General features: G+C 37.1%; 5 protein-coding genes and 1 long non-coding RNA gene across 20 annotated transcripts in view; 4 read left to right on the top strand and 2 right to left on the bottom strand.

Annotated features, from left to right (window-relative positions):
* The window catches only part of LOC149042281 (uncharacterized), a 44,529-nt gene extending 17,561 nt beyond the window's left edge, over positions 1-26,968 (bottom strand). Inside the window, exons 1-9 of one of the 2 annotated variants that reach the window (XM_089212782.1) lie at positions 26,235-26,968; positions 25,137-25,201; positions 22,675-22,743; positions 22,249-22,314; positions 21,278-21,439; positions 19,881-19,958; positions 19,373-19,440; positions 15,797-18,469; positions 14,593-15,481 (exon numbers count right to left, since the gene is read on the bottom strand). In XM_089212782.1, the coding sequence (XP_089068908.1) occupies positions 15,809-18,469; positions 19,373-19,440; positions 19,881-19,958; positions 21,278-21,439; positions 22,249-22,314; positions 22,675-22,741 (3,102 nt within the window). In that variant the 5' untranslated portion in view covers positions 22,742-22,743; positions 25,137-25,201; positions 26,235-26,968 and the 3' untranslated portion in view covers positions 14,593-15,481; positions 15,797-15,808. Of the gene's footprint in view, positions 1-14,592; positions 15,482-15,796; positions 18,470-19,372; positions 19,441-19,880; positions 19,959-21,277; positions 21,440-22,248; positions 22,315-22,674; positions 22,744-25,136; positions 25,202-26,234 lie in introns of those variants that run through there. The other variant, XM_089212783.1, reaches the window with a different exon arrangement.
* LOC149042283 (uncharacterized) lies at positions 1,146-2,448 on the top strand. The gene is made up of 5 exons (XM_089212285.1): positions 1,146-1,151; positions 1,317-1,637; positions 1,735-1,865; positions 1,997-2,225; positions 2,312-2,448. The coding sequence occupies exons 1-4, from the start codon at positions 1,146-1,148 to the stop codon at positions 2,211-2,213; spliced, it is 675 nt and encodes a 224-aa protein (XP_089068411.1). The 3' UTR covers positions 2,214-2,225; positions 2,312-2,448.
* On the top strand, positions 6,243-13,992 carry LOC149042282 (peptidyl-prolyl cis-trans isomerase FKBP2-like). 7 transcript variants are annotated; one of them, XR_016188555.1, is made up of 7 exons: positions 6,243-6,478; positions 6,968-7,087; positions 8,054-8,107; positions 10,764-10,854; positions 11,416-12,549; positions 12,803-12,838; positions 13,824-13,992. XR_016188555.1 is itself a non-coding variant. In XM_089212803.1 (6 exons), exons 1-6 carry the CDS (start codon positions 10,521-10,523, stop codon positions 13,883-13,885), a joined length of 300 nt encoding a protein of 99 aa, XP_089068929.1. In that variant the 5' UTR covers positions 10,196-10,520; the 3' UTR covers positions 13,886-13,992. The 7 variants fall into 7 exon arrangements, 1 of the variants encoding a protein (XP_089068929.1); XR_016188558.1 differs by lacking the exons at positions 6,243-6,478; positions 6,968-7,087 and having other exon boundaries at positions 7,105-8,107; positions 11,416-11,437; positions 11,845-12,549; XR_016188554.1 differs by lacking the exons at positions 6,243-6,478; positions 6,968-7,087 and adding an exon at positions 7,108-7,933.
* Positions 26,969-31,587: 4,619 nt separating the features above from the next.
* On the top strand, positions 31,588-41,021 carry LOC149042280 (peptidyl-prolyl cis-trans isomerase FKBP2-like). 3 transcript variants are annotated; one of them, XM_089212802.1, is made up of 8 exons: positions 31,588-31,715; positions 31,867-32,093; positions 37,817-37,907; positions 38,220-38,273; positions 38,470-38,491; positions 39,570-39,605; positions 39,859-39,894; positions 40,880-41,021. In XM_089212802.1, exons 2-7 carry the CDS (start codon positions 32,007-32,009, stop codon positions 39,884-39,886), a joined length of 318 nt encoding a protein of 105 aa, XP_089068928.1. In that variant the 5' UTR covers positions 31,588-31,715; positions 31,867-32,006; the 3' UTR covers positions 39,887-39,894; positions 40,880-41,021. The 3 variants fall into 3 exon arrangements, with proteins under 3 accessions (XP_089068928.1, XP_089068926.1, XP_089068927.1); XM_089212800.1 differs by having other exon boundaries at positions 31,608-31,715; positions 39,559-39,605; XM_089212801.1 differs by lacking the exon at positions 38,220-38,273 and having other exon boundaries at positions 31,618-31,715; positions 39,559-39,605.
* A 544-nt stretch (positions 41,022-41,565) lies between these two features.
* Positions 41,566-53,452, bottom strand: LOC149042279 (uncharacterized). The gene is made up of 9 exons (XM_089212781.1): positions 53,272-53,452; positions 52,171-52,235; positions 50,423-50,491; positions 49,997-50,062; positions 49,025-49,186; positions 47,627-47,704; positions 47,065-47,132; positions 42,889-46,161; positions 41,566-42,557 (listed from the first exon to the last, which is right to left on the bottom strand). Exons 3-8 carry the CDS (start codon positions 50,487-50,489, stop codon positions 42,901-42,903), a joined length of 3,702 nt encoding a protein of 1,233 aa, XP_089068907.1. The 5' UTR covers positions 50,490-50,491; positions 52,171-52,235; positions 53,272-53,452; the 3' UTR covers positions 41,566-42,557; positions 42,889-42,900.
* Positions 53,453-59,823: 6,371 nt separating this feature from the next.
* On the top strand, positions 59,824-66,750 carry LOC149042278 (uncharacterized). 6 transcript variants are annotated; one of them, XR_016188564.1, is made up of 7 exons: positions 59,824-60,055; positions 60,704-60,945; positions 61,348-61,533; positions 61,653-61,707; positions 65,754-65,844; positions 66,156-66,209; positions 66,406-66,750. It is a non-coding gene; the product is annotated as an uncharacterized LOC149042278 (long non-coding RNA). The 6 variants fall into 6 exon arrangements; XR_016188563.1 differs by lacking the exon at positions 66,406-66,750 and having other exon boundaries at positions 66,156-66,399; XR_016188566.1 differs by lacking the exon at positions 66,156-66,209 and having other exon boundaries at positions 59,832-60,055; positions 60,704-60,956.
* Positions 66,751-70,303: the final 3,553 nt, after the last annotated feature.

The following is a 70,303-nucleotide window of genomic DNA, read 5'->3' as shown; positions in this document are numbered from 1 at the left end:
GGAACTATAAATCCAATGTGATCCGTCTTAATCAGCATCTTTATAGATAAAGCTTTTCCGAAGAGCTCTGGCCTATTTGTAAGACAATTATCCAAAAATGAATCCCCTCGTGTTGGAAAATCCACTAAAGCGGTCCAACCAGTAATGCGTTTAAGTCTCGTGAGATCAAGGTGATTAAGATCGCCACCGCAAACAATAGTAGCGTTTGGGTGATTATCCAGCATTGTGTCAAAGAAATTAAGAAGATAATCCATTAAATCGCATTGCTGGTATGATATTTTCGGGGGGTGATAAAGACCAGATAAAAGAATGTAATTCCCACTTGGCAGCAACACAGTCAGGCAAATAAACTCGTATAAATTAGAACGATAAACATCAATAACTGAAAGATTACTCCTTGTTTAGATAGCAACACCTCCCCCATTCCTTAGATCGCATCCAGACCAATTCCTATCCCTTCTGAAGATATTATAACCCGAGATATTAACCACCGTATCGGGTACCTCAATTTTTAAATGAGTTTCCGACACAACACAAGCATCGATGTCATTATTTCTTAAGTCGGCTTCCAAAGCCACAACCGCTCGCACCCGACTAGTTGTTTTCCCCAAACTACAGATATTAATAAACAAAAGTTTAGGGACAGCAAGCTGACCAGAACTAACAGAGGTGTGTTCGCGGGACACCACTTGTTTTGGTACACTGACGAGATTGCTAGGGGATAGTCGTTTTTCAACCCGCAGCCGGGGAATAGCAAAACCACTTTCCGCCCTTCGTCCAATGACGACAGAAATATTCTGAATAGTTCTCTCCTTCACATGCTGAACATTTTTTCTCAAACCTCCCCGATTACCACGAAACCTGAGCAGCTGTAGTTTCTTAAGCGTCTCTAAGACAGGGCTCGAAGGTTTACCAGATTTCTTTCTCAAACCGAGTAAATAGTTTCTTCCATAACATGGAATCTTACTTTCGTCAGACCAGGTTTGCTTTCGTAGATCATAGCTCTTCTCTGAAGAAATAGGACCAGGGTTCGTCTCCACATCCATAAAAACTGTAATGTCTATCGTTAACAGGGAGCAATCCGTCGCCGCAAGCAGTATATAACCATGTTTAACCCATTTCATGATAGGCCTTCGAAGTCTATCATGGCGGTGCGCCCTTGTTGAGTAGCACTTACGAGCTGAGAAGGAAATTCCAAAGACGTCGCAACCAACCGAACTTTTTCCTCTCCAAATAGGCTTGAGAGAGTCAAAGTCTTCATCCAAGTATATATTGTAATAAAATTGAAGCTTAAAATTGATTAAAATAGCTAATAGAAGAGGAGCCAATATCCTCGTGGCCGCCATACTCGGCGCCTGCTAGTGGTCACCTTCACCATCCTTGAAAATACTATCACGACTGTGGAATCTCTGCTAAAGGATCTCCGTCAAAGTTCCTCTCTTGAAAATGACCTTCCTCTTCGACAGAGTCCTGCAAAAAAGAAGCTCAAAGTTACAGAGGTAGACTACCACAAGGTTAAACATAAGACACTTCCCAAACGCAGACGACACAGCAAGAGAAGGAAGGACAGGGGCGTGGTTGTAGACTTGACAAGAGATGAGGGCAATTCCAAAGACAGTGCTGTGGAATTAGAAGAGGTTGGTATAATTCGTTGTTTTCTCACAACGATTGAAAGAACTGTTTATGTCAACGTGTAAAATGTTTATCTTGTATGTGCCAATGTTTTATTTGCAGGTTGACTCGATATGTGATGTGTCTCTTGATGACGATAATGAACTTGAACTGTGTAATGATGCGGATAACGACATGGATAATGATGAGCTAACTGGCACAATTCACGAGAGTTCTGCTCGTATCTCACCAAGGTATAATTCTATCGAATGTAGTAATACAGAAGAGTGATCATAACTCTTCGAATATTCTATCAGTTAAGTAGGGAACGATTTATCAACCTTTTAGACTATTCTTTTGATCTACTGTTGTGGTGTATATGCAGGCCTTCTCAGCTAGGAGAGTCAGAAGTACAGTTGTGTGACGCAGAGACGAGAGTTAAGACCTTGCAAGTCAACACTGGTATACACGATTCCGTGCTGGAAGTAGGGCCATTCAAAGTAACCGTTTCTGACTTGCTAGCCACTCTTCCTCCTGGCGCTTTATCTGCAAAAGAAACACAGAAAATTAAAGAGGAGATCCCTAGTTTTGTAGATGGATAGTTAACTGATACGGTGAGCAGTACTGTTTTCCAGTAACTATTTGAAAGATTAATTTTGTATATCTTCAGTTGTTAAATTCGTTGTGCTTCTCTTTGTAGATCGTTGATGCTACACTGTGGAAACTAACAAAACTCGACCAAAAAATCTTTGCTGCTGACAGTACCCTTTGTCAGTTGGTGAAACATGGGGCAAGTACCCGTAGATTGTGGATGGGCGAGAGGTTCCATGAAATTGAAAAAATTGTTATTCCAATGAATATCACTGGACATCACTGGACATTACTGGTAAGTGGAGGATGCTTTTCATACTGTACATTTTTTTTTTATAAAATAGTCATCTCTAAAATTTGTATTATATTCTTTAGATAAATTGAACATTGTACACATGACTCAGGACTTCGTTTTGACGACCTAAAATAAATGTGTTCAAAGATTTTAGATAACAAGGAATCTATCCGTGTCTACATTGATCCTATTCATGGAAACCAACATCCAAATGAAATAACAGCAGCTTCCAATCCCAGCCTGTACAGACTTATAAATAACATAAGGTGAGTTTCTGTATTCCCAGCAAGACCCTGTGTTTCATTGTTGTGAGAGTTATGAATGGCCATTGTACTGGCCACATTGTTTTTATGATTTTTCAGCTATATATATATATATATATGAGTAATTTAGTGACTTCATGTAACATAAACTTAACTAAACCTAACTTAATTGATTCCATCAATCGCCAGGAATTAATATTGAGACAATGTTCATAACTCATTTTTGTAGCTATATCCAGTAGCATTTATGAAAATGGTTGCAATCTTTCTGTAGCGAGGCTGCTGACATCAAAACAGGCTGGAAAAGTAAAGAGTGGGCATGCCTCAAGCCACCCCATTTTCAGCAAACTGATGGATTCAACTGTGGAGTACTTATTTGTAAGGTAATCTTTAGAGTAGTATAAAGCATTAGATAAGGGAGCTCATAGGTACCAATTCCATCAATATCTTTGACATTAAACAGTCAAAACATTATGATGTCATTCCATAGCAGTTTTTAAAGAAACATTATCAGAATATTTACATTTTTACATCAACCAATCTTACATCATATATAATATAACTGCAAGATCTATTGTTAGTTTGCCAGGAACTTGTGTGATAACAGACCGATCACAAAGGTCAATGTTTCTATCGAGAGAATGAAGCTTCTATCCAACCTGTTTGGCAGCTGTTACAATGACATTTTGAGGTACAATAATTATGCCTTTCTTATCATTACAATCACCATTGTGTATTGTGTTTACTTCACTTTTTGGCAGAGGAAGGGATGTTCTTGTTTGCAAGGTGTGTCAGATGGATGACAATGAAGACTGGCTTGGCTGCGAAAGATGTGGACAGTTCTTCCATGCTAGTTGTTTAGGAGTGAACTTTGCCACAGCATTGCAAAATCCTTTCTTTTATTGTCCATGATCATACACTTAAAAAACACACAAATAACAACCTATCTGGGAGTCTTCTTTTCATTTTTAAAGTATGTGATGGAGTTGTGGCTCAGCTTGTTGAAATTTACATTCAAGGGAAAAAAATTGTGAGAAAGTGTATTTTCTAAAGCAAGCTATATAATTTAAATCATTTTTTTCCAAAGAATATGCAGTAAAAGGGCCCAAGATGTGTACTGTTAAGAGACCAATCATTTAAGTCAGTTAAAATTTGACCGACTGAATGGGATCAGTAATACTTCTTTGTTACAGTCACAGCAAATGTTCCTTGATTTAGGCACTCATTTGCTGAGAAACTGATGTAATAGATATGTCATGTTCATTAAACATCTTTTTGGACAAGAACCATGGAACCAATATTTTCAGAAACTGTAATTGTAAAGAAAACAAGAAAGAACCAAAAGGCACACAAACAAGCAAAAGATAAAATACTAAACAAGAACTTACTGAAGAGAAAATTGAAGACACACTTCCAGAGGCTGGTGATAAAATGCCCTTTTTACCCTGTATGTTCCAATCTGATTGATAAACCATTTACCAACCATTTACAAGACTTATGGCTGAAGCATTAACCTGTGAAAAATATTCTCAAATTGGAGTTGACAATAAAATTAAGAAGGTCTGGTTCTAAATAATTCATATCCTTGTACTGTTAACAACAAAAACAACAAAAAAAAACCACTGCATTTCGGGTATAACACGTTTGACACTGGTTTGTGTATAAACACTTTCTTTCCTAATTCCAAAATCAATTCCCAGTATCTAAGAGTTAATTGGTGGGGGACAGGGGGATGGGAACCCATGAGAATAGGGAATGGAGGTGTACTGGAGACAAGAGGGGCAGGAACTGGGTAAAATTTTCAGCAAAATAGCATAAACTTTTGCAATGAAAATAAAACAGAGGCAAGAGCCATTTAATAAGGGTATGGGAATCAGGATGTTCAGACCCCTCTGTCCAACTCCCCCCTCCCTGCAGTAATTTGAAATCCAAGTTTTCCCAGCTCATGCAAACACACTTGAGTCCCCCCTTCACCAACTCAAACTGTTATTGTGAAGGACCTGCTCTTCACCATGACTAATTATTAATATGAAACCATTACATTTCCTTCTGCAATAAGCCAAGAATACCTTACTGGCCAGCTTCTAAAAGCTGTATATTTTTTACGGTAATAATGCTTTCTTGTTCTTAATTTTAACTGATGTAAACTACTATGTTTTCAATGGGTCAGTAGACTATCAAACAGACGAACCTATTCCTGATCTTAACGGCAAAGTATATATGGCCACCTTGGAAGCTCAGCTTTTTTACTGTATTAAAAATTATACAAGGAAAAGTTCTGCAGTTTTCTAATAAAGCATTCCTTTTTACCCATGTACTTACCTCCTCTTTGAATCTGCCATTCAATTCGCCTTTTCTTAACGTAAATTCTAAAAAAATCCTGCAAGGTTTCAACTCCGGAACCCAACTGATCAGAGTAGAGTAATCAATTGTGATACCGCTGGTTGACTGCAGGCAGATCCTTGTTTATTATTAATGAAGGGGTAAGTTTCTAAAGAAACTGTGGTGCTGCGTCGGTGGGAGAGTATAGCAGGTAATTTAGTGTTAACAACTGGGTTGAAAACGTAAATTAGCCACCGTAAAGAGTAAAAAAGCTGACGTTTCGAGCGTTAGCCCTTCGTCTATCGCTCTGACGAAGGGCTAACGCTCGAAACGTCAGCTTTTTTACTCTTTACGGTGGCTAATTTACGTTTTCAACCCAGTTGTTAACACTAAATAATTTAGGTAATTATTACCTTGTTTATTATTACTTAAGTGAGAGGACCGCTGACACGATAAAATCATACTGCAGAAGGGGGTCACAGAGTCTACGTGGGAATTCGCGACCCCAATGACCACAGGCGGCCCAAGCTCACGTCTCGAGAAAAAGCCAACGATGAATTCATGAACGCGTCACGCGTTGTGTGACTCGGTGTTAAGTTACGGGAGGAACCGTTGAAAATTTAAACACGTTATAAGGCATAGTATGGGGAACGACATATGGTCGATTTACAACGATAAATATTTCGAAATCTGAATATTTTACACGTAAAATCAATAAAAACTTACTCATGCCCTGTGTATCCGTCGTAGTTTCTAGCGATTTCTGCTGTTTTAAGCTTGCTTTACCATCACTGTTATGACATGGATAACAGTGATGGTAAAGCAAGCTTAAAACAGCAGAAATCGCTAGAAACTTCGACGGATACACAGGGCATGAGTAAGTTTTTATTGATTTTACGTGTAAAATATTCAGATTTCGAAATATTTATCGTTATAAATCGACCATATGTCGTTCCCCATACTATGCCTTATAACGTGTTCAAATTTTCAACGGTTCCTCCCGTAACTTAACACCGAGTCACACAACGCGTGACGCGTTCATGAATTCATCGTTGGCTTTTTCTCGAGACGTGAGCTTGGGCCGCCTATGCAATGACAAGTCCTAATCGATCCACGTGATCATGCCCGTGATCGGAAACAAAGAAGACTCCATTTGGCGCTCATCTTTGAATGTACTTTTCATCCGTTGATCGCTTTTCTCAACTGTTTTGCTTTATATAACATTTCTAAAGATAGCTTTTATTGTGGTTCAATGGGAAAACGAGAATAGCGTGAGTGTTGTAAAAGAAAAGAAAGTCGTTGGCGCCGTGGAGTTAAAAGACAACAGTTGACATATTGACTGGTACAAACAAGGACCGAGTGGCCATCTGTAAAGCTACGATTTTGAAAGTTTGTGGTGAGTAAAAATTGCGATATTCGTTACGTGATTAAAATCTTATAAAAGAATAAATGTAGCGGGTTGAATTAAGCTTACATAACGCTCGGCGCAACTGAAACTAGAATAATTCTGAGAATCGAATCGGTCATTTGCATGCCGCAGTTTCTTAAGCTTGTGAATTACAATGAAATAAACCTATCTGTAAGGTTTCAAGATTCCTTTAGTCACGTTTGGGAACATTCAAGATTCATAATAGGAACTGTTATTAAACAAACCTTAGTACATAAAGAAGCCCTCCTTGGTAAAAACAAAATAATGTATTCAGCCCTTTTTTAGTAAAATCCATGAGAGAGATGTACTAACTCCAATATAAAAGTCACTCAATAACAACAGAGATTTCTCAATTTGAGAATCCAATGAATGCCCTTTTCCTCATAGCCATCTTAAAAGCCTGGTCTGAGCTTTAAATATACATATTTTAATACATTATTTTTTTTTCAAATTCAGATGTCAAGGAATCCAGATACAAAATGGTCAAGGTTCTTGTAGACAACCTCATTCAAGGCCAACTCATTGTGAGCCCAGGAAAAAAAAACACAAACAGTACAAACAGCAGCTAAGTTTTCAGTTTAGGATAACTTCATTCTAATTTATTGTTACAGTTACAACAAGATTTTAATCAAAAAATCAATTTTATTTGTCTGTAATTAACCCCTTCACTCCCAAGAGTGCTTGGTTTTCAAATATAACTTAAGATATTGTATTTTATGGAAAAGAATCAACAGATTTTATTCACAATTTGTGTCAAACCAAATTTAATGATTGATTAGATCTATTTTATATGAATAGCTGTAATTGAGGATTAATCCGTATTAAGTTTTCAAGAAAAGAAAAATAAATCAAATTCCATCCTAATATTACCACACATTGATGTTAATAATTAATCAAAAATATTTTACATGAAAGCCTTAATTAAGCTTCTAAATAAATTTCATTAAATACTTGAACTCTAGCTGGGTTTTTTTAATTTAAAGTATTTATTTTATATCATTAGCCTCAAATTTTTGCTTAAAATTCCCAGTAATTCTTAAACATTCCTAAAAATTCCCAAAAATTCCCAGAAATTCCTAGGAATTTTTTAGATTTACAGCTTTTCAGGGAAAGTCATTGGTTCTCTGAGTTGCAATTCCTAGGAATTCCTAGGAATTCCAAGTCCTGTTGGCTTTAAACTTGGAATTTCTGGGAATTTCTAGGAATTTCTAGGTTTTTAGAACCAGAGTTGTTATGGTTGGGAATTCCCAGGAATTCCTAGGAATTCCCAGTCCGAATTTACCGTGAAAATTCACATCTTTATTCCTAGGAATTCCTGGGAATAAACTCCTAGGAATTCCTAGGAATTCCAAAAGCCATTTCGCAAGGGATTGCCTTTTAAAGATACCTGTTAAAGCTGTATTCAGAAGCAAAGACACGTAGGTAGTATACTTCTGCCTTATTTTTATATTAAGGGATTTCTTTTTATGTAACATATATCCATTTCTTTAATTTCCTCCTTAACCTGCCTGCAAATAATTAAATTTTATGTTTTAATTCAAGTGTGAGAAGATAAAACAGAAGTGTTGCAGAGTTCTCCTTTCAGACTGAATTCAGGTGAGAACATCAGTAAACTAGTAGATGTCATATGCTTCTCCTGAATCTTATTGCTCTGTGTTTTTTTTTACAAAGGGTCTTTTATATCTTTGTGTGCCAGCTAATGAGTAAAATCTCGTTGAATAGATAATAAATAAATCCATCTTAAAGTTTTTGGCATTTACTATTTTAAAATTCATAAATGGAATTCTCTTTTAACCCATGTAAAGAGATATTACACATTTCTTAAACTAAAATCTGAATCATGAAGTCAACTTAACTTTAATGAGTTTGAAACTTCATTGTAAATAAGAACACTTTACTGGAGTATGTTACATTTAGTTGCTGCCTTTCTGGTGCATATGATTACATAATCCTTTAACTCTGAAGATCTCATCAGTAATTCTCCTTACTGTCTGCCAAACAATTTATGTGCTATTAGGTTGGAGGATTTGGAATTGGATCAACCAATTATCCCCTAATTGATATTTTTCCTTATTCTCATTACTTGTCTGTTTGATAATGTACTGATGGTGCAAGGAGAAATTCTCTCTAGATCACCAGTGAGACTAAAAGGGTTAAAATAGGGGAATTCATTATATTGTAATGATTAAAATTGTTCAAAATGTAGCAAAAAAAAGAATGTTATATTATGTTTCATTTCTCCCTGCTCTCAATATAGTGGAAAAACCTGTTGCTGGTTGCTTATGGCTTTAATTGAAGATAAAGAAGTTTTCAAAGCTGATAGAAATAAGCTGTTTGCAAGTAATGAAAAGCAAACTGACAATCATACCTCAATGCTTGACATGCTTCTCTCAAATATGTCAGTTGTGTGTATCTACTATTGAAGTGGTGTCTTTCTTGTGCTGTGGTTCATGAGCCGTCACCTCTCATCAAGTCCAGCTTTGTTCACCCCCATTGCACTTGCCTTAAACCAACATCTACCAGAATCCTTTAAATAGTTGATACTAAGATAGGAAAGGGCCCTGGTGGTCAGCATTGAGTTTGGTCTTTTCTCATGATAAATTTTGTAAACAAATACGGGGTTTCTCTCATTGAAAAGCCAGTACTTCTGACAGGTTCTTTGTGATTGGACAAAACGTTTTCTCCACAGGTGAAAATGTCATTTCTCTGATTTGATTGGCTGTAAACAGCTGTGAATGGCAAAAATATTTGACAGATCATAATACTTACTTAATGACTGAGTGGGAAGTCCGTGCATCATGATTGAGAGCCAATATTTTCCATCCGATGAGTACGGGAAAGAGCCAGTTTGAATGTGTCTCAAAAGGATAATTTTTAGAATATCCTCTCAAAAATCCCACTCAAAACTTACTTTTGTCTCCTTGGAGTCCCCTAAAATCTTGCATGGTTGTAGGTCAGTGTACACGCATTAGGAACCAAGGAAGGTTCACACATTACTGTTACATTACATGCAATAATAAGATACATGAACAAGTTACTCAGTTGCGATTGGTTGAGGTAAATGCAGCCTATAGGTGATTCAATGCAGAAGAGGGTTAATTCGGTGCAAAGAAGTAACAAAGCAGACTAAACAATTCCTTGAAATGTTTAGCCAGACTTTGAATTTTTTTGCGCCTTAAAGATGGGAAAATACCATTGCATATTATTGTTTTGATTGTATGTGGTTGTTTTTACCAAACGTACAATGTCATTTGCAGGCTTTGAATAAATTATTTTTGCACTTGATGTGCATGCTTTGCTTCTGCATAATTATCATAAGCTTTCTTGTATTTTTTCATGTATATTATTAATATGTAATCACAATTTTTCTCCTGCAGTTTGGAATAAATAAGCATGAGTAAATTTTTTTCAAAGACCACAGACACATGGTTTAAATGTTGTAAAAGGGTTAAGATTCCCTCTGCTATGCTTCAGCACGTTGATAATTTTGTTTCAAGAAAACATTTTGTTACGCTGTAAACGATCATGTCTTAGATTGGTCAAAAAACTGACAGGTGAATTCATACGTGTAAATGAACTTTATTTTCTGATTGAATACAAAATTCTCTGAGGGATTTGTTTGCTGACGTCATGAGCGTGCACAATAGGAATATGAAGCAAACTCATTGATCAGACAAATTTACTAGCTATGTTGTAAAATGAATTAATAGTATGACAGTGAGGAAGGGAAATTCACTTTTTCATGTTGGTTTGATTCTTGGCTGGTTTAAAAGGCCCAGTGCGATAAACTATATACCAGGCATAAATTGACTTCACTAATTTAACAGCAGTATGTTTCACTTAATTTTCAACAGTGTCACACTTAATTTTGTGAACTTTTACTCCTTTTTTTTGTGGAATAGACTTCTGTCAAACATGCATAACAGAGAGGGTCTTGTTTCTGCTTGCATGGTTCATTTACAGGGTATTTAAAGATATTTATCAAAGACGAGGGAAATAATTTAATGCAATGTTTCCTCCTCAACTCCTTGTGAGAAAATGGTTTCCTCAGGTAACATGACTTGTAAACCATTTATAATGAAGAAATTGAACTCAATCAGCTGATACAGAATTTTTAAAATTTTTTCCATTCATAACCCAAAATTAGTTAATTTGAATTAGCTGCAAGAGAAAGGTAACAACTTGAAAAGGTTTCCTTCAAACTTGAGTTGTGTTGATTTTTTCTGTGTGTTTAAATTTATTTGATTTTTAGGGTACTCTGAGGGACGGGACACAATTTGACAGCAGTATCCCTCGAGGAGAACCATTCCTGTTTACATTAGGAGTGGGACAAGTTATCAAAGGTGGATACTTGTGATATAGCATGCATGACTATGTGCAAAACGGGCTGATATTTGTAGTTTGCCATGATATTATGCATTTAAGCAAGTGATTGCACTTTCTACCGGTTTACCAATTAATTGCCCCAGGTGGGAAGTGGGGAGAAGGCAAGAAACATTTGGACATCACAAGCTTATGGGGATCTATTACTTTAATTTATTAACAAGCATTGGGTTTAATGGTTTGATAAACTTTAGGTTTCAGAATGGTTATAGTTAACTTAGTTCCTCAAACATCTCATATGTTTTTTTTACCCAACTGTTTTATTTTATAGTCATTTGTTATAAGGCAGGGAAAATAAAGCAAATAGAGGAGTGGTTTGGGACAGGTCTTGTAATGTTCTTGTTGGATTACATTGTAAAATAACCAACTGTCCAAACAGCTGTGCAATTTCACATGATATTTGTACTCAATTTGTGCATTATTTGTACTCTCTGAGAGCAGTTGAATAATAATGTAAGATATTTGGTTATATTAGAAGTGTTTTTACTATTTAATAAGTCATGATTAAATTTTTGTTACAGGATGGGATCAAGGACTATTAAAGTAAGTTACAACTATAGACCATTCATCATTTGTTTTTAAGTCTTATTTATACACAATAAATTCCTCTCTCCACATTACTTACATTTTCAAACTACTTCCTCAAACTTTTCCAGAACTGTACCGAACTATACAAGAAAAGTAAACTGTGAAAAGCAAGCTTTTGAACCTTGTTGTTCCTTATCTTAATTTTGTTAAAGCTGGGGTGAATTTTGTAGTAAAAGTGCCAGTGCATATGAGTTATGGATAAGTGGCCTGGATTTAGTAGTCTGGTGTAAGAGAATTTCTGGCTAGTGATTCAATGTTCAGTGTGCAAGCATGAAGTGTCAAGCATAGTCCACACAACATGGCAGGTATAGATGTATTGGGGGTCTATAAAATTGACATTTTTTTGCTCTCTCTACTTATAGCTAAGGCTGAAGAGAACCTGAACAGTTACTAATAAACTGGCTTCAAACCATTCAGCAAATGTGGAACTAGCAGCAACATAAAATTATTTTTACCCTTGTGGTTTAACCTGTTCAATTACTTATGGACATTAAATTACAAAGCATGAAAACCAACCTCTTTGGAAGTCCTTTTTTCATGCAATCTTGAAAAGCATCAGTTGATTTGTTGACAACTTGAAATACAGTTATTGCAAAAATTTCAATAACTATGAAAAAAATGAAATATTTCTAGTCAGTAGAGTTGAGCCAAAGGGTTGTCATTTGATTTGGTATTGTTTTAGCCTACAAAGTATAATCTTGCACTGTTAAATGGGCACTTAATTAGTACAGCAACTAACAATGGCCAATGAAAAAGAGATTCAAGAGAATAGGGTGAGTTGGGAAGAGCTGAGGAGGAAAGGGAAGAAGAGGCAACAGTGACGTTCTCTTGTTATGATCATATGTGCCTAAGGGTATGATGAGGACAGGCTGACTGACATATGGTATAGTTCCTATAGTTCTTTTTGGTGTCCAGCTACCAGCTTTTCTGTTTTAACATTTTGCTGTTACTTACTCAAGGTATAAATAAACTTGTTGTTGTTATTGTTAATTAAAACTTTTTTTTTCGTGTTGTTTTTAGTATGTGTGAAGGAGAAAAGAGGAAACTTGTAATCCCATCAGACCTTGGTAAGTCCCTGCTCTGATATTTAAGTATATAATTTACCTCCAATGCAGTGAGTAAGAATTGTTGCCAGTAGATACTAGTAGGATTGATAATGGGGCAACTTACCTTGCTTGAAATGCAAGCTTATGTAGATATAATTTATCTGTTACATATGAGCAAGCTGAATTATGCAAGAATTCTACCAGTCATATTCTTATTAAAATAATTTTCAGCTGTTTTTGCTATACTAAGAGGAATTTTCTTTCTTTTGTGCAGGTTATGGGGACAGAGGAGCTCCCCCTAAGATCCCAGGTGAGTAAACAGCTTGTGGTCAACAGAGACAATGCTGAGTCAGAGCATTACATGAACACCAAAGATATTGATACCAACCTCTGAAATTGTGAAATCTGGAAAGATTTGATTTTGAAGCATGGCGTCAAAGCCACCCCACCCACTTCCCCCACAGATTTGTTCATCAACACTCTGCTAGTCTCTCCTCACAGCCTGCAAGTTTGCACATAATCTGACAAAAAAGGAAAAACCTCAAAACTACAACTATCTTATTTAAGGAATTATTTTGAAGTATTAATTGCTCATAATTCATATTGTCTCAGTACACTCTTAAACTATGTATTTAACCTAAGGTCACCAGAGAAATTTGAAGTAACCATGACAATGCAAAACACAGGGCAACAAACCAAGTGGTCTATGAGCAATTGTAAAGTGGCAAATAAAAATCCCTTACCACTTTGACCCCTAGAAGTTACCAGCAGCTAATATCTCCCTTTAGTATATACCACACAGGTGAATAGTACTTTTCACACGCACTGATTGGCTATTTGGAAGTGAATAACAAGTACTAATCACCTTCCAGCAGCTGATGACACAGCACGTCAAGAGTTTAATTTCTGACCATTTTTTGGTTTATTGAAAGAAACAAACTAAATGTTTGGTATCTGTGCGGTACCTGCTAAAACGATTATTTGCATCCACTTTAGTGAATAATTGTTAAATATATAATATCAGCCCTGAGTCAGACATTAAGGTCACAAGAATAAAGGAAATCACCAACTAAAGAAGCTCTTGATTGTTACACAAAATTTTTCCTTTTAACACCCTAGGAAATGTAGAGTGAACAGTGTGGAAAATACCCATACTGATGTTAGGCCAGTTAAGGTGTAAGGGGTTCTTTCCTTGTGGGATACATGAAGGGCTTCTTCAATCATATTCCGGCATGAACTTTTTTCCTCAAAACGCAACTTAAAATGAATGTACGCCAATTATTTTATCTTTTCAGGGGGCGCTACATTGGTATTTGAGGTTGAACTGTTGAAGATAGAGCGAAAAACAGAATTGTAATCAGATCTTGAACACCATATAGCGTGAAGGAAATCTTTTGATGTCAGAACTTTTTGAAAATAAAACTGTCTGTAAGAAAATCATAGAATACTTTCTGTTCATGTTAATTACGCTTCATGTTTATTTATTTTTTTATTTAGATTTTCGGGAAAGGACGGTTTTTGATTGACGAGAAAAGTGTTCTTTGATTTTGTGGGTAGAAAGTTATCGGTTTTGGGGCATATCTCTAGCACAGAATATGTCTCCGCATTTCAAACTTGAATTTCTCCCACGTGCTCCTCAAATAGACTTCCTGTTGACTTTTTTGAGTCATGGGTTTGGATTGCCATGAGTTTTCTTAAAGGAACCAATCACACCCGAAGACTTCCTACTACAAGTAATGAGAATTGGCGCATTCATTAAAGTGTGGTGTTGTCAAGTGCATTAACAAGCGTCTTTGCAAGCGTCTTGACCAGCGCCTTTACAACCGTGTACTGGAGGGGCTCCTAATGACCGTTCAATCTTAAAATATCCATTTAGCGTTAGAACCCCTAGCCGAGTCTACATGCAAAATTTGAGCCAAATCAGTGAACCTGCTTGTCCGACCAGCCTCTTGGTTTACAATTGGAAAATTCGCTTAAACAGAGTGTTCATGAACACTTTATAGCATTCAAACGCGTAGGAAAAATCTGCCGTAGTATCGGTAATACTAGGATTAAATACAGGTCTTAAAAAATTGTGCCATTTTAATTCCAACAAATCTGATGTTCTTGACACGAACTAATTATAACTAGGTCTAATTCCTCCAAAAGTTAATTAAAATTTCCATTGGACTGAAACTAAGATAATCGAACAATCAAACGACCAATTATTTTTCAAGTTCTATGGAAATCTTTACAAAAACATATGGCTTTAATAGCTTTATGTAAACCTTAATGCAAAAACCGATTGAAAAAATCTGATGTTCGTGACACAAAAACTAATTAAAACTAGAAAAAATTCCTCCAAAAGTTAATTGAAATTTCCATTCGACTGTAACTAAGCTAATTTAACAATCAAACGACCAATTATTTTTCAACGTCTATGGAAATATTTACACACGCATGTGGCTGCAATACTTTATATAAACCTTAAGGCAAAAACCGATTGAGAAAAAAAAATTGCAAAAACATTTTGGGAATACGTTTTCAAGGTGTTTCAACTTGAACGTAAATATAACACCTAAAACTTGTTTACAGATAACAACCTCGTTCATTTTAGATAAAAAAATGTGATGATGATTTCAATACATCACTAATTTAAAAAAATTACTTTTAAGCTAGTTCGAACAGTTCATTAAAAATAAAAAAATGCAAAGTCTTTTTTCTTCTGCGTGTCCAAAATCCTTATAGCTCATAAGAGCATTTAAGAGGTGGAGAATCAACTTTTGCAAAAACAGTGATCCATATGGGCTCTTGAAGGCTCTTTCGCTTCTCCTGCTCTCAGTAGAGGACTCTTACAGAGATTTTATAGGTAGCCTTGTGGTTTCTGCTCCAAATATGAACGCTAGCGGGCAACATTTTTACTTTCTTGGGTTCTGTCTTTTATATGATACAGCTCCAATTCTCACTGCCTTAACTGAAAAGTAAAAGAAATTATAATTCAGGGAGAATCGTTGAGATTATCTAAAATTTTTCATTCAGCCTTACGACATGAAACGATAAACTGCCCAACAATTATTATAGCAGAAAACTGTTTTTCACTCCTATCAAATTATCTAAGAAAAAGTCTGCCCACTCAATTTAAAAGCATTTCAATTTCTTCGGGAAAAAAAGAAACTCCCAAACTTTACACAGCAAGATAACAAAAAAAGCATTTGTGATCAAATATGTATCTCTAATTTAGATTTAAAGTTACTTTGCAATGCATAAATGTTATGAAAAGAATAATTACATGGATCAGCAACTAGATGTCGTTGAAATCAAGTGTGACGTCATCACCAATGAGTACAAATGGTGCCCAGTACTTCACCTCCTTGAAGGTTTCGGATTTTCTCAAACACTTCATGGCCTGATTGAGAGCTTCACTTGCCTTCTTGCCTTTAGCAAGTGCATCGTAGAAGAAACTCATGAACTCCAGGGTTCCTTCGTCTGCAATCGCCCATAGGGTTACCACAACAGCTCTAGCGCCAGCACCCAAGAATGCTCGGGCGACGCCAACCACACCCTCGGCCATGACCTCCCCACGAGCACTGTGACAACAGCTTAGAACAACCAGTCGCGCCCGCAGCCCAGCCTCCATGACATCTTTCGTCGTCAGTAGATAGTCCTTCTCTTGAGGTTGAGGGGTTTCTCTTGTGGTGTTTGGTGCCAGGATAACTTCACCAGTTTCCATTTTACCATGTGCTGCTATGTGTACTAGAGCCACTGATGAGAGTCGTTTTAACACTTCATCTTTTGTTGCCATTTCTCCAATGAGGGGGGAAATACTGAGGATTCGTCCAATCATCTCCGCCTCTTTCCTTGCTCCCGGAAGTTGTACCAACCGTCTTCCTTGATAGATGATCTCTTCAAAACATGGGTCGCCAACAAGCAATGCACCGCTCTTCAGGTGAAAGTCAGCTGGGCAATCATTGATTAGTTGTAAGGTCGTCAGGGACGGAAGCACGCGGATTCTGAATAAATCACTCAGATAAGTTGACTTCGAGTCCTCCAATGCTGCATAAGGCACAAGACAAAATGGTCCCTCAGGAACAACCGTAAGCTCGTTTCCTTCGATCAGATCAGCAATAGGAGTAACGATGATGTCATAAAGCTTCTGTAGAGCACTTAATTGCGAGTTCCTTACATCAATTTGAATCATATCATTCGCTGCTTCCTCCGCTTTCAGCGAGTCATGGGAAGGACTTTCGTATTTAACAGCATCTCTTGAATCGATCTCCTTCAAGGCAGTTCTGTTCAGTTGCTCGATGAAAAATTCCAGTTCCTCTTCATACTTATAATTGTTGACATGTACCTTTCTCAACTGGACATTATCGTCGCTAAAGAAAACCCAGTAGTAAACGCACGGTCCACTGATAGCTATGAAAACCGTACCTAATGGAACAAAACTCAGGGTAAGGAACGAGACGCTGTTCCTTGAAGAATATCGGGGCTGATATTTTGCTTCTAGCAGATCTTTTAGAGCTTGAGCACGTCCTTTTTCTGCGGCAAGAAGAGCGTTGACAAATTCATTTTGAATTAGTTTTATACGCCACAAGCCTGTGTATGCACTTTTATGCTGATTACGATAAGAAATCTTCCACTGATCGTTGAATCGCAGACCGGCCCTGATACTATCAAACCCCTCTACAGAAGAGTGAAAGCAGTCAGAAGCCCTCTTGAGATTTCCTTGGCACTCAAAATAACTTCCAAGAGAACAGAGTGAGGATGCCTCTCCGGCCTTGTCTCCCACTTCCTTCGCAATTTCTAGATGACGTTGATGGTAATCGATTGCTGTTCTGAACTGTCCCAGACGACCATAAGAGCAGCCGAGATTGCCATAACTGTTTCCCTCTCCGGCCTTGTCTCCCACTTCTTTAGCAATTTCTAGATCACGTTGATGGTAATCGATTGCTGTTTTGAACTGTCCTAGACTATCATAAGCGCAGCCGAGATTGCCATAACTCTTTCCCTCTCCGGCCTTGTCTCCCACTTCTTTAGCAATTTCTAGATCACGTTGATGGCAATCGATTGCTGTTTTGAACTGTCCTAGACCACGATAAGCGCAGCCGAGATTGCCATAACTCTTTCCCTCTCCGGCCTTGTCTCCCACTTCTTTAGCAATTTCTAGATGACGTTGATGGTAATCGATTGCTGTTTTGAACTGTCCTAGACCACGATAAGCGCAGCCGAGATTGGCATAACTATTTCCCTCTCCGGCCTTGTCTCCCACTTCTTTAGCAATTTCCAGATGACGTTGATGGTAATCGATTGCTGTTTTGAACTGTCCTAGACCAAGATAAGCGCAGCCGAGATTGGCATAACTGTTTCCCTCTCCGGCCTTGTCTCCCACTTCTTTAGCAATTTCTAGATGACGTTGATGGTAATCGATTGCTGTTTTGAACTGTCCTAGACTATCATAAGCGCAGCCGAGATTGGCATAACTGTTTCCCTCTCCAGCCTTGTCTCCCACTTCTTTAGCAATTTCTAGATGACGTTGATGGTAATCGATTGCTGTTTTGAACTGTCCTAGACCAAGATAAGCGCAGCCGAGATTGCCATAACTCTTTCCCTCTCCGGCCTTGTCTCCCACTTCTTTAGCAATTTCTAGATGACGTTGATGGTAATCGATTGCTGTTTTGAACTGTCCTAGACCAAGATAAGCGCAGCCGAGATTGCCATAACTCTTTCCCTCTCCGGCCTTGTCTCCCACTTCTTTAGCAATTTCTAGATGACGTTGATGGTAATCGATTGCTGCTTTGAACTGTCCTTGATTATAATGAGCTATTCCTAGAAGGTTACAACGGATTCCCTCTTCGGTCTTTTCTCTGTCTACTTTGGCATTTCTCATAATGCACTCGTGACTCTCTATTAATGTTTGAGATTTGCTCAGTAAGTGAAGCAGAGGTTTGTTATCCTTCTCAATCTTACATGGGTTAAGCATAAATAACTGATGAGTGGATGTAAACAAATTTCAATAAAAATAAAAATATTAGAGGTACAATTCTATAAGTTGAGACATTTCATGTTTGTGAATCGCTGAGAAAATAAGTATGTCAGTCAAATTCTAGAACCTTACATTTAAAATTTGCATTTTTACATTAACTGAAATGATACTGATTCTAATTTTGAAACAATGGCTGAAATATTTCCAGATTGTGAATCGAAAAAGCTTCAAGAATTTATAGAAAATGCAGCAAATGTAAACACCCAAAAAAAAGACCTTTATGTGGCCAACAGTTCGGACGACGTGGGCTGAAGAAAAACGGATCCGTCTGGATATTATGAGCTTCGAAGCCAGGGAAATTGATGTGAATCTGAAGAAGTTTTTATCTCAGAAAGAATGACGACTCGGACTATAAGTCAGACAGTTTGGGGTTAATGTCAGCGTCACTGGACGTTCTTTTAATGGAAGCTCGTGGTATTTTGCAGAATTTTGGAACATCGCTCTCGCGGTGTTTTTCTCAAACACCCCTAAAAAACATGCGCTATTCCCTAAACAAACCTTAGAAAAAGACATACCTGTCGAAAGTGGATTTCTTTTGACGATTTCCTATTTTAAATATTTTCTTACCAGAGTGAATATTAATATAAGTGTTAACAAGCTCACTAGGCGTAATCATTGTTTGGTTTGGGCGTCCTGCTGATATTCTTAGAGAGACACTGATGAGGGGCGTTCTGCGAATTAGATAAAATGCCCCTTCTGTCAAATGAAATGTTTTGGAATAACTGAAAATATTTTAGTTTCTTTTAACTGCTCAGCTTGGTGTTAGTGAAAACTGCTTGCATTTCTTTGCGTATAACGTTTGAAACACTCGTTAAAGGATACGGCCAATCCCATATGTAGCCAGCTCCTTGCTTCTTTGTACAAGCAAAGCTCCACGCAAGCACTGGCGGCTGAGAAGGTAATGACGTGAGGTATCTAATTAATTACTATCCATATCTAAAAGTAGCCAGAAAATCGTCTTACACCCCATTCGCATGAGCAAAACATTTTAAGTCAAACCGGGTTTAATTGAATGAAAACCAGAAAGAGAGGACTGAAAAACTGAATTTTTCATAGAATTCATACAATCGCTTATTTGCATTTTCAATATGTTATATGTGAAGTCGACTAACATCGGTTTATACTAATTCTATGAAGAAAAAATTTAAACTGTATTTAACAAAAACATTTATAGCTCGCTGACCTTAACTTGCACTTTTTATCTACTGAGCAAACATTCACGGGCCAGTTATTGTTGATACCCGAGGTACAGTCAGATGCCGTAATCCATACAATTCTCTTGAAGAAACCACAGAAAAGTGGTTTGATGAATTTTGACTGCAACACCCACCTTTCTTAATAGCTTTGATTAAATTGGGTTCCAACTGAACAGAAACTGTTGCATCATTGAGACATTCTTCGTAGTTTCCTAAGGAATTCAGGAACTAAGTGTCAGTCGTCATCACGTGCCAAATTAAGTATCCGTCTTTATACCTGTCCTAGACTTGGTCTTAGTTGAAACCAGGAGATAATCATTTTATCGGGTAAAATTGGGGGAGATAAGGTTCACATTTTGACCCAGATTTTTACTACGCGGGAATTTACCTACGACATTAAGAGAATGTGGTCAAACACCTTCGTTTTTCGCCTCTTGTCCTTTAGATATTTCAAACTTGGCAACTGAGTATGATCACAAGAAACTCACAGAGTTCATCTCAGGGCAATTCTCCTCATATTGATTTTTAGTTTGTGGTTTACTTATCAAAGAAGCAGCTCTACGCTTCCTTGGTATCATATTAGTCCATCGCTGGAGTTGCCTTCTCATGCTGAATAAGCCGACGCATACCCGAATTTCTTGAGTGCTGTATAACAAATTATTTCAATTCTCCTTAGGGAACGATGTGTTTCGGAAAAAGTATTGTTCTTTGCAACCTTGAAGACAATGAAAAAAAAAAATTACTCAGATCTGGGGATTTCGGTTTTTCTATAGCTTTTCTTCGCTTTAGACTATATTTAACCATATTTGATTGCTTTTCCGGGCATCTTTTGAGAGGATTCCTTGCTTTTTTCTCCATAAAATTCGTCTTTTAAAAAAGTGATTGATACTTAAGTTAGCAGATAGCCGAGCCATTACTTCGGTAGTCGAGTCAGCAGAATATGAGTCACAACCACTGGCGAGGGAGGACATGACGTCACGTAAGAGGATTACCATCTTGATTTAAGGATACGCACTTTTTGAGGGGTAACCACCATAAACTAAATTGTTCCGTTTTAGCTTGATTTAATCGTAAGCCGGCTGAGACGCAACAGTTCGAAATGGAAAATGTTATACTGAGTCAATTAGACGCGTAATTAATTTTAACCACAGAACGGATAAACCTCCGCACAACAACAGTCCTGAGATGTTAGTCTTCGAACCTGTGTGGGAATTTCGATATTCTTATTAGTTGCTTTGCAATTTATTTGGCAAGTATACTTTTCATAATTTACGGTTAGAATATCTCACAATTGCGATGAAACTTTGCAGGAGAATTTCATCCTAATGGAGAATTTCCACGTGTGCGATCGACATGAAATATTAAAGTTGCCAGTTTCATTTCAATATTCATGCGATAAAAGGATGCAAAAATGGCAGGGAAGACAGCAGGCGAGGATAAAATCCCGTTTAAAATGGGTGCAGAATGTACATTCATTAACTTCACGGAGTACATTCCATGAAGAATTTAGTAGTTTTAAAAAGACTCTTACCCAAATGGAAATGAGCTGCTGCTCTGTTGCTATAAAGCTTGGCGTTCAGCCGTATATCTTCGCAGTTCACTTGAAGACCTTCCGAGTAGGAGTTTATCGCGTTTTGATGTTCTTCCTGTCCGTATTCTTTGTTACCTTCCTCGAGGCATACTCTTGCTATATCTGAAAACACACCGGTTTAACATTAATGATTTCGTTTTAACAAGGTTTCGTTCTCATGTCGTTAGATCCCCTTTCTAATTCCTATCCTTTACAGGCCTTTCGTTCTTTTTGAACAGTCGGTTACTGTATACATGGGCCCGCCGACCATTAACCCTCACCCCACTGATATCTATAAGTTTTATAAACCGTTAACTCTAAGATGATGTTTTGAATCACTTCAAATGGTCTCCAGACCAATGAAATTCGGGAACTCTGGCCATATATGGTGTGGTGTGTTTGAAAGAACGCAGAACAGATAAAACTTTTTGCAAACGTTATTGTCCATTTGATTTCCACGATCAGTCTCCTCTCGACCTTATTTGCAAGTGTTTTATCTCAAATGTTTTTAAATTGTATCAGGATATATTTAGCAAGAGTAGTGATTCATAATTTATATTACAACTGCAAAAGTGCACGTGGTGTAAATGAGAAGCATTCTCGGCATTTTCTTTGATTTTGACTCAAATCTATCCCTGATACTGAGTATGATACTAATTTTTTCATTACATTTTTCTTTTATTTCTCGCGGTAATAGATTTAATGATGATTTTCATTCCATGTATATGTATACAATTGTACACCTCGCACCGACAGCTTGTTCGTGACCCACGCAAAAATAAAATTCAGTGTTTCTCTGGTGATAAAGTTTGAAATTCGAACATATAGTTTCTGTTTCAAAAGTTATTCACAGAATAGGTAAAAAAATTTAATAAAAATGTGCTTAGTTAAAAACCATACCGAGGCGTCTTTTAAAGAATCTAATTTCTCACCTCTTAATGGATCATTGTACACCTCCAGTTTGGTGTCATTTGATGTCACTTGACTTTCGTTTGTCCCTGAAATTCGATCATTTGATAAACATTATTACTATTGCCAGAGAAAACGCAAAAATATTAAAAATAAAACTTCATTAAAATGAATTATTATGCATAAAAATTCATCTATAGTCCATGCGAATTGCTCAAATTATGACGACCAAGTTTGAAAAGCGCTAGGTCAAAACTGGTGTTCAGTTCCTTTTTCCGTGATGTCATCGGCCATTTTGAATCTTTATGCGGATTACCGCTGTACCTCCAGTCCCAGACTTGCCACTCTTGATAATGCCCACTAAAGATGTACTTAACTATTCCATCACTAAACATCACAACCGCTTCAAAATGACCATGTAGCAGTGTTTTTCTAAGGCTCTCTCACACCTATGACCCGAATCTCATTGTTCAAATCCAGTCCTTCTCCCGTTGTCGGAAGTTTACTCTCCGCCATAGCTGGAAATAAAATAGAATAGAATTTTACTGCGCTTGAAAACATCCTCACGAAACAAAAAAGGATACTAAAATGAAAATAATACAAAAAGAAAGGCGGAGACCAACTTGTCTCTGATACTTAGATAAAACGAAAGAGTGAGAATTTCAAAGTTTTCTCCCTCGTGCTGTTGTGATGGGATTTTGGTAAAAAAATTCCCCACTCTCCGGATACGGACAGCAGTGTAATGCCTGTGGGTTTCCCGTGAAACGAGATTGTTGAATCTTCGAGTTGTACGGCGCATTTTACAAACCCAAAACGCAGTCAAGGGTTTGCACAACTGTCACGAGTTCTCTTCCAAAATCCCGCAGCCTATTATGCAAAGACACGCGTTTACATACGATCATCTAAACATAACTATCAACTAATTAGAGCGAGAGTAAGATTTCATTTGGTTTACGTATTTTCTAGCGAATTTTCTATAGCTCTCGTGAATCATAGTTATCAGTGCGTTTTTCCAAAGTGTGAAAAGGGCTCCAGCGAATAATATATTCCACAAATATTCTTCTGAAGAGAGCTAAGTAATCATGAATGACCGGAAGCCACTAACCCGTGACAAAATGTGTTTTGAGAAAAGTCTTCCTTTTTCATTTGTAATTTATTATAATCCAGAATTTTCTGAATAAGATGGTATTTTAGCAGCTGTATATTTATCTTTGCATCGGCCTTCTGGCTATCGAGAACAATATTCTGCTTACGCATCAAAAGTAAGTGGAGAACCAAGTGCTGGTTCTCGCATCTTGTAGGCCATCGAGAGACTTTGTTGCCAGATTATAGGAGCATTTGAAGCCGAAATAAAACTGGAAAAACCGTCAGATATCACAAAACTATGGAGAAATTAAAAAATATCTGTAAATGTATTGCTGACATAAAATAATCTGTTGCTGTTTAATTTTAAAGGGAATATAAGTAAATTTCTCTTGTTAGACAGGCGTGGTATTCTCCGCGTTGTTCGGAGCAGGATTCTATGCAACCATTAGCATTTTCAGAGCCTAAATGTTTACCTGCCGAAGTAAACACATGAGCTCATGTAGTTCGTCATTGCGCAGAGAGAATTCCCGCCAAAACCGAATTCCGACCAAACCGCGAAATACGACAAATCACCTTTTGGATGAGTAGTTTAAATTGTTGAAGAAAAAATTAATAGTAATTTTTGAGGAGGTCGAACGATGTTTGCAAAGCTTCCAAAAAAATAAATAAATAAATAAATGGTAACGCTGGCGAAGTTTCATTTTCATGCATGATCAAGAATTCGTAATAATTAAAATTTTTGGGGTGAAAGTTTTCATTTTTATGTCACCTCGCTCTTTATCACGTTACCCCAATTTCCCGTCTTTTTTTTGTTATTTTCATGTGGTGTAACCCACGAGCGAACAAGATTAAGGCGAATCCAGCTATGTTCTGATCAGCTACCTGAGAGGGTGTGATGTGCTCTCTCAGGATTTCCCACATTGAAGTCGAAAAAAAGAAATGATGTGCTTGTAGCCGGTTCATCACTTTGTAATTTCTTAACCAGACATTTTTTTGTTTCACAAACATAAAACGTTTTCCGGAAGTTTTAAATACAAAGGCGCCACGAATATATCTCCTTGTAAGTCAAAATAAAGAAAACTATAACGAGTCCCGCAGATTCATTCATTTTGGTAACCTCTTGGTTTATATAAATAATTTTTCTGTATAATATATCCCTCATTGACGAAACCATCGTCTCGGTCCTTAACAATCCTGAGAAGGAACTTGGCCGGATTTACGCCTTCTTAAGCTCATGATCAAGCATGTCCAGTTGCGGGGTATTACGTGTCATAATTAACAATTATTCGCCGCAGGCTCAGTGAATATTGTGGAGTTTATATGAAATAATTCATATTTGTACTGCGGTTATAGATGAAAGTGGAAATGTGATCATCGCAGTAAATTTTCCAATTTAAGCAATTGGAAAGAAGAAGCCTGAAAAAAATCAGGGCTTCAACGGGATTCGAACCCGTGACCTCCGCGATACCGGTGCGATGCTCTACCAACTGAGCTATGAAGCCACACATTGGGAGCGAGGTCAATTTATTGAGTTCATATCTTCCCGTGCACGGGAAGATATGAACTCAATAAATTGACCTCGCTCCCAATGTGTGGCTTCATAGCTCAGTTGGTAGAGCATCGCACCGGTATCGCGGAGGTCACGGGTTCGAATCCCGTTGAAGCCCTGATTTTTTTCAGGCTTCTTCTTTCCAATTGCTTAAATTGGAAAATTTACTGCGATGATCACATTTCCACTTTCAGTGAATATTGTTGAATAATCCCTGAGACTAATCATCGAAACAATTACACTATAGTAATTCATAATATGAAAACTGTTTAGTACCTGTTAAATCGCCATCCTCTGAATCGGTTTATCCTCCAAAAGTTGTCATTATTATTTCTATATGCCTGAAAATATCAAGAATAATACGTTAAGCTTTACTAAAATTTCGATGGAACCATGAAAGATTTCATATTAACGAGCAATAGATCAGTCTATAATCCCTTGTCACGAGTAAATAACAAATCTCTTCAAATTTCCAGTTTAGATATTAAAATTGCTCTTCTACTTCATTAAAGTTCTCGAGCTCGTCTTTTTCTTTGTTTTTGTTCTTTCTCTTGAATTATGTGTATATTTTTAATGTTTCTGTATTCCTATTACTTCATCCTGCGATTTAGGCTCAGTTATATTTCTTTCAATGGAGGACACAGGCCATCCGCAATCAAAATCTATTTTTCAATTCTCCTGAGCAGGACAGTTTCTGCCATATAAAACTGAATTGACAGGGATGAAGACAACCTACGAGTTATACTGTTATTGTGCCAGGAGCACAAGCGGTGCACATAACACTGGAATCAGCCATGCTGTACTTTCATAAATCTCTCTTGGGCAGATAAATAAGCTACCTCAATGTTTATTATGTTTATCTTAGTGTCAGCATTGAGAAATAATTCCTTCATCGAATTCAAACTTATAAAGAGAGAAGAGAAGTTTTTTTCTCAGGGTCGAATAAAGAAAAATCTTTTTATCCGTCACGGATAAGAAATTAAGAGAATCTAAGCATCTTCGAGGATTCAATCTCTAAACCCGTAGATCTCGATGTTTTTAATTTCTTCATTTGACGATGGAGCTTGAACTTTACTCTCTTTCTTAATCCACTTTCAGACATGACGTTCTCGACAATTCAGATGCCAGGAGAATGCGGGAAGTTTTGTCAAATACGAACCCAGCGTATGTCTTGACTCACTAACGAGGTCTTTTGTAGCTTTGGACTTGAGCTTTAGATCATAAAATTTGAATGTCGAGGTTCGAATCCTCGAGGGAAGCTAGATATTTTTCTTTCTCCCTCGCTTACGACGAATTAGTGTCATATTTCTCCGATTCTTTCATCTTAAGTTTAAATTTTTTTCATGTGTATTTAGTCATTAATCCAGTACTCACCTGCAACTCTTGTGAAATTGTGATTTTCCCCGCAAGCGTATAACAAAACGGTATACTTGGTAACACGAGCAGTTTCGAAGAAGCTGAATACAATTACGAGCTTATTAAACTGAAAACAAAAAATGGTGTATCATTTGTTAAATTTGTAAGTCACGAATCTATTTTTTGGTCCTGCATTCTATTTTACTTTTCAATCGTCATGCTGGAACTGGATGTCAAATAAATCTTCAGCTTTTTCATTTTCGTGTTAAGGAGCGGAGTAGGTCACAAATATAAATGTAACGCTGAGTCTAACTTCCCAGCAGCCACGCACAGTCTCATTGACTAAATGTTGGGTAGTCAGGAATTTTTACAGAAATTCTACTGAGAGGTTCTTTCAAACTTCTTAATAGTGTTGGATGCTTGTTAAGAAATTTCATATGAATTCAAAGTTTAGTAAGTTTTTTGGTTGACGAGTTATTGCCTAGTGTCATGTAAAGAGCGTTTGATCCGATCATGAAGTCATTTCCCATGCACCCGTTTCCTGTCACGCTCTCGTCGCCTTCGCGGTCACACAACAAGCAAGAGCTGGCACTAATTAGTGTTAAGAATTACTAACAGAAATATAATTCCTTGAGTGAAGCTTAAGCGTACAACATGGCGTTTATAGATTAAATTTGGACTGACCAAAAATCACTGTAAATTTTTCAGGTGCACCTGATGGCCGGCAAACTTGAAACTCACCTGACAAAGAAACTAAAACCTCGTCCTAGCTTGAACTTATCTAACACTTTAAAAACATAACAAAAAATTTTCTTTTATATCGATAATAAAAAATTTATTAAAGAGACTACATTTTTATTTCAGTCGAAGAATTCAACCCCAACGGATTTATTTGCGACTTCTATCACTGCTCGTGTCATTAGAGAAAATCGGGAGCAAATTTCCTTATTGATTAGCGCTGGTGCACACACAGAGTCATTTGCAACTCACCTTGGGATAAAGTGGTGGCTGGGATGCATGCGGGCACTGGCCTTGACGTTAAGCCCTCAGCACTCCCTTTGGGAAAGCTGGCTTAGGGGCGGGCCATACCCACCTTCATAAACAGTAATGCCACCACAAGATAGCTATACCCTTAAAGACGGTTATGTAAAAATTTCAAAATTTGCTTCTCAGCAACTGCTGCATCAAATTTAAATAAACAAAGATAGAAGACCTCTTTGGAATAGATACACTGAAGACACTACTGCAACTTTGAATCTGTTGAATTATGCAATTCTTATTAGTCAGCCTGTTATTAGAGTATTTTGTATATGGTTGGGTTCGAACAGAGTAAGAAAGAAGTTGGAAAGAAGGTTTATTCCCCAACTACAATGCTTTGTATCTCCAAGACACTTCGTTGATCAAAACTTTCTTCACGGCTATCGGCGTTTTAACTCGCTGAACAGGAGTTAAAATCAAAATCTTTGAGGGACGCGAGATGTTCTTTATATAATCAGCTTGAAATCGGTTAAATATTTGTCGCTGAAACCGAGAATATTTTTATTATTTCCTATCAACAAAATTGTGCCAAAGGCAGGAATTTTAGATAAAGAACGCTTAGAATTTTGTAATTGATAAGTATCGGGAAAGAGCCGATTTGAGCGTTTCTTTCGTTAGAGCTAAATGTTTGGAATATTTTGTCAAAAATTCCACTCAAAAGCTATTTTGTGTTGCGAGGAGCCCCACGGGATTATTCCACGGTTAGAAGTCAGCGGACACCCACGTTGCATTTCTGTTTCTGGCGCGCGCGCATAGAAAATGCTGCTATAATGACGCAATCTAATTGTAAATCAGAATCAAGAAACCATTACGAAGGCCAAGATGGTTTTTGTAACGTCTCGAAAAAGTTCTTTTACATTCGCATGTTAAAGGGAATATTTTTCGCAGAATTCAGAAACAGAATGCGAAGAAGTCTTAAATCATTTAGTCCAATTTCAATTTAAGTTTTTAGTCCGTGAGTAAACAACGGAAAACTTTTACAGACTGATTGTACGGCTAGCTTTTTCGAACCATTAAAATACTTCACCGGCTACCGGACATAAATGTGAATATCCCAGATTTTAAGTCAAAAAATTGTGTTTAACTGCCATAATTGGAAACGAGACCTCATTGGACCAATGTGTGAGAGCTGGGTGGGCGCTTGACAAAAATTGCGGGGTGAGATACGGCGCAGGGGTGATATTTAAATCGGACAACGAAACAGGTGGTAAATATCATTATGCTGTGAAAATATTTAGAGTTTCTCTCGCGACTTGAGGTTTGTAGCTTTAAAAGTCATGTAGCGCGTACAACAACAAAAAAATCCGTGCGATCATCACAAGCAAACATTGAGCAATAAACACCTCTCCGATTCAAGTCAATAGACGTGCTCTGTAACGGCTGCCACGCCTTTGCCACCGGACATTGATTCGTTATAAGTTTGTTTCGTATTAAACGTGTTAAACCGCAATAGTGACGTTACTGTTTGTCCATTAGGGACGTGACCTTTAAGTTCCACCCAGAACCGCATTTTAGTTAGTTATCTTGCGTTGGGCTAAAGATAAGACGTGTCTATCGAAAAGCGCCCTTTTGCCCACCTTATCTCGAAGTTCGTTTTGGTCAAACTCTTACAAGCGGGACTGTTATGTAAGTGCTTATGTTCCTTTTCTTTGTGCTTGTTTAAACATCTAGTCTTTCGGTAGTTTCGCCCAGTTTTTTATATCAGTTTCTTTGCAACCTTGTGACACGTGGCTTACGTTGTTCATGCTTTGTTAGTAAGCTGCTCGTTTTTCACACTGGGTTAGTAGTTTTGTTAGAATTCGTTTTCACTCACTACTCACTACTTATTTAGCTTGTCGTTAGATTTTTAGGAAAGTCCTTCTTTCTTCTCCTATTCTGAGGATAAAATGTATTCATTTAATCCTCCACTAAGGCCAATCTTAATAAAGGCATTGTCAAACGAGACCCAACATCTTTCTCGGTAATATGGGAGTATGTTACCTCTCTGTTTGTCACGAAAATTTAACAAATTATGATAAAAACTTTTGTAATCCCTCTCTGCCCTCAGCTTCCGACAAAAACAGAGTAAAAGGACCCCTGTTAGAAGATCCTGACCACGCCCTTGTTAATGCATTGATATTTCAAATCAGGCTCATGCAGTTGAATTATTAATACGCTTTTTACAATGCTAACGAATTGAACCTTTTGCCTCACTGTGACATTACATTTGATTAAAAACATTAACACTCTGTAAGAATCGCCAATATTCCAGTCCAAGAGGAAGTACAAGAAATTTACAGATTAGTAGCTGACGCCCTGAGGTGTGTACTCAACAGGATTTACAGTGCAGGTTTTGTTTTATCAACTCAAATGCTTTTACATGGAAATGTTCACAAATGACGTTAATTTAGTCAAACAAAAATAAGTTGAAACTTAAACCAGCCAAACAAAATGCTCCACCAACCAATCATGATCATCGAGGTTTGCGGATCACAAAGTTTTGCGATGAACTAAAAGGACCCAATGGATTTTGCCTAGAAAGTATAAACAACTCTCTTAGTAAAGTGCTTCTAAATAAATATTTTTGGCAAACACTGCAGAGGAAATAGTGCAGTTCATTTTTTAAGGTATTTCAACTTCAACGAAACAAATCTTTTATTTCTATCCCCTCCCCCTCTCCTTATTTTTGACCGTCGACCGCCCCCTTGGTATAAATTTATTCCTCTCCCCAGCCTTCCGCTGCTATTTAAATCAAAGATGGCGGCCATAATATTCGTCACAAGCGACTAAATACAGGAATGGCTCCGACCTGTGATTGGATGATAAAAATAGTAAAAGTTCATAAGTTATATCTTAACTCCTTGCACGTGAGTATTGTTAACCGCGTGTACCGAAGCGGAACAATGAAATATCCATGCGAAAACACCGACGTGTCAAACAAGAGATGGCCACTTACACAACGAAGATAAGGCAGAGTCTATCTTCTTCAGCTAGGTCGTTCAGAGATATTCCAGCGATGAAAAAGTCATCCGCTGCCAATTTCCGCTGACAAAACTAATTTAGTCTGTCTAGGCGGACGACCAGAGACTGTATTTCACCGCTGACAGGAATGGCTCCAACTCATGCGTATATTAATTTTTTGGTTCTGGCTAAATAATTTATATACAGATAAAAAGTGAAAGAGCTATTTATTAGGTTCTTCTTATGTTGAAGTCTACAGTGCTTGCAAATGAAGCCCTCTTTTATTTCTACAGGGCCATGTAGTTTCTAAGTTTTAACATAATGCAGCAACTGCATACCATGTTTGAAAGATCACGCAAGGTTGCGTGACGCTGCCACCGATGTTTTTAATTTACAGTATGCTCTACTGGAGGAGTATGGCTTGCCCGCAATCGAGGGAATTTTTTTCGTGGAAACAGATTTTCTAGGTAATTGTTCAAATGAAGGACAAACCCATTCATCGGGTTCTTGATCTATTTTTGCACAACACCCAAAGGAAGAAAGTCGCGGATTAATTTTGCTTGGTAATTTCTAACAACTCCACTAGACCTAAAAAAGGAAAAAAAACAACAACAAAAAAAATTGTCTTACCAGTTAAACCAGTGGCAGTAGCCCTCGCACTGAATCATATCGAAGTACCTTGACTGTTTGTAGTGATAGCACAACCAATCTTCGAACAGTTTTTGGCTATAACAAGAAAGAGTAAAGTGATTTTATAAAATATGTTCCAAAATTAATGACGGCTGTTCATCACATGACATAGTATTGGAACGAGTATATCTCATTAGTTATCGTATCACACTACTGTTTTAGACAAGGTATTTATACCACTTAAATTTAAGAAAGAATGAGTGGACCATAAACTACATTTTCTGTACGAGCTATCCTAACCTAATTTGCCAACTGCTTTCCAGGCATCATCTGTAAAAAACCTCTTCAATTTTTCAAATTCGAAAATTTTCAGCTAAAACCGCGGCTCCCAAAAAATATTTCTCATCTTGCCTAATAAATTTTCAAAAAAAAATTTTCAAATTTTCACAACTTTGCCTATTCCTGCTCGTAGGTCCAGGTAAGCCCTTATGGTGACTGGTCATAGCTGCTAACAATGGTTTATAACTATACGCGTTTAGTGTTACCTCGTAAAACTCCCCGAAGAAGTTACGAGAGTTAGACGGAACGCGTCAGAGAATAAAGAAGTTTTACAACTACTGTTCGTACAGCACTGCTCACCATTTTAGTTTTAAATTTTTAAAAAATTTTTTTTAAAAATTACTAAAAAGTTATTGAAAAAAATTAATAAACGTTTGAGTCGGAGCTATTCCTGTCAGCGGTGAAATACAGGAATGGCTCCAGTCTCTGGTCGTCCGCCTGAACTGACCAAATGAGTTTTGTCAGCGGAGCTTGTTAGCCGATGACTTTTTCATCGCTGGAAAATCGCTGAACGACCTCGCTGAATAAGAAAGGCTGCCTTCCCTTCGCTACGTAAGTAATCATTTCTTTTTTTACAGATCGGTGTTTTCACTAGCATTGATAATTCATTGTTCCGCTTTGAGACACGCGGTTAACAATACTCACGGGCAAAGAGTTAAGATATAACTTATTAACTTTTACTATTTTTATCATCCAATTACAGGTCGGAGCCATTCCTGTATTTAGTCGCTTGTATATTAGTCATGAAATTACTTAGCACTCGCTTGCCAAAATTACGCCTGCTCTGCAGGCTATAATCACCCGCACACCTTCTTTGAACCAAGCATAATCTGAACCATCCGTATGGCCATTGAGACAATTCCCTTCAAGCTGAAAAGGGGTCATCATCAAAGGGAAGCGAACTACAAGGGATCCGAGAAAGAAGAGGAGGTAAGTCGTGTCTTATCTGGGTTTTCTCTAACGGTAAGGCCCAGAAAAATTCAATCTTTTTTTACCAATCGTCGTTTGATACTAGCTTATAATTAAAATCACGTTTCGGCAAAACAATGACTTTGGCCTTCATCGGCTAAAAACCCTCGCGCCGGTTCATCGCTTGAATAACATTCTAAAGTGTTCGTATTCTTCAAGTTATTTCTTGTCCTGTCGTTTGGAATGTTTTATACGGTCGTGGTGTTAATGGAAAAGAAGTTATCTTACGGATTTTGTTTTGCCTAGAAAGTTTTCAAATGATAGCGAACGGCGAGCGCAAGTTTCTATCTCTTTCTCTCTTCAGTCAACTATCGTAGGATTTACTCTATTTCTAAAAAAATCGCGCTTTGTCGAAGAAGTATTGTTTTAGCCTGAGAACGGAGTAGTGGCCTTTCCCAAAATTCAAATATATAAAATGAGATCGAGTCAGCGATGATCATGTTTACATTGAGTCTGATGCGGTAATTCGATTTTGACAATATTGTCATGTGAGAACCCGTCAAACATCTGAGAATTAAAATACAGACCGCAAATGTGTGGTGCAAACAAACTTACTGGTGAAGTGGAGTTAGTTCTACTGCGGAATGAGTGAATTTCATTGTTTAGTTATGGTACTTTTCAGCGCTATGTTTTCATGTTTTCTACTCGAACTTCAGGAAATGGTTTCAATTGTCTCACAAAACATGGAGCCACTTTCTCTTTGCTCAACATCTCGAGGCGTACGTAATGCTCGGGTTATGGTGAACATGCCTGCGATACGATATTTTTTTCCTAATGGTGGAAACTGAAGAATCAATCTCTGAAACCGATAATGATCACATTTTGCAAGAAGCGTCTGAGCTGTGATCTTGTAATTAAATGGGGTCTTAGCAATTTGAGCTCACAAGAACCCTGGTAAGCACATGGTTAGTGTAAGTAATTGTTGTTCACAGTTTATGAATTCGGGAGCCGTTTTTGAGAGTCTGTTTCTGTAACTTTCCTGGATATTTCTGTTGAATTCATTGAGGTACAATCTCGGAATTTCATAAGCGATTATGAACGATAATTCATATCAGCACCATAATTCAGGGAGGTTTTATTAACCGTGACATTATCAGTTTACAATTCGTGAACCATTTCTGTAACCTGCTTGGATATTTTCTTTTGAATTAATCGAGTCACACTCTCGGAACCGTATATGTAGCACAAGTGAAGCACATTTTCAACTTTCCAAATGATTTTAGGAAACTATACTTAATTGACTCTCGATAAATTGGCCTGCCATAACGCGTTGATTATTTTATCATTTTGTAGCCCCAAAAGCTCGGCTTATGATTCCGGAGGTACTGAACTTGATATACTTGATTCAAAAGGCAGCCTTCAAAGAGGATATACGACCGTATATTGCACCCGGTTTACATATGTAGATAATTACATGAAAGATACCTATTAAAGCTGTATTCAGAAGCAAAGACACGTAGGTAATATACTTCTGCCTTATTTTTATATTAAGGGGTTTCTTTTTATGTAATATATATCCATCCCTTTAATTTCTTCCTTAATCTGCCTGCAAATAATTAAATTTTATGTTTTAATTCAGGTGTGAGAAGATAAAACAGAAGTGTTGCAGAGTTCTCCTTCCAGACTGAATTCAGGTGAGAACATCAGTAAACTAGTTGATGTCATATGCTTTTCCTGAATCTTTAATTTTATTGCCCTGGGTTTTTTCACAAAGGGTCTTTTATATCTTTGTGTGCCAGCTAATGAGTTAAATCTCAGTGAATAGATAATAAATAAATCCATCTTAAAGTTTTTGGCATTTACTATTTTAAAATTCATAATTGGCACTCTCTTTTCATCCATGTAAAGAGATATTACACATTTCTTAAACTAAAATTTGAATCATGAAGTCAACTTAACTTTAATGAGTTTGAAACTTCATTGTACATAACAACACTTTACTGGAGTATGTTACATTTATTTGCTGCTTTTCTGGTACATATATACATGTTATTTGCAGGCTGGGAGGTCTGTATATATGGTGAAAAACTGTGACGGAGGTCTTGAAAATACTGCCCAAGGCCGTAGGCCGAGGGCAGCATTTTCAAGACTGAGGTCACAGTTTTTCACCATACCGACCAACCCTTAGCCAGTAAATACCATATTTATTTTTTTGAAACTTGACGAAATTTGTTCCGAAAGAACCCAAATGATTTAGGGCTGTAAATACGGCAAGATCTTCCATAAACTGAACAGTTTTTGAGCCAGTAAATGGTAGTTAAAATAGAGGTGATGCAAATTCAAGAGAGATGCGTCAGCGAAACATTTTCATTTCCACAACGATAATTTAAAAGGCTTCCAAACAAACTTTGAAACATTATTTTTACAAGTATCTGTCACAATCTGACACCTGTCAATTAGAGAGTGTGTAACCAAAAGAAAGCGTAAGAACATTTGAAAAACAACGGAACTAGTTTGGCAAGGACTGTCATGACAATGTTTTCTTCAAAAACAGTCAATGATCTAATGGAAAGTATTATTCACTCTCATCGACGATTCATTCATGTACAAAGATTTACCTCTGTTCATTAAATAAACGGCAAGGAAAGTAATCGCGAGTAAATTCAATTTTTTTATTTTGAAGTTGTGAGAGTTTGCTTGTTTGTTTGCTGCAATGGCATGTGTAAATCTGGTCTTTCCTCCACAAAAACTAAATTCGAATGGCACACTCCAACGAGACACAAGGGGATTTAATGCGGCCTATTCTCAAAAAATTCCTTCAGTTTCTCTTGTGCAATTTACGGTACAAATGTTCAAATTGAACAGACTTGGAAAGACTCACTGAGAGCATATGTTTGTTGTAAAACTTAAATTAAAACTTCGCTCGCTCTTTCAATGCGAACAAATTGCTTGAGAAAATTCAGGTATTAAATGAATGAAAGTTCCTTCATTCAGTTTAACTGTAACAAAATCCCTCACATTTTAACTTTCTTGGTACTTTTTGTGAACGATTAAAGTTAATTGCAGACAGGTTTTAGGCCACTTGTCAACCAACGTAACGACACTATTGTTTATACAAATTCATTCTGAAACCAATATTTTTCTGTCAACCAAAGTGATTTGAGTGAGAGAAAAGGGAGGATTCATAAGTTATTCATTGGCTTGAAGTAGTTACTGATGTGTTTGCTTAAAAATACTGCCCAGCCGGAAACACAAGCTATATTTTATGAAAAATGGCAACAAAAGTTGGGATGTACTTGGCGACTCACGAAAGCATTACCGTGGCCCGTGGGCAGAGATAGGAAAATACTGACCGGGTAAAGAACCAATCAGATTGCAAGATTCATTAATGTGCCCTCTCAAAAAAAAAATAGGATTACATAACCCTTTAACTCTCAAGATTTCATCAGTAATTCTCCTTACTGTCTGCCAAACAATTTATTTGCTGTTAGGTTGGAGAATTTGGAATTGGATCAACCAATTATCCCCCAATTGATATTTTTCTTTATACTCATTATTTGTTTGTTTGATATTGTACTGATGGTGTAAGGAGAAATTCTGTCTAGATCACTAGTGGGACTAAAAGGGTTAAAATCTGCGACTTCAATATGTTATAATGATTAAAATTTTTTAAAATGTAACCAAAAAATTGTGAGGAGAATCTGATGTTATGAGACAATGGAAAAACCTGTTGCTGGTTCCTTATCTCTTTAATGTTTAAATGTTCATGGGAAATGCGTTTTTTTTTTAAAGCAAGGATACAGAAGTTTTCAAAGCTGATAGAAATAAGCTGTTTGCTAGTAATGAAAAGCAACCTGACAATCACACCTTAATGTTTGACATGCTTCACTCAAACATGTCAGTCGTGTGTACCTACTGTTATAGAGGTGTCTTTCTTGCCCTGTGGTTCATGAGCTGTCACCTCTTATCGAGTCCAGCTTTGTTTACCCCCATTGCACTTGCCTTAAACCAACATCTACCAGAATACTTTGAATAGTTCATACTAAGATAGAAAGGGGCCTCAGTGGTCAGCATTGAGTTTGGTCGTTTCTTGCGATAAATTTTGTAAACAAACGCAGGGTTTCTCTCATCGAAAACTCAGTACTTCTGACAGGTTCTTCATGATTGGATGAAACGTTTTCTCCACATGTGAAAATGTTATTTCTCTGATTTGATTGGCTGTAAACAGCTCTGAACGGCGAAAATATTTGACGGATCATAATATTTACTTGATGACTGAGTGGGAAGTCTGTGCATCATGATTGAGAGCAAATATCTTCTGTCTGATTAGTACGGGAAAGAGCCAGTTTGAATGTGTCTCAAAAAGATAATTTTTAGAATATCCTCCTCAAAAATTCCACTCAAAACTTACTTTTGTCTCCTTGGAGTCCCCTAAAATCTTGCATGGTTGTACATCAGTGGACATGCATTAGGAACCAAGGAAGGTTCATGCATTACTGTTACATTACATGCAATAATAAGATACATGAAAAAGTTACTCAGTTCTGATTGGTTGAGGTAAATGCGGCTTATAGGTGATTAAATGCAGAAGAGGGTTTATTCAGTACAAAGAAGTAACAAACCAGACTCAACAATTCCTTGAAATGTTTAGCCGGACCTTAAAGATGGGAAAATATCAATGTATATTATTGTTTTGATTGTACACGGTTGTTTTGACCGAACGCACAATGTCATTTGCAGGCTTTGAATAAATTATTTTTGCACATGATGTGCATGCTTTGCTTCCACATAATTATGATAAGCTTTCTCGTATTTTTTCATGTATATTATTAATATGTAATCACAATTTTTCTCCTGCAGTTTGGAATAAATAAGCACAAGTAAATTTTTTCAAAGACCACAGCCACATGGTTTAAATGTTGTAAAAGGGTTAATATTCCCTCTGCTATGCTTCAGCACGTTGATAATTTCGTCTCAAGAAAACATTTTGTTACGCTGTAAATGATCATGTCTTAGGTTGGTCAAAAAACTGACAGGTGAATTCATGCGTGTAAATGAACTTTATTTCCTGATTGAATGCAAAATTCTCTGAGGGATTTGTTTGCTGACGTCATGAGCGTGCACAATAGGAATATGAAGCAAACTCATGCAATTGAATTTGATCAGACAAATTTACTAGCTATGTTGTAAAATGAATTAATCGTATGACAGTGAGGAAGGGAAATTCACTTTTTCATGTTGGTTTGATTCTTGGCTGGTTTAAAAGGCCCAGTGAGATAAACTATATACCAGGCATAAATTGACTTCACTAATTTAACAGCAGTATGTTTCACTTAATTTTCAACAGTGTCACACTTAATATTGTGAACTTTTACTCCTTTTTTTGTTGAATAGACTTCTGTCAAACATGCATAACAGAGAGGGTCTTGTTTCTGCTTGCATGGTTCATTTACAGGGTATTTAAAGATATTTATCAAAGATGAGGGAAGTAATTTAATGCAATGTTTCGTCTTGAACTCCTTGTGAGAAAATGGTTTCCTCAGGTAACATGACTTGTAAACCAATTATAATGAAGAAATTGAACTCAATCAGCTGATACAGAATTTTTAAAGTTTTTTCCATTCATAACCCAAAATTAGTTAATTTGAATTAGCTGCAAGAGAAAGGTCACAACTTGAAAAGGTTTCCTTCAAACTTGAGTTGTGTTGATTTGTTCTGTGTGTTTAAATTTATTTGATTTTTAGGGTACTCTGAGGAACGGGACACAATTTGACAGCAGTATCCCTCGAGGAGAACCATTCGTGTTTACATTAGGAGTGGGACAAGTTATCAAAGGTGGATACTTGTGATATAGCATGCATGACTATGTGCAAAACAGGCTGATATTTGTAGTTTGCCATGATATTGTGCATTTAAGCAAGTGATTGCACTTTCTACTGGTTTACCAATTAATTGCCCCATGTGGGAAGTAGGGAGAAGGCAAGAAAGATTTGGACATCACAAGCTTATGGGGATCTATTACTTTAACTTATTAACAAGCATTGGGTTTAATGGTTTGATAAACTTTAGGTTTCAGAATGTTTATAGTTAACTTAGTTCCTCAAACATCTCATATGTTTTTTTTTTCCCAACTGTTTTATTTTATAGTCATTTGTTATAAGGCAGGGAAAACAAAGCAAATAGAGGAGTGGTTTGGGACAGGTCTTGTAATGTTCTTGTTGGATTACATTGTAAAATAACCAACTGTCCAAACAGCTGTGCAATTTCACATGATATTTGTACTCAATTTGTGCATTATTTGTACTCTCTGAGAGCAGTTGAATAATAATGTAAGACATTTGGTTATATTAGAAGTGTTTTTACTATTTAACAAGTCATGATTTAATTTTTGTTACAGGATGGGATCAAGGACTATTAAAGTAAGTTACAACTATAGACCATTCATCATTTGTTTTTAAGTCTTATTTATACACAATAAATTCCTCTCTCCACATTACTTACATTTTCAAACTACTTCCTCAAACTTTTCCAGAACTGTACCGAACTATACAAGAAAAGTAAACTGTGAAAAGCAAGCTTTTGAACTTTGTTGTTCTGTATTTTAAAATTTTGTTCAAGCTGGGGTGAATTTTGTAGTAAAAATGCCAGTGCATATGAGTTATGGAAAAGTGGTCTGGATTTAGTAGTCTGGTGTAAGAGAATTTCTGGCCAGTGATTCAATGTTCAGTGTGCAAGCATGAAGTGTCAAGCATAGTCCACACAACATGGCAGGTAAAGATGTATTGGGGGTCTATAAAATTGACATTTTTTTTCTCTCTCTACTTATAGCTAAGGCTGAAGAGAACCTGAACAGTTACTAATAAACTGGCTTCAAACCATTCAGCAAATGTGGAACTAGCAGCAACATAAAATTATTTTTACCCTTGTGGTTTAACCTGTTCAATTACTTATAGACATTAAATTACAAAGCATGAAAACCAACCTCTTTGGAAGTGCTTTTTTCATGCAATCTTGAAAAGCATCAGTTGATTTGTTGACAACTTGAAATACAGTTATTGCAAAAATTTCAATAACTATGAAAAAAATGAAATATTTCTAGTCAGTAGAGTTAAGCCAAAGGGTTGTCATTTGATTTGGTATTGTTTTAGCCTACAAAGTATAATCTTGCACTGTTAAATGGGCATTTGATTAGTACAGCAACTGACAATGGCCAATGAAAAAGAGATTCAAGAGAATAGGGTGAGCTGGGAAGAGCTGAGGAGGAAAGGGAAGAATAGGCAACAGTGATGTTCTCTTGTTATGATCATATGTGTCTTAGGGTATGATGAGGACAGGCTGACTGACATATGGTATAGTTCCTATAGTTCTTTTTGGTGCCCAGCTACCAGCTTTTCTGTTTTAACATTTTGCTGTTACTTACTCAAGGTATAAATAAACTCGTTGTTGTTATTGTTGATTGAAACTTTTTTTTTCGTGTTGTTTTTAGTATGTGTGAAGGAGAAAAGAGGAAACTTGTAATCCCATCAGACCTTGGTAAGTCCCTGCTCTGATATTTAAGTATATAATTTACGTCCAATGCAGTGAGTAAGAATTGTTGCCAGTAGATACTAGTAGGATTGATAATGGGGCAACTTACCTTGCTTGAAATGCAAGCTTATGTAGATATAATTTATCTGTTACATACAAGCAAGCTGATTTATGCAAGAATTCTACCAGTCATATTCTTATTAAAATAATTTTCAGCTGTTTTTGCTATACTAAGAGGAATTTTCTTTCTTTTGTGCAGGTTATGGGGACAGAGGAGCTCCCCCTAAGATCCCAGGTGAGTAAACAGCTTGTGGTCAACAGAGACAATGCTGAGTCAGAGCATTACATGAACACCGAAGATATTGATACCAACCTCTGAAATTGTGAAATCTGGAAAGATTTGATTTTGAAGCATGGCGTCAAAGCCACCCCACCCACTTCCCCCACAGATTTGTTCATCAACACTCTGCTAGTCTCTCCTCACAGCCTGCAAGTTTGCACATAATCTGACAAAAAAGGAAAAACCACAAAACTACAACTATCTTATTTAAGGAATTATTTTGAAGTATTAATTGCTCATAATTCATTTTGTCTCAGTACACTCTTAAACTATGTATTTAACCTAAGGTCACCAGAGAAATTTGAAGTAACCATGACAATGCAAAACACAGGGCAACAAACCAAGTGGTCTATGAGCAATTGTAAAGTGGCAAATAAAAATCCCTTAACACTTTGACCCCTAAAAGTTACCAGCAGCTAATATCTCCCTTTAGTATATACCACACAGGTGAACAGTACTTTTCACACGCACTGATTGGCTATTTGGAAGTGAATTGCAAGTACTAATCACCTTCCAGCAGCTGATGACACAGCACGTCAAGAGTTTAATTTCTGACCATTTTTTGGTATATTGAAAGAAACAAACTAAATGTTTGGTATCTGTGCGGTACCTGCTAAAACAATTATTTGCATCCACTTTTGTGAATAATTGTTAAATATATAATATCAGCCCTGAGTCAGACATTAAGGTCACAAGAATAAAGGAAATCACCAACTAAAGAAGCTTTTGATTGTTACACAAAATTTTTCCTTTTAACACCCTAGGAAATGTAGAGTGAACAGTGTGGAAAATACCCATACTGATGTTAGGCCAGTTAAGGTGTAAGGGGCTCTTTCCTTGAGGGATACATTAAGGGCTTCTTCAATCATATTCCGGCATGAACTTTTTTCCTCAAAACGCAACTTAAAATGAATGTACGCCAATTATTTTATCTTTTCAGGGGGCGCTACATTGGTATTTGAGGTTGAGCTGTTGAAGATAGAGCGAAAAACAGAATTGTAATCAGATCTTGAACACCATATAGCGTGAAGGAAATCTTCTGATGTCAGAACTTTTTGAAAATAAAACTGTCTGTAAGAAAATCATAGAATACTTTCTGTTCATGTTAATTACGCTTCATATTAATTTATTTTTTTATTTAGATTTTCGGGAAAGGACGGTTTTTGATTGACGAGAAAAGTGTTCTTTGATTTTGTGGGTAGAAAGTTATCGGTTTTTGGGCATATCTCCAGCACAGAATATGTCCCCGCATTTCAAACTTGAATTTCTCCCACGTGCTCCTCAAATAGACTTCCTGCTGACTTTTTTGAGTCATGGGTTTGGATTGCCATGAGTTTTCTTAAAGGAACCAATCACACCCGAAGACTTCCTACTACAAGTAATGAGAATTGGCGCATTCATTAAAGTGTGGTGTTGTCAAGTGCATTAACAAGCGCCTTTGCAAGCGTCTTGACCAGCGCCTTTACAACCGTGTCCTGGAGGGGCTCCTAATGACCGTTCAATCTTAAAATATCCATTTAGCGTTAGAACCCCTAGCCGAGTCTACATGCAAAATTTGAGCCAAATCAGTGAACCTGCTTGTCCGACCAGCCTCTCGGTTTGCAATTGGAAAATTCGCTTAAACAGAGTGTTCATGAACACTTTATAGCATTCAAACGCGTCGGAAAAATCTGTCGTAGTATCAGTAATACTAGGATTAAATACAGGTCTTAAAAAATTGTGCCATTTTAATTCCAACAAATCTGATGTTCTTGACACGAACTAATGATAACTAGGTCTAATTCCTCCAAAAGTTAATTAAAATTTCCATTGGACTGAAACTAAGATAATCGAACAATCAAACGACCAATTATTTTTCAAGTTCTATGGAAATCTTTACGAAAACATGGCTTTAATAGCTTTATGTAAACCTTCAGGCAAAAACCGATTGAAAAAATCTGATGTTCGTGACACAAAAACTAATTAAAACTAGAAAAAATTCCTCCAAAAGTTAATTGAAATTTCCATTCGACTGTAACTAAGCTAATTTAACAATCAAACGACCAATTATTTTTCAACGTCTATGGAAATATTTACACACGCATGTGGCTGCAATACTTTATATAAACCTTAAGGCAAAAATCAATTGAGAAAAAAAAATGGCAAAAACCGATTGAGAAAAAAAAATTGCAAAAACATTTTGGGAATACGTTTTCAAGGTGTTTCAACTTGAACGTAAATATAACACCTAAAACTTGTTTACAGATAACAACCTCGTTCATTTTAGATAAAAAAAAATGTGATAATGATTTCAATACATCACTAATTTAAAAAAATTACTTTTAAGCGTACAGTTCATTAAAAATTAAAAAATGCAAAGTCTTTTTTCTTCTGCGTGTCCAAAATCCTTATAGCTCATAAGAGCTTTTAAGACGTGGCTAATCAACTTTTGCAAAAAAAGAGATCCATATGGGCTCTTAAAGGCTGTTTCGCTTCTCCTGCTCTCAGTAGAGGACTTTTTCAGAGATTTTATAGGTAGCCTTGTGGTTTCTGCTCCAAATATGAACGCTTGCGGACAACTTTTTACTTTCTTGGGTTCTGTCTTTTCTATGATACAGCTCCAATTCTCACTGCCTTAACTGAAAAGTAAAAAAAAAATTATAATTCAGGGAGAATCGTTGAGATCATCTAAAATTTTTCATTCGGCCTTACGACATGAAACGCCCAACAACTATTATAGCAGAAACAATTATTATAGCAGAAAACTGTTTTTCACTCCTATCAAATTATCTAAGAAAAAGTCTGTGCCCACTCAATTTAAAAGCATTTCAATTTCTTCGGGAAAAAAAAAGAAACTCCTAAACTTTACACAGCAAGATAACGAAAAAAGCATTTATGATCAAATATGTATCTCTAATTTGGATTTAAAGTTACTTTGCAATGCATAAATGTTATGAAGAGAATAATTACATGGATCAGCAACTAGATGTCGTTAAAATCAAGTGTGACGTCATCACCAATGAGTACAAATGGTGCCCAGTACTTCACCTCCTTGAAGGTTTCAGATTTTCTCAAACACTTCATGGCCTGATTGAGAGCTTCACTTGCCTTCTTGCCTTTAGCAAGTGCATCGTAGAAGAAACTCATGAACTCCAGGGTTCCTTCGTCTGCAATCGCCCAGAGGGTTACCACAACAGCTCTAGCGCCAGCACCCAAGAATGCTCGGGCGACGCCAACCACACCCTCGGCCATGACCTCCCCACGAGCACTGTGACAACAGCTTAGAACAACCAGTCGCGCCCGCAGCCCAGCCTCCATGACATCTTTCATCGTCAGTAGATAGTCCTTCTCTTGAGGTTGAGGGGTTTCTCTTGTGGTGTTTGGTGCCAGGATAACTTCACCAGTTTCCATTTTACCATGTGCTGCTATGTGTACTAAAGCCACTGATGAGAGTCGTTTTAACACTTCATCTTTTGTTGCCATTTCCCCAATGAGAGGGGAAATGCTGAGGATTCGTCCAATCATCTCCGCCTCTTTCCTTGCTCCCGGAAGTTGTACCAACCGTCTTCCTTGATAGATGATCTCTTCAAAACATGGGTCGCCAACAAGCAATGCACCGCTCTTCAGGTGAAATTCAGCTGGGCAATCATTGATTAGTTGTAAGGTCGTCAGGGACGGAAGCACGCGGATTCTGAATAAATCACTCAGATAAGTTGACTTCGAGTCCTCCAATGCTGCATAAGGCACAAGACAAAATGGTCCCTCAGGAACAACCGTAAGCTCGTTTCCTTCGATCAGATCAGCAATAGGAGTAACGATGATGTCATAAAGCTTCTGTAGAGCACTTAATTGCGAGTTCCTTACATCAATTTGAATCATATCATTCGCTGCTTCCTCCGCTTTCAGCGAGTCATGGGAAGGATTTTCGTATTTAACAGCATCTCTTGAATCGATCTCCTTCAAGGCAGTTCTGTTCAGTTGCTCGATGAAAAATTCCAGTTCCTCTTCATACTTATAATTGTTGACATGTACCTTTCTCAACTGGACATTATTGTCGCTAAGGAAAACCCAGTAGTAAACGCACGGTCCACTGATAGCTATGAAAACCGTACCTAATGGAACAAAACTCAAGGTAAGGAACGAGACGCTGTTCCTTGAAGAATATTGGGGCTGATATTTTGCTTCTAGCAGATCTTTTAGAGCTTGAGCACGTCCTTTTTCTGCGGCAAGAAGAGCGTTGACAAATTCATTTTGAATTAGGTTTATACGCCACAAGCCTGTGTATGCACTTTTATGCTGATTACGATAAGAAATCTTCCACTGATCGTTGAATCGCAGGCCGGCCCTGATACTATCAAACCCTTCTACAGAAGATTGAAAGCAGTCAGAAGCCCTCTTGAGATTTCCCTGGAACTCAAAATAACTTCCAAGAGAACAGAGTGAGGATGCCTCTCCGGCCTTGTCTCCCACTTCCTTCGCAATTTCTAGATGACGTTGATGGTAATCGATTGCTGTTTTGAACTGTCCTAGACTATCATAAGCGCGGCCGAGATTGCCATAACTGTTTCCCTCTCCGGCCTTGTCTCCCACTTCTTTAGCAATTTCTAGATGACGTTGATGGTAATCGATTGCTGTTTTGAACTGTCCTAGACTATCATAAGCGCAGCCGAGATTGGCATAACTCTTTCCCTCTCCGGCCTTGTCTCCCACTTCTTTAGCAATTTCTAGATGACGTTGATGGTAATCGATTGCTGTTTTGAACTGTCCTAGACCACGATAAGCGCAGCCGAGATTGGCATAACTCCTTCCCTCTCCGGCCTTGTCTCCCACTTCTTTAACAATTTCTAGATCACGTTGATGGTAATCGATTGCTGTTTTGAACTGTCCTAGACCAAGATAAGCGCAGCCGAGATTGCCATAGCTCTTTCCCTCTCCGGCCTTGTCTCCCACTTCTTTAGAAATTTCTAGAACACGTTGATGGTAATCGATTGCTGTTTTGAACTGTCCTAGACCAAGATAAGCGCAGCCGAGATTGCCATAACTCTTTCCCTCTGCGGCCTTGTCTCCCACTTCTTTAACAATTTCTAGATCACGTTGATGGTAATCGATTGCTGTTTTGAACTGTCCTAGACTATCATAAGCGCAGCCGAGATTGGCATAACTGTTTCCCTCTCCGGCCTTGTCTCCCACTTCTTTAGCAATTTCTAGATGACGTTGATGGTAATCGATTGCTGTTTTGAACTGTCCTAGACCAAGATAAGCGCAGCCGAGATTGGCATAACTCCTTCCCTCTCCGGCCTTGTCTCCCACTTCTTTAGCAATTTCTAGATGACGTTGATGGTAATCGATTGCTGTTTTGAACTGTCCTAGACTATCATAAGCGCAGCCGAGATTGCCATAACTCTTTCCCTCTCCGGCCTTGTCTCCCACTTCTTTAGCAATTTCTAGATGACGTTGATGGTAATCGATTGCTGTTTTGAACTGTCCTAGACCAAGATAAGCGCAGCCGAAATTGGCATAACTCTTTCCCTCTCCGGCCTTGTCTCCCACTTCTTTAGCAATTTGTAGATGACGTTGATGGTAATCGATTGCTGTTTTGAACTGTCCTAGACCACGATAAGCGCAGCCGAGATTGGCATAACTCCTTCCCTCTCCGGCCTTGTCTCCCACTTCTTTAGCAATTTCTAGATGACGTTGATGGTAATCGATTGCTGTTTTGAACTGTCCTAGACTATCATAAGCGCAGCCGAGATTGGCATAACTGTTTCCCTCTCCGGCCTTGTCTCCCACTTCTTTAGCAATTTCTAGATGACGTTGATGGTAATCGATTGCTGTTTTGAACTGTCCTAGACTATCATAAGCGCAGCCGAGATTGCCATAACTCTTTCCCTCTCCGGCCTTGTCTCCCACTTCTTTAGCAATTTCTAGATGACGTTGATGGTAATCGATTGCTGTTTTGAACTGTCCTAGACTATCATAAGCGCAGCCGAGATTGGCATAACTCTTTCCCTCTCCGGCCTTGTCTCCCACTTCTTTAGCAATTTCTAGATGACGTTGATGGTAATCGATTGCTGTTTTGAACTGCCCTTGATTATAATGAGCTATTCCTAGAAGGTTACAACGGATTCCCTCTTCGGTCTTTTCTCTGTCTACGTTGGCATTTCCCATAATACACTCGTGGCTCTCTATTAATGTTTGAGATTTGCTCAGTAAGTGAAGCAGAGGTTTGTTATCCTTCTCAATCTTATATGGGTTAAGAATAAATAACTGATGAATGGATGTGTACAAATTTCAATAAAAATAAAAATATTAGAGGTACAATTCTATAAGTTGAGACATTTCATGTATGTGAATCGCTGAGAAAATAAGTATGTCAGTCAAATCCTGGAACTTTACATTTAAAATTTGCATTTTTACATTAACTGAAATGATACTGATTCTAATTTTGAAACAATGGCTGAAATATTTCCAGATTGTGAATCGAAAAAGCTTCAAGAATTTATAGAAAATGCAGCAAATGTAAACACCAAAAAAAAAGACCTTTATGTGGCCAACAGTTCGGACGACGTGAGCTGAAGAAAAACGGATCCGTCTGGATATTATGAGCTTCGAAGCCAAGGAAATTGATGTGAATCTGAAGAAGTTTTTATCTCAGAAAGAATGACGACTCGGACTATAAGTTAGACAGTTTGGGGTTAATACCAGCGTCACTGGACGTTCTTTTAATGGAAGCTCGTGGTATTTTGCAGAATTTTGGAACATCGCTCTCGCGGTGTTTTTCTCAAATACCCCTAAAAAACATGCGCTATTCCCTAAACAAACCTTAGAAAAGGACATACCTGTCGAAAGTGGATTTCTTTTGACGATTTCCTATTTTAAATATTTTCTTACCAGAGTGAATATTAATATAAGTGTTAACAAGCTCACTAGGCGTAATCATTGTTTGGTTTGGGCGTCCTGCTGATATTCTTAGAGAGACACTGATGAGGGGCGTTCTGCGAATTAGATAAAATGCCCCTTCTGTCAAATGAAATGTTTTGGAATAACTGAAAATATTTTAGTTTCTTTTAACTGCTCAGCTTGGTGTTAGTGAAAACTGCTTGCATTTCTTTGCGTATAACGTTTGAAACACTCGTTAAAGGATACGGCCAATCCCATATGTAGCCAGCTCCTTGCTTCTTTGTACAAGCAAAGCTCCACGCAAGCACTGGCGGCTGAGAAGGTAATGACGTGAGGTATCTAATTAATTACTATCCACATATAAAAGTAGCCAGAAAATCGTCTCACACCCCATTCACATCAGCAAAACATTTTTAGTCAAACCGGGTTCAACTGAATGAAAACCAGAAAGAGAGGACTGAAAAACTGAATTTTCCGTAGAATTCATACAATCGCTTATTTGCATTTTCAATATATTATATGTGAAGTCGACTAACATCGGTTTATACTAATTCTATGAAGAAAAAATTTAAACTGTATTTAACAAAACGACTTCAAACATGTTTAACCTTTGGTGTTAATGAACCATTACTGGTTTAATTTTCATTTATAGCTCACTGACCTTAACTTGCACTTTTTATCTACATAGCAAACATTTACGGACCAGTTATTGTTGATACCCGAGGTACAGTCAGCTGCCGTAATCCATACAATTCTCTTGAAGAAACCACAGCAAAGTGGTTTGATGAATTTTGACTGCAACACCCACCTTTCTTAATAGCTTTGATTAAATTGGGTTCCAACTGAACAGAAACTGTTGCATCATTGAGACATTCTTCGTAGTTTCCTAAGGAATTCAGGAACTAAGTGTCAGTCGTCATCACGTGCCAATTTACGCATCCGTCTTTATACCTGTCCTAGACTTGGCCTTAGTTAAAACCAGGAGAAAATCATTTTATCGGGTAAAATTGGGGGAGATAAGGTTCACATTTTGACCCAGATTTGACCCAGATTTAAGAGAATGTGGTCAAACTCCTTCGTTTTTCGCCTCTTGTCCTCTAGATATTTCAAACTTGGCAACTGGGTATGATCACAAGAAACTCACAGAGTTCATCTCAGGGCAATTCTCCTCATATTGATTTTTAGTTGGTGGTTTACTTATCAAAGAAGCAGCTCTACGCTTCCTTGGTATCATATTAGTCCATCGCTGGAGTTGCCTTCTTATGCTGAATAAGCCGAAGCATACCCGAATTTCCTGAGTGCTGTATTACAAATTATTTTAATTCTCCTTTGGGAACGATGTGTTTCGGAAAAAGTATTGTTTTTCGCAACCTTGAAGACTTGAATAAAATATGAGTAGATTACTCGGATCTAGGAATTTCGGTTTTTCTAAAGCTTCTCTTCACTTTAGACTATATGACCCTGTAAGTGCTTTGCTCATATTTGATTGCTTTTCCGGGCATCTTTTGAGAGGATTCCTTGCTTTTTTCTCCATAAAATTCGTCTTTTAAAAAAGTGATTGATTCTTAAGTTGGCAGATGGCCGAGCCATTATTTCGGTGGTCGAGTCAGCAGAATATGAGTCACAACGACTGGCTAGGGAGGACATGACGCCACTTAAGAGGATTACCACCTTGATTTAAGGATACGCACTTTTTGAGGGGTAACCATCATAAACTAAATTGTTCCGTTTTAGCTTGATATAATCGTAAGCCGGCTGAGACGCAACAATTCGAAATGGAAGATGTTATACTGAGTGAATTAGACGCGTAATTAATTTTAACCACAGAACGGATAAACCTCCGCACAACATCAGTCCTGAGATGTTGGTCTTCGAACCTGTGTGGGAATTTTCGATATTCTTATTGGTTGCTTTGCAATTTATTTGGCAAGTATGCTTATCATAATTTACGGTAAGAATATCTCACAATTGCGATGAAACTTTGCTTGAGAATTTTATCCTAATGGAGAGTTTCCACGTGTGTGATCGACATGATTCAAGTTGCCAGTTTCATTTAAATATTCAGGCGATAAATGATGCAAAAATGACAGGGAAGACAGCAGGCGAGGATAAAATCCTGTTTACAACGGGTGCAGATTGTACATTCATTATCTTCACTGAATACGTTCCATGAGGAATTTAGTAGTTCCTTTAAAAAGATTCTTACCCAAATGGAAATGAGCTGCTGCTCTGTTGCTATAAAGCTTGGCGTTCAGCCGTATATCTTCGCAGTTCACTTGAAGACCTTCCGAGTAGGAGTTTATCGCGTTTTGATGTTTTTCCTGTCTGTATTCTTTGTTACCTTCCTCGAGACATACTCTTGCTATATCTGAAAACACACCGGTTTAACATTAATGATTTCGTTTTAACAAGGTTTCGTTTTCATGTCGTTAGATCCCCTTTCTAATTCCTATCCTTTACAGGCCTTTCGTTCTTTTTGAACAGTCGGTTATTGTATACATGGGCCCGCCGACCATTAACCCTCACCCCACTGATATCTATAAGTTTTACCATAGTTAGTAGAGGAGACTACTAACTCTACTAACTATGGTTTTACAAACCGTTAACTCTAAGATGATGTTTTGAATCACTTCTAAATGGTCTCCAGACCAATGAAATTCGGGAACTCTGGCCATATATGGTGTGGTGTGTTTGAAGGAACGCAGAATCAGATAAAACTTTTTGTAAACGTTGTTGCCCATTTGATTTCCACGATCAGTCTCCTCTCGACTTTAGTTACAAATGTTTTTTAATTGTATCAGGATATATTTAGCAATAGTAGTGATTCATAATTTATAAAGCAACTGCAAAAGTGTACGTGGCGTAAATGAGAATCATTCTGGACATTTTCTTTGATTTTGATTCAAATCTATCCGTGATACTGAGTACGGTACTAATTTTTTTTCATTACATTTTCTTGTATTTCTAGCGGTAATAACTTTAATGATGATTTTCATCCCATGTATATGTATACAATTGTACACGTTACACCTACAGCTTGTTCGTGACCCACGCAGCAATGAAACTCAGTGTTTCTCTGGTGATAAAGTTTGAAATTCGAGCACATAGTTTCTGTTTCAAAAAAAAAACCAAAAAAAAAACCACACCGAGGCGTCTTTTAAAGAATCTAATTTCTCACCTCTTAATGGATCATCGTACACCTCCAGTTTGGTGTCATTTGATGTCACTTGACTTTCGTTTGTCCCTGAAATTCGATCATTTGATAAACATTATTAATATTGCCAGAGAAAACGCAAAAATATGAAAAATAAAACTTTATTAAATTGAATTGTTATGGATAAAAATTCATTTATAGTCCATGCGAATTGCTCAAATAATGACGACCGAGTTTGAAAAGCGCTTGGTCAAAACTGGTGTTCAGTTCCTTTTTCCGTGATGTCATCGGCCATTTTGAATCGTTATGCGGATTACCGCTGTACTTCCAGTCCCAGACTTGCCGCTCTTGATAATGCCCACTAAAGATGTACTTAACTATTCCACCACGAAACATTACAACCGCTTCAAAATGACCATGTAGCAGTGTTTTTCTATTGCTCTCTCTCACCTGTGACCCGAATCTCATTGTTCAAATCCAGTTCTTCTCCCGTTGTCGGAAGTTTACTCTCCGCCATAGCTGGAAATAAAATAGAATAGAATTTTACTGCGCTAGGAAACATCCTCACGAAACAAAAAAGGATACTAAAATGAAAATAACCCAAAATGAAAGGCGGAGACCAACTCGTCTCTGATACTTAGAGAAAACGAAAGAGTGAGAATTTCAAAGTTTCTCCGTCACGCTATTGTGATGGGATTTTGCTTGAAAAATTCCCCACCCTCTGGATACAGACGGCAGTGTAATGCCTGTGGGTTTCCCGTGAAACGGGGTTGTTGAATCTTCGAATGGTGCGGCGCATTTTACAAACTCAAAACGCAGTCAAGGGTCTGCACAACTGTCACGAGTTCTTCCAAAATCCCGCAGCCTATTATGCAAAGAAACGCGTTTACATACGATCATCTAAACATAACTATCAACCAATTAGAGTGAGAGTAAGATTTCATTTGGTTTACGAATTTTCTTGCTAATTTTCTATAGCTTTCGTGAATCAGAGTTATCAGTGCGTTTTTCCAATGTGTGGAAAAGGCTCCATCTTGCATCGAAAGACTTTGTTGTCAGATTATAGGAGCATTTGAAACCGAAATAAAACTGAAAAAAATCTTTTGATATCACAAAACTATGGAGAAATCAAAAAATATCTGTAAATGCATTGCTGACATAATAGAATCTGTTGCAAGATAGTTTTGAAGGGGGATATAAGGAAATTTCTCTTGTTAGACAGGCGTGGTATTCTCCGCGTCCTTCAGAGCAGGATTCTACCCAACCACCAGCATTTTCTGAGCCAGAATGTTTACCTTCTGTAGTAAACACATGAGCTAATATTGTTCGTCATTGCGCAAAGAGAATTCCCGCCAAAACCGAATTCCGACCGAACCGCGAAATACGACAAATCACCTTTTGGATGAGTGGTTTAAATTGTTGAAGAAAAAATTAAGAGAAATTTTCGAGGAGGTCGAACGATATTTGCAAAGCTTCCAAAAAAACCAAATAAATAAATAAATGGTAACGTTGGCGAAGTTTCATTTTCATACATGATCAAGAATTCGTAATAATTAAAATTTAGGGTTGAATTTTTCATTTTTATGTCACCTCGCTCTTTATCACGTTACTCCAATTTCTCTTACTTTTTTTGTTCTTTTCATGTGGTGTAACCCATGAGCGAACAAGGTTAAAGCGAATCCAGCTGTGTTCTAATCAACTACCCGAGAGGGTGTGATGTGCTCTCTAAGGATTTCCCACATTGAAGTCGAAAAAAAGAAATGATGTGCTTGTAGCCGGTTCATCACTTCGTAATTTCTTAACCAGAAATTTTTTTGTTTCACAAACAAAAACGTTTTCCAGGAGTTTTAAATACAAAGGAGCCACGAATATATCTCCTTGTAAGTCAAAATAAAGAAAACTATAACGAGTCCCGCAGATTCATCCATTTTGGCAACCTCTTGGTATATATATAAATAATTTTTCTTTATAATATATCCCTGAAACCATCGTCTCGGTCCTTAACAATCCAGAGAAGGAACTTGGCCGAACTTACACCTTCTTAAGCTCATGATCAAGCATGTCCAGTTACGGGGTATTACGTGTCATGATTAACAATTATTCGCCGCAGGCTCAGTGAATATTGTTCAATAATCTTCGAGAATAATCATCGGAACAATTACACTATAGTAATTTACAATATGAAAACTGTGTAGTACCTGTTAAACCGCCATCCTCTGAATCAGTTTATCCTCCAAAAGTTGTCATTATTATTTCTACATGCCTGAAAATATCAAGAATAATACGTTTTGCTTTACTAAAATTTCGATAAAACCACGAAAGATTTCATATTAACGAGCAATAGATCAGTCTATAATCCCTTGTTACGAATAAATAACAAATCTCTTCAAATGTCCGGTTTAGAAAATTAAAATTGTTCTTTTACTTCATGAAAGTTCTCGTGCCTGTCTTTTTCTTTGTTTTTGTTCTTGCTCTCCAATTTTGTGTATATTTTTAATGTTTCTGTATTCCTTTTACTTCATCCTGCTATTGAGACTTAGGCTCAGTTATTTTCCTTTCAACATAGGACAAACTATCCGCAATTCAAAATCCTTTTTTCAGTTCCCCGGAGAAGGACAGTATATATATAAAACTGAATTGAAAAGGATGAAGACAACCTACGAGTTTTACTTTTACTGTACCAAGAGCTCAAGCGGTGCACACAATACTGGAATCAGCCATGTGGTAGTTTCATAAATTTCTCTTGGGCAGATAAATCAGCTACTTCAATGTTTATTATGTTTATTTTAGTGTCAGCATTGAGAAATAATTCCTTCATCGAATTCAAACTTATAAAGAGAGAGGAGAAGTTTTTTGCTCGGGGGTCGAATGAAGAAAAATCTTTTTATCCGTCACGGATAAAAAATTAAGAGAATCTAAGCATCTTCGAGGATTCAATCTCTAAACCCGTAGATTTCGATGTTTTTAATTTCTTCATTCGACGATGGAGCTTGAACTTTACCCTCTTTCTTGATCTATTTTCAGACATGACGCTTTCGACAATTCAGATGCCAGCAGAATGAAGGAAGTTTGTCAAATATGAACCCAGCGTATGTCTTGACTCACTAACGAGGTCTTTTGTAGCTTTGGACTGGAGCTTTAGATCATAAAATTTGAATGTCGAGGTTCGAATCCTCGAGGGAAGCTAGATATTTTTCTTTCTCCCTCGCCTACGACGAATTAATGTCATATTTCTCTGATTCTTTCGTATTAAGTTTAAACTTTTTTCATGTGTATTTAGTCATTAATCCAGTACTCACCTGTAACTCTTGTGATATTGTGATTTTCCCCGCAAGCGTATAACAAAACGATATACTTGGTAACACGAGCAGTTTCGAAGAGGCTGAATACAATTATGAGCTTATTAAACTGAAAACAAAAAATGGTGTATCATTTGTTAAATTTGTAAGTCACGAATCTATTTTTTAGTCATGCATGCTATTTTACTTTTCAATCGTCATGCTGGAACTGGATGTCAAATAAATTTTCAGCTTTTTCATTTTCGTGTTAAGGAGCGGAGTAGGTCACAAATATGAATGTAACGCTGAGTCTAACTTCCCAGCAGCCACGCACAGTCTCATTGACTAAATGTTCAATAGTCAGGAATTTTTACAAAAATTCTACTGAGAGGTTCTTTCAAACTTCTTAATAGTGTTGGATGCTTTTTAAGAAATTTCATATGAATTCAAAGTTTAGTTAGTTTTTTGGTTGATGAGTTATTGCCTAGTGTCATGTAAAGAGCGTTTGATCCGCTCATGAAGTCATTTCCCATGCACCCGTTTCCTGTCACGCTCTCGTCGCCTTCGCGGTCACACAACAAGCAAGAGCTAATTATTGTTAAGAATTACTGACAGAAATATAATTCCTTGAGTGAGGCTTAAGCGTACAACATGGCGTTTATAGGTTAAATTTGGACTGACCAAAAATCACTATAAATTTTTCAGGTGCACCTGATGGCCGGCAAACTTGAAACTCACCTGACAAAGAAATTAAAACCTCGTCGTAGCTTGAACTTATCTAACACTTTAAAAACATAACAAAAAATTTTCTTTTATATCGATAATAAAAAATTTATCAAAGAGACTACATTTTGATTTCAGTCGAAGAATTCAACCCCAACGGATTTATTTGCGACTTCTATTACTGCTCGTGTCATTAGAGAAAATCGCGAGCAAATTTCCTTATTGATTAGCGCTGGTGCGCACACAGAGTCATTTGCAACTAACCTTGGGATAAGTTGGTGGCTGGGATGCATGCGGGCACTGGCCTTCACGTTAAGCCCTCAGCACTCTCTTCGGGAAAGCTGACAGTAATGCCACCACAAGATAGCTATACCCTCAAAGACGGTAAAGATTTCAAAATTTGCTTCTCAGCAACTGCTGCATCAAATTTAAATAAACAAAGATAGAAGACCTCTTTGGAATAGATACACTGAAGACACTACTGCAACTTTGAATCTGTTGAATTATGCAATTCTTATTAGTCAGCCTGTTATTAGAGTATTTTGCATATATTTTGGTTGGGTTAGAACAGAACAAGAAAGAAGTTGGAAAGAAGGTTTATTCCCCAACTACAATGCTTTGTATCTCCAAGACACTTCGCTGATCAAAACTTTCTTCACGGCCATCGGCGTTTTAACTCGCTGAACAGGAGTTAAAATCACATTCTTTGAGGGACGTGAGATGTTCTTTATATAATCAGCTTATAAATCGGTTAAATGTTTGTCGCTGAAATCGAGAATATTTTTATTATTTCCTATCAACAAAATTGTACCAAAGGCAGGAATTTCAGATAAAGAACGCTTAGAATTTTGTAATTGATGAGTATCGGGAAAGAGCCGATTTGAGCGTTTCTTTCGTTAGAGCTAAATGTTTGGAATATTTTATCAAAAATTCCACTCAAAAGCAATTTTTGTGTTGCGAGGAGCCCCATGGGATTATTCCACGGTTAGAAGTCAGCGGACACCCACCTTGCATTTCTGTTTCTGGCGCGCGCCTATAGAAAATGTTGCTATAATGACGCAATCTAATTGTAAATAAGAATCAAGACCACCATTACGAAGGCCAAGATGGTTTTTGTAACGTCTTGGATAAGTTCTTTTACATTCGCATGTTAAAGGGAATATTTTTCGCAGAATTCAGAAACAGAATGCGAAGAAAGGTAGGTCTTAAATCATTTGGTCCAATTTCAATTTAAGTTTTTAGTCCGTGAGTAAACAACGGAAAACTTTTACAGACTGATTGTGCGGCTAGCTTTATTAAGCCATTAAAATACTTCACCGGCTACCGGACATAAATGTGAATATCCAAGAGTTTAAGTCAAAAAATTGTGTTTAATTGCCATAATTGGAAACGAGACCTCATTGGACCAATGTGTGAGAGCTGGGTGGGCGCTTGACAAAAATTGCGGTGAGAGATACGGCGCAGGGGTGATATTTAAATCGGACAACGAAACAGGTGGTAAATATCATTATGCTGTGAAAATATTAAGAGTTTCTCTCGCGACTTGAGGTTTGTAGCTTTAAAAGTCCATGTAGCGCGACAACAACAAAAAAATGCATGCGATCATCACAAGCAAACATTGAGCAATAAACACCTCTCCGATTCAAGTCAATAGACGTGCTCTGTAACGGCTGCCACGCCTTTGCCACCAGACATTGATTCGTTTTAAGTTTGTTTCGTATTAAACGTGTTAAACCGCAATAGAGACGTTACTGTTTGTCCATTAGGGACGTGATCTTTAAGTTCCACCCAGAACCGCATTTTAGTTAGTTATCTTGCGTTGGGCTAACGATAAGACGTGTTTATCGAAAAGCGCCCTTTTGCCCACCTTATCTCGAAGTTCGTTTTGGTCAAACTCTTACAAGCGGGACTGTTGTGTAAGTGCTTATGTTCCTTTTCTTTGTGCTTGTTTAAACATCTAGTCTTTCGGTAGTTTCGCCCAGTTTTTTATACCAGTTTCTTTGCAACCTTGTAACACGTGGCTTACATTGTTCATGCTTTGTTAGTAAGCTACTCGTTTTTTACACTCGGTTATTAGTTTTGTTAGAATTCGTTTTCAAGCGGTTCTCCTTTATCCTTTGAAGATAGTCTTTTGTGAGTTTGTTTTAGAGTTTTAGCTAGTCTTTTGTGATCTTGCTTTTATATCGGAACAATTGGAATGTTGGTTCGTATCTTAGAATTTAGCTTAGCTTCTTCCTTATAATTTCATATTTCAGTTTACGATAAGTACTTGGATACCTCAACTACGCTAATAAAACGATTCAAATCTTTTCCGTGAAATATATCCTCGCTTCATAGTGCGTCTTCATTAGCGAAACTCATAGTTGTCGTTGAAATCTGCTTCGCTTGTGTCGGCCGCTACATGCTCTTTTTGTCTTTATTTAGCTGGTGATATACGGCTGAGCAACTCTGGCCGAGTAGAGGTTAGACTGTGAGGGATCTGGGGGGCAATATTCAGGGAATAAGGTGAACGCACGCTCACGGTACACTTGCACGCTAAAACAAAATAACGAGCTTTTAACACTTTAGCAGCGTGTAAGTTACTTGCCTTATTAACTTCGCAGCTATTGTCGTGCTTCGTACGGTCGAAGCACAGGAACGTGTTGAAATCTTGCTCGCAACTTTGCACGATATAACACGCCTCTTAGAGTTAAAGTTGCTTTCGATTTGTAAAAAGAAGTACGTCCTAATCTTAAAGGCTTTTTAGCTCACCGACATTCCCGGTCGATATACGATACTCAGTATCCAGTGCAACTAATTTGCCAAACGTAAAGGAATATTTCGACTTGTTGGCCATCATTTAAAACTATGTTTGAATTTCTTTCCTTCACTTTTTAATTCCTCGTTTTCTTAAAACAGCTTGCAAAACATGGGCCGAACGAGGAAAGTTCTCTGCTCTTGAAATCGTGCATGAACTTTTGAAGGTAGCAGGCACAAACTTTTAAAATAATAAGAGCGAACCTGTATGATGCCAAGCAAATGGCTACTTCGTTGAGGGTAAACTGTGTTCTCACCGTGTTTGTCTGTTTCGCTAGTCTCCGAGGCATTATTTATTTATATTGTTAAATTTGTTAAATCGACAAGTACGAAAGTCCGTGTGGTGCAGTGGTGGTTTTTATTTTTTTTATACGGACGGAGTTTACAAAATAATGAAATATCTAATATCTCAGAAATATCTTTTTTCCTTAATTAACTAACAGCCTATTTGCCAAACTTTAAGCGTTATAGACTCCTTTGACTGTCGTCACCTAACTTGTTTGTAAACGCATTATTTTTGGCAAATAAATGATTTTCTGGTCTGCCTTTTATGCCCGGTTCTTACGCAAGGTATAGACCGCAGCGCTAAAGACTAAGAGCTCGTAAGATGCCAAGATCGGCGTATAGTAAGTAATGCGCGGCTTCTCTCAGAGAGCTTCGTTTTGCGCCGGCTGACTAGCGGTTATTTATTTTAAAAATGACGGCTTGCATAAAGTGACGAACAGCGACCGCGTAGGGGACATGGAGCCGTAAATCTGTTGCACAAGGACTCACAAAGGTTCGGTACTGGGCTAATTAACTTCGTGAAGCGATAAGGATTTGTATTTTACGAGATAAGAATTAAGTTTTAAAAAAGTAATTTATGTGTTCAAACTGAGCTCCTCTGGACCTTGTGAAACACTTCGTGCTCACTGAATTCCTTGTGAAAATCCTGAGTGAAAGAGCCGTGATTTGCAGTAAATGTTTCCTTTTTATAATAAATTTCGGATAGGACAGAAGATCTTCTTCATTTTCGCTTATATTCTGTAAGTAATATACTTTACAAACACCGTTCTGTATGTATGTTTCAGTGGTGCTGTTGTCCTTACTTGTGACAGTGGCTTGATAGATTAGTGATGATTGGAGGTAGTTTCTTTTAAGTGGGCATGTGTTCTTCTGTCGGTAGTTGCATGAATTTTTGTCTTTTGTGTTGGTGTCATCTGCGTAACAATTCTCGCTGCTACAGGCAACAAAATGGCGTCGAAGAGAACGTGATGCTAACATGGTACAAGTTGACACTTAAAGTTACCGCCTCTAGGCTGGCATTAGTATTTGAATTAAAAAAAATTCATCCACAGGTTTGTTTGTGGCATAACGTACTCATTAATGTCTCATTTCGAAGAAAAATTTTGCTTTTTCCCCAGTGTCTTGGAGCCTTTTGTAAAACAACACAGACGATATTGATAACGATAGCGGTAACGATAGAGAAAATGACAACGACAACGATAACAATAACACTGACGACAAGAATTATAGGAAGGAGAAGGATTATGGGATGATAAATAGAAATGTTTACTTCATAGTTTAGAGAAGATAAAACAGCCGGCATACACCCATTTCAATCCAAGTGCTTCTAGGATACAAAAAGATTTTCTCGTTCATTCCGGCTTAATTCCAATGTCGATTAACTTACCTTCCCTGTCAAACCAGCTTTCTTGGTGCAAATTGGCTAAAATATAATGCGCCAGTGGCGGACGAGGAACCTTAGTGAGAAAACGAAAAAGGGCTCGTTTTTCAGATCGTGGCGCCACAATTGACATGAGCTGTATTGGATTGGAATCAAGAAAGAACGGGTAGAAGATTTTCCATTATAACAGAAAAATTGATGTAAATCTGGTTTGCCTTGTTGTAAAGTGATGTACACTCAAAATGAGTGAAAGAAGTTTTTGCCAACTTATTTCATCAGAGATCTAAAACCGGAAAATATTCTGATAACCTCAAATGGCCACCTAAAGCTGTCAGACTTTGGTCTGAGCGAAGTTGTCCTTTACAATCACTGAAGTATATGGAACTTATCCATATATGGCGCCTGAGGTATAAGGCATTGTAGCAGATTACCCTGAAAAGTCTTTGCTCCAATCGCTGATGTTTTTCTCACTACTTATTTAGCTTCTCGTTAGATTTTTAAGAAAGTCCTTCTTTCTTCTCCTATTCTGAGGATAAAATGTATTCAATTAATCCTCCACTAAGGCCAATCTTAATAAAGGCATTGTCAAACGAGACCCAACATCTTTCTCGGCAATATGGGGATATGTTACCTCTCTGTTTGTCACGAAAATTTAACAAATTATGATAAAAACATTTTGTAATGCCTCTCTGCCCTCAGCTTCCGACAAAAACAGAGTAAAAGGACCCCCTGTTAGAAGATCCTGACCACGCCCTTGTTAATACATTGATATTTCAAATCAGGCTCATGCAGTTGAATTGTTAATACGCTTTTTACAATGCTAACGAATTGAACCTTTTGCCTCACTGTGACATTACATTTGATTAAAAACATTAACACTATGTAAGAATCGCCAAGATTCCGGTCCAAGAGGAAGTACAAGAAATTTACAGATTAGTAACTGACGCCCTGAGGTGTGTATTCAACAGGATTTACAGTACAGGTTTTGTTTTATACACTCAAATGCTTTTACATGGAAATGTTCACATATGACGTTAATTTAGTCAAACAAACATAAGTTGAAACTTAATCCGGTCAAACAAAATGCTCCACCAACCAAAATTAATTGAATCCACAATAAAATATTTGATCATCGAGGTTTGCGGATCACAAAGTTTTGCGATGAACTAAAAGGACCCAATGGACTTTGCCTAGAAAGTATAAACAACTCCCTTAGTAAAGTACTTCTAAATAAATATTTTTGGCAAACACTGCAGAGGAAATAGTGCAGTTAATTTTTAAAGGTATTTCAACTTCAACGAAACAAATCTTTTATTTCTCTCCCCTCCCCCTTTCATTATTTTTGACCGTCAACCGCCCCCTTGGTATAAATTTTTCCTCTCCCCAGCCTTCCGCTGCCATTAAAATCAAAGATGGCGGCCATAATATTCGTTATGAAATTACTTAGCACTCGCTCGCCAAACTTACGCCTGCTCTGCAGGCTATAATCACCAGCGCACCTTCTTTGAACCAAGCATAATCTGAACCATCCGTATGACCATTGAGACAATTTGCTTCAAGCTGAAAAGGGGTCATCATCAAAGGGAAACGAACTACAAGGGATCCGAGAAAGAAGAGAAGGTAAGCCGTGTCTTATCTGGGTTTTCTCTAACGCTAAGGCCCAGAAAAATTCAATCTTTTTTTACCAATCGTCGTTTGATACTAGCTTTAGTTTATAATTAAAATCACGTTTCGGCAAAACAATGACTTTGGCCTTCATCGCCTAAAAACCCTCGCGCCGGTTCATCGCTCGAATAACATTCTAAAGTGTTCGTATTCTTCAAGTTATTTCTTGTCCTGTCGTTTGGAATGTTTTATACGGTCATGGTGTTAATGGAAAAGAAGTTATCTTACGGATTTTGTTTTGCCTAGAAAGTTTTCAAATGATAGCGAACGGCGAGCGCAAGTTTCTATCTCTTTCTCTCTTCAGTCAACTATCGTAGGATTTACTCTATTTTTAAAAAAATCGCGCTTTGTCGAAGAAGTATTGTTTTAGCCTGAGAACGAAGTAGTGGCCTTTCCCAAAATTCAAATAAAATGAGATCGAGTCAGCGATGATCATGTTTACATTGAGTCTGATGCGGTAATTTGATTTTCACAATATTGTCATGTGAGCAAACAAACTTACGGGTGAAGTGGAGTTAGTTCTACTGCGGAATGAGTGAATTTCATTGTTTAGTTGTGGTACTTTTCAGCGCTATGTTTTCATGTTTTCTACTCGAACTTCAGGAAATGGTTTCAATTGTCTCACAAAACATGGAGCCACTTTCTCTTCGCTCAACATCTCAGTCGAGGCGTACGTAATGCTCGGGTTATGGTGAACATGCCTCCGATGCGATATTTTTTTCCTAATGGTGGAAACTGAAGAATCAACCTCTGAAACCGATAATGATCACATTTTGCAAGAAGCGTCTGAGCTGTGATCGTGTAATTAAATGGGGTCCTAGCAATTTGAGCTCACAAGCACGCTGGTAAGCACATGGTTAGTGTAAGTAATTGTTGTTCACAGTTTTTTAATTCGGGAGCCGTTTTTGAGAGTCTGTTTCTGTAACTTTCCTGGATATTTTCTGTTGAATTCATTGAGGTACAATCTCGGAATTTCATAAGCGATTATGAACGATAAATTCGTATCAGCACCATGATTCAGGGAGGTTTTATTAACCGTGACATTATCAGTTTACAATTCATGAACCATTTCTGTAACCTGCTTGGATATTTTCTTTTGAATTAATCGAGTCACACTCTCGGAATCCGTATATGTAACACAAGTGAAGCACATTTTCAACTTTCCAAATGATTTTAGGAAACTATACTTAATTGACTCTCGATAAATTGGCCTGCCATAACGCGTTGATTATTTTATCATTTTGTAGCCCCAAAAGCTCGGCTTATGATTCCGGAGGTACTGAACTTGATATACTTGATTCAAAAGGCAGCCTTCAAAGAGGAAGGTTAGAATAAAATTACTTTTACGACCGTATATTTCACCCGGTTTACATATGTAGATAATTACATGAAAGATACCTATTAAAGCTGTATTCAGAAGCAAAGACACGTAGGTAATATACTTCTGCCTTATTTTTATATTAAGGGATTTCTTTTTATGTAACATATGTCCATCCCTTTAATTTCTTCCTTAATCTGCCTGCAAATAATTAAATTTTATGTTTTAATTCAGGTGTGAGAAGATAAAACAGAAGTGTTGCAGAGTTCTCCTTCCAGACTGAATTCAGGTGAGAACATCAGTAAACTAGTTGATGTCATATGCTTTTCCTGAATCTTTAATTTTATTGCCCTGGGTTTTTTCACAAAGGGTCTTTTATATCTTTGTGTGCCAGCTAATGAGTAAAATCTCAGTGAATAGATAATAAATAAATCCATCTTAAAGTTTTTGGCATTTACTATTTTAAAATTCATAATTGGCACTCTCTTTTCCTCCATGTAAAGAGATATTACACATTTCTTAAACTAAAATCTGAATCATGAAGTCAACTTAACTTTAATGAGTTTGAAACTTCATTGAACATAACAACACTTTACTGGAGTATGTTACATTTATTTGCTGCCTTTCTGGTACATATATACATGTTATTTGCAGGCTGGGAGGTCTGTATATATGGTGAAAAACTGTGACGGAGGTTTTGAAAATACTGCCCAAGGCCGTAGGCTGAAGGTAGCATTTTCAAGACGGAGGTCACAGTTTTTCACCATACCGACCAACCCTTAGCCAGTAAATAACATATTTATTTTTTTGAAACTTGACGAAATTCGTTCCGAAAGAACCCAAATGATTTAGGGCTGTAAATACGGCAAGATCTTCCATAAACTGAACAGTTTTTGAGCCAGTTAATGGTAGTTAAAATAGAGGTGATGCAAATTCAAGAGAGATGCATCAGCGAAACATTTTCATTTCCATAACGATAATTTTAAAGGCTTCCAAACAAACTTTGAAACATTATTTTTACAAGTATCTGTCACAATCTGACACCTGTCAATTAGAGAGTGTGTAACCAAAAGAAAGCGTAAGAACATTTGAAAAACAACGGAACTAGTTTGGCAAGGACTCCCATGACAATGTTTTCTTCAAAAACATTCAATGATCTAATGGAAAGTATTATTCACTCTCATCGACGATTCATTCATGTACGAAGATTTACCTCTGTTCATTAAATAAACGGCAAGGAAAGTAATCGTGAGTAAATTTAATTTTTTATTTTGAAGTTGTGATAGTTTGCTTGTTTGTTTGCTGCAATGGCATGTGTAAATCTGGTCTTTCCTCCACAAAAACTAAATTCGAATGGCACACTCCAACGAGACACAAGGGGATTTAATGCGGCCTTTTCTCAAAAAATTCCTTCAGTTTCTCTTGTGCAATTTATGGTACAAATGTTCAAATTGAACAGACTTGGAAAGACTCACCGAGAGCGTATATTTGTTGTAAAACTTAAATTAAAACTTCGCTCGCTCTTTCAATGCGAACAAATTGCTTGAGAAAATTCAGGTATTAAATGAATGAAAGTTCCTTCATTCAGTTTAACTGTAACAAAATCCCTCACATTTTAACTTTCTTGGTACTTTTTGTGAACGATTAAAATTAATTGCAGACAGGTTTTAGGCCACTTGTCAACCAACGTAACGACACTATTGTTTATACAAATTCATTCTGAAACCAATATTTTTCTGTCAACCAAAGTGATTTGAGTGAGAGAAAAGGGAGGATTCATAAGTTATTCATCGGCTTGAAGTAGTTACTGATGTGTTTGCTTAAAAATACTGCCCAGCCGGAAACACGAGCTATATTTTATGAAAAATGGCAACAAAAGTTGGGATGTACTTGGTGACTCACGAAAGCATTACCGTGGCCCGTGGGCAGAGATAGGAAAATACTGACCGGGTAAAGAACCAATCAGATTGCAAGATTCATTACTGTGCCCTCTCAAAAAAAAATAGGATTACATAACCCTTTAACTCTCAAGATTTCATCAGTAATTCTCCTTACTGTCAGCCAAACAATTTATTTGCTGTTAGGTTGGAGAATTTGGAATTGGATCAACCAATTATCCCCTAATTGATATTTTTCTTTATACTCATTATTTGTCTGTTTGATATTGTACTGATGGTGTAAGGAGAAATTCTGTCTAGATCACTAGTGGGACTAAAAGGGTTAAAATCTGCGACTTCAATGTGTTATAATGATTAAAATTTTTTAAAATGTAACCAAAAATTGTGAGGAGAATATGATGTTATGAGACAATGGAAAAACCTGTTGCTGGTTCCTTATCTCTTTAATGTTTAAATGTTCATGGGAAATGCGTTTTTTTTTTTAAAGCGAGGATACAGAAGTTTTCAAAGCTGATAGAAATAAGCTGTTTGCTAGTAATGAAAAGCAACCTGACAATCACATCTTAATGTTTGACATGCTTCACTCAAACATGTCAGTCATGTGTACCTACTGTTGTAGAGGTGTCTTTCTTGCCCTGTGGTTCATGAGCTGTCGCCTCTTATCGAGTCCAGCTTTGTTTACCCCCATTGCACTTGCCTTAAACCAACATCTACCAGAATACTTTGAATAGTTCATACTAAGATAGAAAGGGGCCTCAGTGGTCAGCATTGAGTTTGGTCGTTTCTTGCGATAAATTTTGTAAACAAACGCAGGGTTTCTCTCATTGAAAACTCAGTACTTCTGACAGGTTCTTCATGATTGGATGAAATGTTTTCTCCACATGTGAAAATGTTATTTCTCTGATTTGATTGGCTGTAAACAGCTCTGAACGGCGAAAATATTTGACGGATCATAATATTTACTTGATGACTGAGTGGGAAGTCTGTGCATCATGATTGAGAGCAAATATCTTCTGTCTGATTAGTACAGGAAAGAGCCAGTTTGAATGTGTCTCAAAAGGATAATTTTTAGAATATCCTCTCAAAAATTCCACTCAAAACTTACTTTTGTCTCCTTGGAGTCCCCTAAAATCTTGCATGGTTGTACATCAGTGGACATGCATTAGGAACCAAGGAAGGTTCATGCATTACTGTTACATTACATGCAATAATAAGATACATGAAAAAGTTACTCAGTTCTGATTGGTTTAGGTAAATGCAGCTTATAGGTGATTCAATGCAGAAGAGGGTTTATTCAGTGCAAAGAAGTAACAAACCAGACTCAACAATTCCTTGAAATGTTTAGCCGGACCTTAAAGATGAGAAAATATCAATGTATATTATTGTTTTGATTGTACACGGTTGTTTTGACCGAACGCACAATGTCATTTGCAGGCTTTGAATAAATTATTTTTGCACATGATGTGCATGCTTTGCTTCCACATAATTATGATAAGCTTTCTCGTATTTTTTCATGTATATTATTAATATGTAATCACAATTTTTCTCCTGCAGTTTGGAATAAATAAGCACAAGTAAATTTTTTCAAAGACCACAGCCACATGGTTTAAATGTTGTAAAAGGGTTAATATTCCCTCTGCTATGCTTCAGCACGTTGATAATTTCGTTTCAAGAAAACATTTTGTTACACTGTAAATGATCATGTCTTAGGTTGGTCAAAAAACTGACAGGTGAATTCATGCGTGTAAATGAACTTTATTTCCTGATTGAATGCAAAATTCTCTGAGGGATTTGTTTGCTGACGTCATGAGCATGCACAATAGGAATATGAAGCAAACTCATGCAATTGAATTTGATCAGACAAATTTACTAGCTATGTTGTAAATGAATTAATCGCATGACGGTGAGGAAGGGAAATTCACTTTTTCGTGTTGGTTTGATTCTTGGCTGGTTTAAAAGGCCCAGTGAGATAAACTATATACCAGGCATAAATTGACTTCACTAATTAAACAGCAGTATGTTTCACTTAATTTTCAACAGTGTCACACTTAATATTGTGAACTTTTACTCCTTTTTTTGTTGAATAGACTTCTGTCAAACATGCATTACAGACAGGGTCTTGTTTCTGTTTGCATGGTTTATTTACAGGGTATTTAAAGATATTTATCAAAGATGAGGGAAGTAATTTAATGCAATGTTTCGTCCCGAACTCCTTGTGAGAAAATGGTTTCCTCAGGTAACATGACTTGTAAACCAATTATAATGAAGAAATTGAAGTCAATCAGCTGATACAGAATTTTTAAAGTTTTTTCCATTCATAACCCAAAATTAGTTAATTTGAATTAGCTGCAAGAGAAAGGTCACAACTTGAAAAAGTTTCCTTCAAACTTGAGTTGTGTTGATTTGTTCTGTGTGTTTAAATTTATTTGATTTTTAGGGTACTCTGAGGGACGGGACACAATTTGACGGCAGTATCCCTCGAGGAGAACCATTCGTGTTTACATTAGGAGTGGGACAAGTTATCAAAGGTGGATACTTGTGATATAGCATGCATGACTTTGCAAAACAGGCTGATATTTGTAGTTTGCCATGATATTATGCATTTAAGCAAGTGATTGAACTTTCTACTGGTTTAGCAATCACTTGGCCCATGTGGGAATTGGGGAGAAGGCAAGAAACATTTGGACATCACAAGCTTATGGGGATCTATTACTTTAATTTATTAACAAGCATTGGGTTTAATGGTTTGATAAACTTTAGGTTTCAGAATGTTTATAGTTAACTTAGTTTCTCAAACATCTCATATGTTTTTTTTTTACCCAACTGTTTTATTTTATAGTCATTTGTTATAAGGCAGGAAAAACAAAGCAAATAGAGGAGTGGTTTGGGACAGGTCTTGTAATGTTCTTGTTGGATTACATTGTAAAATAACCAACTGTCCAAACAGCTGTGCAATTTCACATGATATTTGTACTCAATTTGTGCATTATTTGTACTCTCTGAGAGCAGTTGAATAATAATGTAAGATATTTGGTTATATTAGAAGTGTTTTTACTATTTAATAAGTCATGATTAAATTTTTGTTACAGGATGGGACCAAGGACTATTAAAGTAAGTTACAGCTATAGACCACTCATCATTTGTTTCTAAGTCTTATTTATACACAATAAATTCCTCTCTCCACATTACTTACATTTTCAAACTACTTCCTCAAACTTTTTCAGAACTTTACTGAACTGTACAAGAGAAGTAAACTGTGAAAAGCAAGCTTTTGAACTTTGTTGTTCTGTATTTTAAAATTTTGTTAAAGCTGGGGTGAATTTTGTAGTAAAAGTGCCAGTGCATATGAGTCATGGATAAGTGATCTGAATTTAGTAGTCAAATGTAAGAGAATTTCTGGCCAGTGATTAAATGTTCAGTGTGCAAGCATGACATGGCAATTATAGATGTATCCATAGGACCTGACTTGTCATTCCTTAGGGGGTCTATAAAATTGACATTTTTTTGCTCTCTCTACCTAAGGCTAAGGCTGAAGAGAACCTGAACAGTTATTGATAAACTGGCTTCAAACCATTCATTAAATGTGGAACTAGCAGCAACATAAAATTCTATTTACACTCGCGGCCTAACCTGTTTAATTACTTATGGACATTAAATTACAAAACATGAAAACCAACCTCTTTGGAAGTATTTTTTATTCAATCTTGAAAAGCATCAGTTGATTAGTTGACAACTTGAAAATACAGTTATTGCAAAAATTCCAATAACTATGAAAAAAATGAAATATTTCTAGTCAGTAGAGTTAAGCCAAAGGGTTGTCATTTGATTTGGTATTGTGTTAGCCTACAAAGTATAATCTTACACTGTTAAATGGGCACTTGATTAGTACAGCAACTAACAATGGCCAATGAAAAAGAGATTCAAGAGAATAGGGTGAGCTGGGAAGAGCTGAGGAGGAAAGGGAAGAATAGGCAACAGTGACGTTCTCTTGTTATGATCATATGTGTCTTAGGGTATGATGGGGACAGGCTGACTGACATATGGTATAGTTCCTATAGTTCTTTTTGGTGTCCAGCTACCAGCTTTTCTGTTTTAACATTTTGTTGTTACTTACTCAAGGTATAAATAAACTTCTTGTTATTGTTAATTAAAACTTTTTTTATGCAAGAATTCTACCAGTCATATTCTTATTAAATTAATTTTCAGCTGTTTTTGCTATACTAAGAGAATTTTTCCTTCTTTTAATTGTGCAGGTTATGGGGACAGAGGAGCTCCCCCTAAGATCCTAGGTGAGTTAACAGCTTGTGGTCAACAGAGACAATGCTGAGTCAGAGCATTACATGAACACCAAAGATATTGATGCCAACCTCTGAAATTGTGAAATTGTGGAAAGACTTGATTTTGAAGTATGGCATCAAAGCCACCCCAGCCGCTTCCTCCATAGATTTGTTCATTGAAACTCTGCCAGTCGATCTTCACTGCTGCAAGTTGCTAAATTGGATGCACATAATCTGACAAAAAAAAGGAAAAACCACAAAACTACAATTATCAAATAGGGAATTATTTTTAGTAATTAATTGCTCATAATTCATATTGTCTACACTCTTAAACTATGTATTTAACTAAAGGTCACCAGAGAAATTTAAAGTAACCATGGTAATGTAAAACACAGGGCGACAAACCAAGTGGTCTATGAGCAATTGTGAAGTGGCAAATAAAAATTCCTTTGACCCCTAAAAGTTACCAGCAGCTAATATCTCCCTTTAGTATATACCATACAGGTGAATAGTACTTTTCACACGCACTGATTGGCTATTTGGAAGTGAATAGCAAGTACTAATCACCTTCCAGCAGTCGATGACAGAATTGTAATCACCTTCCAGCAGCCGATTACAGAATTGTAATCAGATCTTGAACACCATATGGCGTGAAGGAAATCTTTTGATGTCAGAACTTTTTGAAAATAAAACTGTCTTTAAGAAAATCATAGAATACTTTCTGTTCATGTTAATTACGCTTCATGTTTATTTTTTTAATTAAGATTTCCGGGAAAGGACGGTTTTTGATTAACGAGAAAAGTGTTCTTTGATTTTGTGGGTAGAAAGTTATCGGTTTTTGGGCATATCTCTAGCACAGAATATGTTCCCGCACTTCAAACTTGAATTTCTCCCACGTGTTCCTCAAATAGACTTCCTGTTGACGTTTTTGAGTCGTGGGTTTGGATTGCCATGAGTTTTCTTAAAGGAACCAATCACACCCGAAGACTTCCTACCACAAGTAAGGAGAATTTGGCGCAATCATTAAAGCGTGGTGTTGTCAAGTGCCTTTACAAGCGCCTTGACCAGCGCCTTTAAAGCCATGTCCTGGAGGAGCTCCAAATGACCGTTCAATCTTAAAATTAGCTAATGTAGACTAGCCGAGTCTACATGCAAAATTTGAGCCAAATCGGTGAACCTGCTTGTCCGACCAGCCTCTCGGTTTGCAATTGGACAACTAGTTTAAACAGAGTGTTCATGAACACCTTATCGCGTCCAAACGCATCGGAAAAATCTGCCGTAGTATCGGTAATACTAGGATTAAATACAGGTCTTAAAAAATTGTGCCATTTTAATTCCAACAAATCTGATGTTCATGACACAAGAATTAATTATAACTTGGTATAATTCCTCCAAAAGTTAATTAAAATTTCCATTCGACTGAAACTAAGATAATCGAACAATCAAACGACCAATTATTTTTCAAGTTCTATGGAAATCTTTACAAAAACATATGGCTTTAATAGCTTTATGTAAACCTTAAGGCAAAAACCGATTGAAAAAATCTGATGTTCGTGACACAAGAACTAATTATAACTAGGAAAAATTCCTCCAAAAGTTAATTGAAATTTTCGCTCGACTGTAACTAAGATAATCGAACAATCAAACGACCAAACGACCAATTATTTTTCAAGTTCTATGGAAATCTTTACACATGCATATGGCTGCAATACTTTATATAAACCTTAAGGCAAAAACCGATTGAGAAAAAAAAATTGCAAAAACATTTTGGGAAAACGTTTTCAAGGTGTATCAACTTAACCGTAAATGTAACACCTAAAAACTTGTTTACAGATAACAACCTCGTTCATGTTAGATAAAAAAATGTGATAATGATTTCAAGACATCACTGATTAAAAAAAATTACTTTTAAGCTACTTCAAACAATTCCTTAAAGATCAAAACAATGCAAAGTCTTTTTTCTTCGGCGTGTCCAAAATGCTAATAGCTCATAAGAGTATTTAAGACAAAGAGAGAATCAACTTATAAAAAAAAGAAAAATCCGTATGGGCTCTTGAAGGCTCTTTCAGTTTTCCCTGCTTTTAATAGAGGACTCTCACAGAGATTTTATAGGTAGCCTTGTGGTTTCAGTTCCAAATGTCAACGTTTGCAAGCAACTTTTTACTTCCTTGGGTTTCATATTTTCTATGATACAGCTCCAATTCTCACTGCCTTAACTGAAAAGTAAAAAAGGCATAATTTAGAGAGAATCGTGGAGTTCATATAAAATTTTTCATTCGGCTTTACGACATGAAACGATAAACTACCCAACAATTATTATAGCAGAAATTTATGTTTTACTCCTATCAAATTATAGAAGAAAAAGTCTCTGTCCAATCAATTTTAAAGCATCTCAATTTCTTCAAGAAAAAAGAAACTCCTAAACTCTACACAGCAAGAGAACAACAAAAGCATTTATGATCAAATATATTTCTATAATTTGGATTTAAAGTTACTTTGCATTGCGTAAATGTTATGAAAAGAGTAATTACATGGGTCGGCAACTAAATGTCCTTGAAATCAAGTTTGACGTCGTCACTAATGAGTACAAGTGGCCACCAGTACTTCTCCCCCTTGAAGGTTTCAGAATCTCTCATACACTTCATGGCTTGATTGAGAGCTTCAGTTGCCTTCTTGCCTTTAACAAGTGCATCGCAGAATAAACTCATGA

This window comes from Pocillopora damicornis, chromosome 7 (genome assembly GCF_964200805.1).
Source record: "Pocillopora damicornis chromosome 7, jaPocDami1.2, whole genome shotgun sequence".
NCBI lineage: Eukaryota > Metazoa > Cnidaria > Anthozoa > Scleractinia > Pocilloporidae > Pocillopora > Pocillopora damicornis.
Note: the sequence above shows the minus strand (reverse complement) of the source record. Positions and strands in the feature narration are given on the sequence as shown.

What these genes read in the sequence shown, in the direction of transcription:
- LOC149042283 (XM_089212285.1), top strand. An exon ending in GTGCTGTGGAATTAGAAGAG is followed by an intron (nt 1,638 to 1,734) that starts GTTGGTATAATT and finishes TTTTATTTGCAG; the next exon opens with GTTGACTCGATATGTGATGT. An exon ending in TCTGCTCGTATCTCACCAAG is followed by an intron (nt 1,866 to 1,996) that starts GTATAATTCTAT and finishes GTGTATATGCAG; the next exon opens with GCCTTCTCAGCTAGGAGAGT.
- LOC149042282 (XM_089212803.1), top strand. Translation starts at nt 10,521, where the DNA reads ATGTTTCCTCCTCAACTCCTTGTGAGAAAATGGTTTCCTCAG. An exon ending in TGTAATCCCATCAGACCTTG is followed by an intron (nt 12,550 to 12,802) that starts GTAAGTCCCTGC and finishes TCTTTTGTGCAG; the next exon opens with GTTATGGGGACAGAGGAGCT. An exon ending in AGCTCCCCCTAAGATCCCAG is followed by an intron (nt 12,839 to 13,823) that starts GTGAGTAAACAG and finishes TTATCTTTTCAG; the next exon opens with GGGGCGCTACATTGGTATTT.
- LOC149042280 (XM_089212800.1), top strand. Translation starts at nt 32,007, where the DNA reads ATGGCCATTGAGACAATTCCCTTCAAGCTGAAAAGGGGTCATCATCAA. An exon ending in AGTGGGACAAGTTATCAAAG is followed by an intron (nt 37,908 to 38,219) that starts GTGGATACTTGT and finishes TTTATTTTATAG; the next exon opens with TCATTTGTTATAAGGCAGGG. An exon ending in TGTAATCCCATCAGACCTTG is followed by an intron (nt 39,606 to 39,858) that starts GTAAGTCCCTGC and finishes TCTTTTGTGCAG; the next exon opens with GTTATGGGGACAGAGGAGCT.
- LOC149042279 (XM_089212781.1), bottom strand. Translation starts at nt 50,489, where the DNA reads ATGGCGGAGAGTAAACTTCCGACAACGGGAGAAGAACTGGATTTGAAC. An exon ending in CAATGAGATTCGGGTCACAG is followed by an intron (nt 50,063 to 50,422) that starts GTGAGAGAGAGC and finishes ATCGAATTTCAG; the next exon opens with GGACAAACGAAAGTCAAGTG. An exon ending in GGCTACATATGGGATTGGCC is followed by an intron (nt 46,162 to 47,064) that starts GTATCCTTTAAC and finishes AACCCATATAAG; the next exon opens with ATTGAGAAGGATAACAAACC.